This window comes from Melanerpes formicivorus, unplaced genomic scaffold (genome assembly GCF_026170545.1).
Source record: "Melanerpes formicivorus ecotype bairdi unplaced genomic scaffold, bMelFor1.0.p_v2 SCAF_97, whole genome shotgun sequence".
NCBI classification, from domain to species: domain Eukaryota; kingdom Metazoa; phylum Chordata; class Aves; order Piciformes; family Picidae; genus Melanerpes; species Melanerpes formicivorus.
This window is the reverse complement of record NW_027142449.1, coordinates 2,014,621-2,086,709: the sequence shown is the minus strand read 5'-3', so window position 1 is coordinate 2,086,709 and position 72,089 is coordinate 2,014,621. Positions and strand designations below refer to the sequence as shown.

The 72,089-nt window shown below is 44.2% G+C and overlaps 1 protein-coding gene across 1 annotated transcript; it reads right to left on the bottom strand.

Moving 5' to 3' along the window:
- Positions 1 to 17,287: 17,287 nt before the first annotated feature.
- RAB11FIP2 (RAB11 family interacting protein 2) lies at positions 17,288 to 63,904 on the bottom strand. The gene is made up of 5 exons (XM_068166118.1): positions 63,308 to 63,904; positions 49,006 to 49,448; positions 47,844 to 48,306; positions 26,288 to 26,333; positions 17,288 to 22,111 (listed from the first exon to the last, which is right to left on the bottom strand). The coding sequence occupies exons 1-5, from the start codon at positions 63,658 to 63,660 to the stop codon at positions 21,884 to 21,886; spliced, it is 1,533 nt and encodes a 510-aa protein (XP_068022219.1). The 5' UTR covers positions 63,661 to 63,904; the 3' UTR covers positions 17,288 to 21,883.
- Between the last annotated feature and the right edge of the window lie 8,185 nt (positions 63,905 to 72,089).

Here is a 72,089-nt window from a genome sequence, read left to right as displayed (position 1 = left end):
GGACCTGCCCTTCCTAAATCCATGTTGGCTGAGCCTGATCCCTTGGCCATCCTCTAAGTGCTGTGTTAACGCACTCAAGATGACCTGTTCCATGATCTTGCCTGGCACTGAGGTCAGGCTGACAGGCCTGTAATTCCCTGGCTCATCCAACCGGCCCTTCTTGTGGATCAGCAGATAAATCAACACAGACTGAGTAAACCACGTTAGAGTCTGTAGCTAAATCTGTTAATAGGACCTAAGTGATTTTTGTGTTGTCTCCCTCACTGTGAATGGGACCTTTATTTGACAGTATATTTAGATAGTTTTATCCTTCTTACAAGCTGCTGCTTTCTGACATGACCCTCAGAGAATACATAATCACACTGTATTAGAATAACTGTTTTATAAAGCTTGTGGCTCTTACTGTTTCAGTAATAATATTGCTACTAATATAGCTTGAATGTTTTACATCAGAGTAAACCTACACATTTTAATATTAACTATTATTATACTCCACATTTGCTTTTATAGAAGGTTGCTTTTGCATTCCTAGAAGCACAAGCAGATTCTTGTCAGCATAGAGACAATGTATACCTTGACCCATCTCTGAGTTCTGCAGTCAGTTTGAATTCTTTATCAGACCATTCAGCTGACTAGGACAAGACCCAGTCACAGGATCATAGAATGTTGGGGTTTGGAAGGGACCTCCAATCATCAAGTCCAACCCCCCTGACAGAGCAGGACCATAGAATCCAGCACAGGAACACATCCAGATGGGTCTTGAGAGTCTCCAGAGAAGAAGACTCCACAGCCTCTCTGGGCAGCCTGTTCCAGTGCTCTGTGACCCTCCCAGTGAAGAAGTTCCTCCTCATGTTGAGGTGTAAGCTGCAGCTTACATCCATTGCCCTTTGTACTGTCACAGGGTGCAACTGAGCAGAGCCTGTCCCTTCCCTCCTGACCCCCAGCCCTCAGATATTTACAGACATTTATGAAATCCCCTCTCAGTTGCACCCTGTGATAGGCCAGTCCCGTACCCATTACTCACAAATGTCATCCTGTTAACACAAATAGGACAACACAGAAGAACCATGGATTGCAAAGAGGTTTTTCTGTTTGCTTTCACACTTCCTTTTGTCAATGACTCAATGGAATGTGAACAACGTTTACAAATACCTACACTTCCCCTCCTACATGAAAAGAAAAGGCTGTCTGGCTCCACAGAACTTTTACAGAGTTAACTGGACAGCAAATTCCCACATACTGCCCTAAGGACACAGAGAGATGCACAAGACTCTCCTTCCAGGTGCCTTAGTCTTGCCTACTAGGAAGCACCACTCCATCAAAAACATTTGAACAATTACTGTGGCAGTTCTGTATCTCAGTTCCTGGGATGTTTGACAGAGAATGGTTTTGCAAAAGTAAGATGGAGAAGGGAAGTCTCTGAGGAGACCTAATTCTGGCCTTCCAGTATCTGAAGGAGGCTACAAGAAAGCTGGGGAGGGACTTCTGAGGGTGTCAGGGAGTGATAGAACTGGGGGGAATGGGAAAAAAACTAGAAATGGGTAGATTCAGATTGGAACTTAGGAAGAAGTTCTTCCCCATGAGGGTGGTGAGAGACTGGCACAGGTTGTCCAGGGAGGTGGTGGAAGCCTCAGCCCTGGGGGTTTTGAAGGCCAGGCTGGATGTAGCTCTGAAACAACCTGATGTAGTGTGAGGTGTCCCTGGCCATGGCAAGGGGGTTGGAACTGGCTGATCCTTGAGGTCCCTTCCAACCCTGACAATTCTATGATTCTCTGTGCCACTTTCCTCATGTTTAAAGGAGATATTCACAATAACATTGGTTCAAAGGCTGAAAATCCATTTCTGTTATATAAATTTGCCAAAAAGCTTCGTAGCTACAATCGTTTCATGAGTCATCTATTAGAGAAGACTGAGGTTTTTAAGAGGCTCCAGCTGTATCTTGCCCTGAGCACTGTACAAATTCTTCAGTAAGTACTGATGACGTTTTTTTTTTTGGTGGTGTGTGTCTGCGTGACTGAGAAAAAAAACACCCAGGAGTTTTGTTTGTCAATGCAAAACCAACTTGTTTAAACACACTCAGCACTGTGTTTCTGTTTTTACTGAACATAATCTGCCTGTTTCTCTCACTAAGAATGCTTTCAGGCAAAACAATCAAAATTATGAAGCCCTATACCTCAGTTTCACACACAAGCTGAGAAAAACTGGTGGTAAGTTTGGATGTGTTCTTATGTTGGAAGACTGTATCACAGTATCACAGTATCACTAAGGTTGGACGAGACCTCGAGGATCATCGAGTCCAACCTATCAACACAGACCTCATGACTAGACCATGGCACCAAGTGCCACGTCCAATCTCCTCTTGAACACCTCCAGGGATGGTGACTCCACCACCTCCCTGGGCAGCACATTCCAATGACGAATGACTCGCTCGGTGAAGAGCTTCCTCCTCACCTCGAGCCTAAACCTCCCCTGGCGCATCTTGAGACTGTGTCCCCTTGTTCTGGTGCTGGTTGCCTGGGAGAAGAGACCAACCCCTTCCTGGCTACAACAACCTTTCAGGTAGTTGTAGAGGGCAATGAGGTCACCCCTGAGCCTCCTCTTCTCCAGGCTAATCAACCCCAGCTCCCTCAGCCTCTCCTCATAGGGCTTGTGCTCAAGGCCTCTCCCCAGCCTTGTTGCCCTTCTCTGGACACGTTCAAGTGTCTCGATGTCCTTCCTAAACTCAGGGGCCCAGAACTGGACACAGGACTCAAGGTGTGGCCTAACCAATGCAGAGTACAGGGGCACAATGACTTCCCTGCTCCTAATGCAGGCCAGGATGCCATTGGCACTCTTGGCGACCTGGGCACACTGCTGGCTCATGTTCAGGCAGCTGTCAATCAGTATCCCCAGGTCCCTCTCTGTTTGGCAGCTCTCCAGCCACTCTGACCCCAGCCTGTAGCTCTGCATGGGGTTGCCGTGGCCAAAGTGCAGCACTCGGCACTTGGACTTGTTGAATGCCATCCCATTGGACTCTGCCCATCTGTCCAGTCGGTCGAGGTCCCTCTGCAGAGCCTTTCTACCCTCTAACTGACAAACATCTGCTCCTAACTTGGTGTCATCTGCAAACTTGCTGATGACTGACTCAATCCCCTGATCCAGATCATCAATGAAGATGTTAAAGAGGATGGGGCCCAGCACTGAGCCCTGGGGGACGCCACTAGTGCCTGGCTGCCAGCTGGATGTGGCACCATTCACCACCACTCTCTGGGCTCGGCCCTCCAGCCAGTTCCTAACCCAGCACAGAGTGTTGTGGTCCAAGCCACGAGCTGACAGCTTAGCCAGCAGTTTGCTGTGGGGGACGGTGTCAAAGGCCTTGCTGAGGTCCAGGTAGACCACATCTACAGGCCTCCCCACATCCACCAGACGGGTCACCTGATCATAGAAGGAAATCAGGTTGGAGAGGCAGGACCTGCCCTTCCTAAATCCATGCTGGCTGGACCTGAGCCCTTGGCCATCCTTCAGGTGCGCAGTTATTGCCGCCAGGATAATCTGCTCCATCACTTTCCCTGGCACTGAGGTCAGGCTGACTGGCCTGGAGTTTCCAGGTTCCTCCATCTGACCTTTCTTATGGATGGAGACCACATTGGCCAGTTTCAGTCATCTGGGACCTCAGAATACCTCAACAGTGTTTTGGCTTGGAGATAAGTATCACAGAATTGCCAGGGTTGGAAGGGACCTCAAAGATCACCTAGTTTGAACCCCCCCCTGCCATGGGCAGGGACATCCCACACTACAGCAGGTTGCTCACAGCCACATCCAGCTTGGCCTTAAACACCTCCAGGGACGAGGCTTCCACCACCTCCCTGGGCAACCTGTGCCAGTGTCTCACCACCCTCATGGGAAAGAACTTCTTCCTGATCTCTAATCTAAATCTCCCCTCCTCTAGCTTGGATCCATTCCCTTGAGTTCTATTACTACCTGACAATATAAAAAGTCGCTCATCAGTTTTCTTGTAGCCCCCTACAGATCCTGGAAGGCCACAATTAGGTCTCCTTGAAGCCTTCTCTTCTCCAGAATGAACAACCCCAACTCTCTCAGCCTGTCCTCTCAGGAGAGGACATGATGAGCACATGATGCTGTTTTTTCACCCAGAAGAGAGAAAAAAAAGTAGATTAGTTTTATTTTCTTTCCTTTCCTTTTTTTTTTGGGGGGATACATTAATTATCCTGACTTCCACAAAAAGCATCCAAGTAAACTGAGAATCCATTGCTATCTTTTTGGGAGCTACCATTTGGCACCACTGTGTGCTTGTGCTTTCAAATTATCTGAAGGAAAAGATAATGGATAAGTTAAAATCTTAGGGGGAGAAAAAAAGCACTTAGCTGTGACAGTGTTTGGTGTAAGCATTCAGTTCAGTATAATCTACTCTGCCTTTGTGGGTCACCTGCTGTCCCTTGACCAATTTATGTCTAAATTCAGAAGTGGTTGAATGTTCTACCTATGCAAAGAAATTAAATGCAACAGGGTATCAAATACCACTGGTTTGCTTCCACCAAAGAAGTGATTTGATACTGTATGTTCCTGTGATAAGTTTTGCTTTTGAGTTACTAATCCAAAACCAAGGTGTGCCCAGGTGGCCAAGAGGGCCAATGGCATCCTGGCCTGCATTAGGAATAGTGTGGCCAGCAGGAGCAGGGAAGTCATTCTGCCCTGTACTCAGCACTGGTTAGGCCACACCTTGAGTCCTGTGTCCAGTTCTGGGCCCCTCAATTTAAGAAGGACATGGAGACTCTTGAGTGTGTCCAGAGAAGGGCAATGAGGCTGGGGAGTGGTCTGGAGCACAGCCCTGTGAGGAGAGGCTGAGGGAGCTGGGGTTGCTTAGCCTGGAGAAGAGGAGGCTCAGAGGAGACCTTCTTGCTGTCTACAACTACCTGAAGGGAGGCTGTAGCCAGGTGGGGGTTGGTCTCTTCTCCCAGGCAACCAGCACAAGAGGACACAGTCTTAAGCTGTGCCAGGGGAGGTTTAGGCTGGAGGTGAGGAGAAAGTTCTTCCCAGAAAGAGTAATTGGCCATTGGAATGTGCTGCCCAGGGAGGTGGTGGAGTCACTGGAGGTGTTCAAAAAAAGGACTGGATGTGGCACTTGGAGCCATGGTTTAATTGCCAGGAGGTGTTAGGCATTAGGTAATAGGTTGGACTTGATGATCCCTGAGGTCTTTTCCAACCTGGTTGATTCTATGTTCCTGGGATAGGTTTTGCTTGTGAGTTACTGATCCAAAACCAAGAAGTAATGCCAGGATTGCATCATTCTCTGTCAAGATTAAGGGAGAAATAGAAGAAAACTTCTCCTGAAATTCCTTTGGTATTTTTAACCAGGCAACCTCACAGATCCCAATGGAGACTTGAGGCTGTAACTCAACACATGATTTTGCATAATTGGGCACATCTTAGGTGGCAGTGTTCTAGTGTGGCTAACCCTGAGTCTGACCCTGGCTTTAATTTTTAAAGGTTTACTCTGCTGGAGCTTCTCCTTCTCAGCTTCAGTGATGTTCAACATAATGATGGAGCAGCTAATACCTCCAGAGTGGACATAGAACAGAGCACTCCAGCTTTTTTTGTGTGCTCAGATACCATTTTAAACACAGGGGATATTAGGATTCAAATGTGCTTTTACATAGGAGATGATAACAAGGAAGATAAATGTTTTAAATCAAACTTTATTTAAGATAAGCACAGCATACAGAGTAGCTACTTGACTCTTGAGTTTAAAAGCTCAGGTATTGAGATACAGCCTTAAATACACAGAACTATGGCTGGAAAATATGATCAATGGGACATGACATGAGTGAAGAAAACACAAGGTGCTCAGGCAGACTGCCATTTTACTTAATGTTATCATAGAACTGTCAGGGTTGGAAGGGACCTCAAGGATCATCCAGTTCCAACCCCACTGTCATGGTCAGGGACACCTCACACTACAGTAGGTTGCTCACAGCCACAGCCAGCCTGGCCTTAAAATCCCCCAGAGATGAGGCTTCCACCACCTCCCTGGGCAACCTGGGCCAGTGTCTCACCACTCTCATGGGGAAGAACTTCTTCCTAACGTCCAATCTGAATCTACCTACTTCTAGTTTTGTTCCATTTCCCCTAGGCCTATCCCTCCCTGACACCCTCAAAAGTCCCTCCCCAGCTTTCCTGCAGACCCCTTAAGATACTGAAGGCCACAATAAGGTCTCCTCAGAGCCTTCTCCTCTCCAGACTTAAGCTAATCCTTCAACTAAGTTTCACAAGTTGCCAAAGTGCATGCTCTATGTGGGATTGAAGGCAAACTGAAAGCACAGGTGAACCAACACGCGAGAAAGTATTTCCATACCTGAAAGAAAAGCTTGTGTCTAGAACTGAAGCTGTATAAATCACTACCTTCCAACACTCTGTTCCAACACAGCTGTGTGCCAGAGCAAGAAAAAGCCTTGGAAATAAAGAGACTGACACTTACTGCTGTCTCTCACAAGTACCCTGGGATACAAACACATCATTTCTTGTGTAAATCTACCATCAGACAAGCCAACAAGGATTTATGCTCAGGAGGTTTAGGCTGGATGGTAGAAAGAAATTCTTCCCAGAAAGAGAGATTGGCCATTGGAATGTGCTGCCCAGGGATGTGGTGGAGTCACCATCACTGGAGGTGGATGCCATGGTTTGGTTGATTAGAATGTGTTGGGTGATAGGTTGGACTCAATGATCTTGAAGGTATTCCCCAAACTGGTTAATTCTGTATTTCCATATGAAGGGTGGGGATTCACCTGTCAATCTCCTTGTCTCAGGGATTCTTTCTGTGGAGAAGTGCAAGTATATTTCCAAGCCAGCTTGAAATTTATTTTCCTCTGCATTTACCACCATGAAACATAACCACAGTGGAGAATCTGCAGTCTGTTCTTTATGACATTTGTCTTGTGTTTCATAAGAAGTGATTCTCCTTTCCCAAGCTGCCCCTCACCTGAAGCCTTCCTCTTCAGAGCTGATTGATAAGTGAATGCATTTTCCAGATATGCTTTATTGTTTTTTTTCCTCTTTTCCTTCCTTATTTCTGAGAAAAGAAGCAGTGAAGGGGGGAGAAATGGTCTGGAAATGAGGCACAAAAGCAGAGGTTTATTGAATGAGGAGAGCAGACTCAAGTGGCCTCCAGGTAAAAGCAGTGTCATTAGCATAACATCATCTGACTGAACAGCTCCTGCTCCACCACCACCATTCCTGCACCCATCCCAGAGCTGGGGGCAAGACCCTCACCAGCCAAAAAACCACCCAGAGGAGCTCAGCCCCAGTGAGGAGCCCCAGCCAGCACCCATGGATGATATTGGAGGAGTCATCAATCATTGCCCTAACAACTGGGGGGCCACCAGGCCCCCCAGCCTTTGTTGTCACCACCACCATCACCCAGTGTGCACCATGGGCACTCACCAGTGATGAGAGGAGGATCCCTCAGCCCGGATGGGCTCAGCTTAGGGCTTCTGCCTTTCCTGGGGGGGATTAAATAGGAGAGTGGGTGGGGAGGGGCCACAGTTGGGGTGGGAAGAAACTCCAAGAGAGCCCAGGTGCTCTGGGTTTGAGGGGAAAAAGGGCAGAAATGGGGAGGGTGAGGGACTTTTGAGGGTGTCAGGGAGTGATAGGACTAGGGGGAATGGAACAAAACTAGAAATAGGTAGATTCAGAATGGATGTTAGGAAGAAGTTTTTCCCCATGAGGGTGGTGAGACACTGGAACAGGTTGCCCAGGGAGGTGGTGGAAGCCTCATCTCTGGAGATTTTTAAGGGCCAGCTGGATGTGGCTGTGAGAAACCTGCTGTAGTTTGAGATGTCCTTGCCCATGGCAGGGGGGTTGGAACTAAATTACCCTTGACCCTGACAGTTCTATGATTCTAAAACAGTTTTGCAGTTTAGGCTGGATGTTAGGATGGAATTCTTCCCAGAAAGAGAGATTGGCCATTGGAATGGGCTGTCCAGGGGGTGGTGAGTCACCGTCCCTGGAAGTGTTTAAAATAAAACTGGATGAGGCACTTAGTGCCATGGTTTAGTTGATTAGAAGGTGTTGGGTAATAGGTTGGACTTGATGATCTTGAAGGTCTTTTCCAACCTGGCTAATTCTGTGATTCTGTATTTGTCAGCAAAGGCAACTGCTGCTTTGAAAACAGGTGTGCTAAGGGTCTGCTACTGGGGATCTGAGGGAGTCATTAAACCCCATGCAAAGTAGGAATAACTGCTAATACTGGAATGTAGAAGCCTCCTAAACTAATTTTGACCTGGTATAATGACAAAAATATGGCATTAACATCAAAGTTTGAAAAAAATTAGTTAAATTTAGTGAGAATTCTGCAACTTTCAAGTTAACAGGAGTCTGAAGACAAAAAGCAGGAAACAAGCTTTAAAGCTCATGAGAAGAGGTCTGAGAAGAAGAGGTTCCCACTTTAAGCAGGTGTGCTGCCAGCTTTTCTCACAAGCAGCATTAGGCAGTGCAAACCCCAGGGCCACATCCAAAATAAACACATTTTATACCTGTGGGAAGCACTGAGGCTCAGCTTTCCAACGGCCTAAATAATTAACATCCAGCAGTTGGGAGGCACAAGCTGATGTAACAGAGTGGTGCCATTGGGTACCACAGCCAAAGGACAGTTACAATCCAGATGTCTCACTGCAATCTCCTCCTGTGCAAACTCCAAGGGCTACAACCATCCAAAAGATTTCAGAGAAAGCACCACTTTGTATTTGGGATTGCAGTGAGTGGTTACTTCCACTGGCCAGTACTACGCTAGTAACTCTTCCCAAGCTAGACTGACAGCTACTTTGTACAGGCTTCTATTGAAGGATGTTTCCCAGGACGTCACCAAAAGGGCTCCTGTTAGAAAACCACCTTTAAAACTGTTTAAAAGTAGTCTGCTAGTCTGATTATCTCCCCCTTTATTACCACATCACTCTTTGTTTGTATGGCAGTCTTGGAGCAAACATTAGCCTTTAGTCAGAGTGAACCCCTCATTTATTCCTGCAAAGACAATGGGAGGAATTAACTAAAGCAGTAAAAGGTTTGCCATTTTGTGTTATCTGCCAGTTGTCTTGTGGGAAATTGATAGGTAGGTAGGTAGGTAGGTAGATAGATAGATAGGTAGGTGGATGGATAGATAGATAGATAGATAGATAGGTAGGTAGGTGGATAGATAGATAGGTAGGTAGGTAGGTGGATAGATAGGTAGGTAGGTGGATAGGTAGGTAGGTAGATAGATAGATAGATAGATAAGTAGGCAGATAGGTAGGCAGGTAGATAGGTAGGCAGATAGGTAGGCAGGTAGATAGGTAGAAAGATAGATAGGTAGGTAGATAGATAAGTAGGTAGATAGATAGACAGACAGATAGGTAGGTAGATAGATAGATAGGTAGGTAGATAAATAGATAGGTAGGTAGGTAGATAGATAGATACATACATAGATAGCTAGATAGGTAGATAGGTAGATAGATAGATAGGTAGGTAGGTAGATAGGTAGGTAGATAGATAGATAGATTCAGAGGCTTGTAATTCAAGCAATTTATCTTGAAGCGGGGGGGGGGGGGAAAGTATGTGTAGTTTCTTCTGAGCAGTAGAAAAATCTGACAGGTCTGTTCCTATTTGTGTTCACAGCATCTGACACACTCCTGAAATGCAATGCTTACTGCAGCCAGTCACTTCTTGCCTCCTGTAAGGAAGCACTTATTGCTTCTCATGCCTGCCACAGGAAAACCCAGCAAGCTCATTCTTCACCTTTTATACTGTGTGAGAGAGATGCTATTCCCTACTACATCTACCTTATATATTAGCCCTTACTCACCTTCAGCAGAGTAATTATCTAAAACCTATCTTAATTCCTCTCCTAAAACTAACATGTACATATTTTTTTTAACCAAACCCACTCCTCCCAATTGCTGAAAACCATCACCACTGAATCTTTTTCTCCTACTATATCTGAACACCTTAACTCTTAAGACTTGGAGAGATGCTGTGGGAGTGAGAGCAGCTTAGGTTTTTCAGAGAACTCTTTTTTCCAGTGCTAGCTTTTTGTAACACACACACCCACACACCCTCAACTGCAAAGTGCAGCTATCCACTCAGTTACAGCAGCTGTCTTCTGCAAGTTCACCTGTTTCTTAGAAGGACAGAGGTAAAAATGTGCTCTCCTCTTTATCTGGATGAATCAGAGTAGTCTGGGTTGGAAGGGACCTCTGAAGGTCGTCTAGTCCAACCCCCTCTGCAGTCAGCAGGGACATCCTCAACTAGATCAGGTTGCCCAGAGCCCTGCTGAGCCTTACCTTGAATACCTCCAGGGATGGGGCCCCAACCACCTCCCCAGGCAACATGTTCCAGTGTACCACTACCCTTATAGTAAGGAACCTGTTCCTAATATGCAACCTAAATCTCCTCTAGTTTGAAGACATTGTCCCTTCACCTGTCACTGCAGGCCTTTGCAAACAATCTCTCTCCATCCTTCTTGTAGCCTCCTTCAGGTACTGGCAGGCTGCTATTAGGTCTCCCCAGAGCCTTCTGTTCTCTTCTCCAGCCTGAACACCCCCAGCTCCCTCAGCCTGTCCTCATAGCAGAGGTTCTCCAAGCCCCTGATCATTTTTGTGGCCCTTCTCTGAACCTGCTCCAGCAGGTCCATGTCCTTCCTGTGTTGAGGGCTCCAGATCTGGACACAGTACTCCAGAAATTGCTGAAAGGAATGCATCAAAGCTGAAGGTCCTCGTATTTTTAAGACAGCTGAGGAAGACTCTGAATGTATTTAACAGAACTCATCTCTAAGCTTGGCAGCTTTTCTGAGAAGTTAATGATGTCCCTCAGGACATTATGAGCAAATGCTACCTTTTATTCTCAAATCTCCTCAGCATGCAGTAAGCCCAAACAGGAACTGCAAAGCTTTGTGGGCTTGCAAATAGAGAAGAGTCTGATGGATGCATCCTTATTAATATGCATTTAGAAATTTGTCTGCCTCTTTGCTTCCTTTCCCCTAGGACTAAAGCAACTGCCCAGGCTGAGAGGGACACACACCTCCATCTGTATTCAAGAAATCTATACTCACCTTGGTGTTTATTTCACAGTGTTTTGCTCCATTCAGACCATGGCTTTCAGTCATCCTTCCAATTTTAACGATAGTTTTGCAATGAGCCCTCCAGAAACTGCTTAGATCCCAGTTTTGGCAGTCAGCTCTTGTCACATATTTCATTTGTTACTATAGATCTTAAGTCCCCATCCAAACAGTCCAAGAGCAAAGAAAAGGAACAGCCTCCAAATATGGTGAGAGCTAAGCTGGTTTCTGGAGTAATTTAGCACACCAGCATGCATAAGAATGAAGAGAACTGGGACAAGTTTGAAACAATGCTGTAAATAGACTGTGCTGAAATGTTCAGCACTTAAAACTACACAGAAAACTCTGAAACAGATCAAAGAGTAGCTACAATGCCATTAGTAAATAGAATTCTGTCATGATCAACTCCAGCATAAAATACTGCTTGCCCTGGTGGCCAAGAGGGCCAATAGGATCCTGGGGTGTATTAAGAAGAGTGTGTCCAGCAGATGCAGGGAGGTTCTCCTCCCCCTCTATTCTGCCCTGGTGAGACCTCATCTTGGGTACTGCGTTCAGTTTTGGGCTCCCCAGTTCAAGAGGGACAGGGATCTGCTGGAGAGGGTCCAGCGGAGGGCTGCAAGGATGATTAGGGGACTGGAGCACTGCCTGCTGAGGAGAGGCTGAGGGACCTGGGGCTTTTTAGTCTGGAAAAGAGAAGACTTAGAGGGGATTTAATAAAAATGTTTATAAATATCTGAGGGCTGGGGGTCAGGAGGGAGGGGACAGGCTCTGCTCACTTGGTCCCTGTGATAGGACAAGGGGGAATAGAATAGAATAGAATAGAATAGAATAGAATAGAATAGAATAGAATAGAATAGAATAGAATAGAATAGAATAGAATAGAATAGGAATAGAATAGAATAGAATAGAATAGAATAGAATAGAATAGAATAGAATAGAATAGAATAGAATAGAATAGAAGTAGAATAGAATAGAATAGAATAGAATAGAATAGAATAGAATAGAATAGACCAGGTTGGAAGAGACCTTCAAGATCATTGTGTCCAATCTATCAACCAATCCAACCCACCTAAACAACTAAATTATGGCATCAAGCACCCCATCAAGTCTCCTCCTGAACACCGCCAATGATGGTCTATGTTTGATCCTGGAATCACACAAGCCTGGTACTCACAATGTACTTCCAGACCCCCCCCATGATGTCAAGACCAAACCCACAAAGCACTGACATTTTTTTCCCTTGGTCCCTAAGAGCAGTACCTAGCACTTCTTGTAAACACATTCCTATGCTCTTGTCCTCTAGTTTATAATGAAATTAATCAAATTTGATGCTAGCCTGATGGATGAAAGAGTGTCTGAGGCTGCACCCCCAAATCCAGCTGCACTGCAGATCAACACAAAGGCCTGCACAATTTTTTATCTATCTTTTTGTCTCTCTTCCCCCTCAGCTCATTTTTAGCATCTACAATATGCAGAAGAACCTATCAGGTACTTTGGAAAAGGATACTTTGGACTCTCCCAAGATTACCATACAATTTAAAAGACACAACTGTGAGAGCTGTTGAATCATAATTATAAAGCACCTTCACAGGCATCTAGAAAGGAATAGAAACTATAACGTGTATGGGCACCTGGCAATGTGTCTCATTTGCTGATGACACCAAGCTGGGGGGAATGGCTGCCACACCACAAGATTTTGCTGCCACTCAGTGAGACTTGGACAGGCTGGAGAGCTGGGCAGGGAGAAATTTGATGAAGTTCAACAAAGGCAAGGGTAGAATCTTGCACCCGGGAAGGAACAACTCCATGCACCAGTATAGCTTGGGGACTGACCTGCTGGAGAGCAGTGAAAGGGAAAGGGACCTGGGGGTCCTGGTGGATGGGAGGATGACCATGAGCCAGCAATGTGCTCTTGTGGCCAAGAAAGCCAGTGTCATTCTGGGGTGGATTAGAAGGGGTGTGGCCAGTAGGACAAGAGAGGTTCTCCTTCCCTTCTACTCTGCACTGGTGAGGCTGCATCTGGAATATTGTGTCCAGTTCTGGGCCCCTCGATTCAAGAAAGACACTGAGCTGCTTGAGAGAGTCCAGTGCAGAGCCATGAGGATGATTAGGGGAGTGGAACATCTTCAGTATGAGAGGAGCCTGAGGGAGCTGAGGGCTCTGTAGCTTAGAGGAGACTGAGTTTATAAAGATGTGCAGGGGGAGTACTGAGAGGATGGATCCAGGCTCTGCCCAGTGGTGCCCAGTGACAGGACAAGAGGCAATGGTGGAAGTTGAGGCATAGTAAGTTTCATGTAAGTATGAGAGACATGTTTTTCCCTGTGAGGGTGACAGAGCACTGGAACAGGCTGCCCAGGGGGGTTGTGGAGCCTCCCTCTCTGGAGAGATTCACAACTCACCTGGATGTGTTCCTGTGTGATCTGCTCTAGGTGCTCCTGCTCTGGCAGAGGGGGTGGACTGGATGAGCTTTCAAGGCCCCTTCCAACCCCTGAAATTCTGTGACTCTGTGATACATTATCAATCTCTAATGATTTAAAACAGTACATAAACCTCCTTAAAAACAGCCTGTGGGAAAATGCTTACCCAGCTGCAGTTGCTATGCACAAGGCAAGACTTCCTTCAAAGAAACCTGTGACATTCTGCATTTTGGGCTTCAGTGTTCCTTAAAAATAAGTCCTGAGTAATCTGTGATTAGCAAAATAAAAGCATCTTTAAGCTATGAGTTCTAAGTTAATGAAATAAGCTGCTTTAATGGGGAAAACATTTTATTAGGCAACAGAAAATACTCAGAGCTGGAGAGTCAGCAGCTGCTTTTAAAGGATGCTGTTAAGCTGCCATTATTTTAACAGAGCTCATCCTCCAAGAGGCAGATTTTCTCACTCCTCCGTGGAAGTCCTTGGCAAATTACATCATATTCATTAAATTTAAACTGAGACCCTTGATGTCTCCAGTAAAGACATTCCAGGGAGTCAATTTTCAAGGAATTCATAATGCAAGCAGCAAGTTATTGGAGAAGGAGAGACTCAGCACCTAAGAAGGCCCTGAATGAATCATTTAGAGAAGGAGGTGATAGGACACATTTTGGTGGTTTATTTGTTGGGCTCCACGTGCCTCCAAGCCAGACACTTACCTCCATTAACAACAGAGGCAACCTGGCCACCTACATGCTACATACACCAAATTTCCTCAGATACTTCCTAACTTTCCTGGGGATGTGGTTGATTTAATCACTAAAGTTAATACTCATGTCAGAGAGACTGAAAAAGTGGAGGTAGAATCATAGGCTCAACCAGGTTGGAAAGGACCTGCGAGTCCAACCTAACACTTCATGACAACCAAACCATGGCTCCAAGTGCCACATCCAATCCTTTTGAACACCTCCAGAGACAGGGACTCCACCACCTCCTTGGGCAGTACATTCCAATGGCAAATTATTCTTTCTGGGAAGAACTTTCTCCTCACCTCCAGCCTAAACCTCCCCTGGCACAGCTTCAGACTGTTTCCTCTTGTTCTGGTGCTGGTTGCCTGGGAGAAGAGACCAACCCCCACCTGGCTACAACCTCCCCTCAGGTAGTTGTAGAGAGCAAGAAGGTCTCCCCTGAGTCTCTTCTCCAGGCTAAGCAACCCCAGCTCCCTCAGCCTCTCCTCACAGGGCTTGTGTTCCAAACCCCTCATCAACCTTGTTGCCCTTCTCTGGACACGTGCAGGCAAGTCAACATCTTTCTTAAACTGAGGGGCCCAGAACTGGACACAGGACTCAAGGTGTGGCCTAACCAGTGCAGTGTACAGGGGCAAAATCACCTCTCTACTCCTGCTGGCCACACTGTTCCTGATGCAGGCCAGGATGCCATTGGCCCTCTTGGCTGCCTGGGCACACTGCAGGCTCATGTTCAGCCTACTATCAACCAGCACCCCCAGGTCCCTCTCTGCCTGGCTGCTCTCCAGCCACTCTGACCCCAGCCTGTAGCACTGCATGGGGTTGCTGTGGCCAATGTGCAGAACCTGGCACTTGGATGTGTTCAATCTCCTGCCCTTGGGCTCTGCCCATCTGTCCAGCCTGTCGAGGTCCCTCTGCAGAGCCTCTCCACCCTCCAGCAGATCAACTCCTGGCCCCCAGCTTGGTGTTGTCTGCAAATTTACTGATGATGGACTCAATGCCCTCATCCACAGTACAGTTAAGAGATCTCAGCAGGCAGTCTTAGTCCTCTGATAAAATGGCACTGTTAACAAAATAATCCAACATTTAATTTATTAAGGCAGAAGAGGAGATGGGATTTGGTTTTCATCAGCATTACTTGTAACTTTACTAACATGCCCAATGTTACACAAAAGGGCAATGTGTCCCACAGGCAGAGCTGGCACAACACTCCCACAAAACCAAAGATGGAATTGAAACCCTGATTTATTTTTCTTTGTACAGTTTCATCAAGAATTAACCTTAATAAATGTAACTGGAGAGAGAATTGTCCTTAATGATCCTTCTAGTTTGCATCTGAGTATTTCAATAGTTCTTTAATTGTTAAGTTGTATTTTAAAATCTCCTTGGAGACCTTTACTAGGGGGTTGAGATGTTAAATAATGAAAGCCCAAAAAACAACTGCATGCTGGGGAAACTGCAAGCTATTTAATCAGGCTGGGCTCTGACACTGTCAGTAGAATCAGAGTTGGTATCAACTAACAAACATTATGCCTCTGAGGCAGGGAAATTGCTCTGGCTCCATTTTCAAATGGGCACAGGAACTGAGATTGGTTACCAGAGGTGAATTACAGATGGAAACTGGTATGTAATATGCAGCATGGTGCTTGCAGAAGCCTGCCTTCTCCCTCTGTCCTCAGTCCTCATCTACTCACCCACAGGGACAGCTGTAGTCAGTAGGGCAGGGGCTGAAACAGCTGACTGAAGCTGCAGAACAAAGCATGTGTGAGTTCCTGCGCATCTCCAAAATCCACTAGGATTTCTGGTAGCCACCACATTTCATGGATACTTCAAACAGCAGAACCCTTTCTAAACCTCATGAAGGACCTAGACGTGGAGCCAGATAACTACAAGGAAAGCAATTGCATCTCACTGAAATCCAAGCCTTCAAGTAACTGGGTGAGCCACTTAAAATGTTCTTCTCTTTAGCCAGGACCACTCTTCACATCTCCTTAGCATCCAGAAAACCTGCTAGTGTTGGGGGGGCCGAATTTGCTGACTTGCTGCCTCCAGGAAAAGAAAACAGGCAAAAGCATTTTTTGGGGACGGAAAATGTGTTGAAAAAACTTGTAGGAATGATGGAAAAAATGGGGCAAGGGAGGTGGGGGAGAATGCTCCAGCTCTGTGTCGTTCTGGCTGGGTTTTATTCTGTCAAGCCTGAAGAGAAATATGCATCATGTTTTCCGTATTGAAACTTGCACAGCATTTGTCCTAAGCTAAAGGCAGTTCTGGCCTCCAGTGCCAAAGTTCTCCTGGTAATATATTTACACAACCACAGAATCAGAAGAATGGTTCATTTAAAGAGATTGCAGCTGTCATATTTAGAAGAAAAGCAAACACAAACCCCATACATATTAGCACAGTTAAGACCATGTCATTTTTTTCCCCCCACTATTTAGAAGTTTTGAACGCTGCTGAAGAGCTGTCCCTTAACAGCTTACCCTGCAAACAGCAGGGATATTAATTTGTATCATAGTATCAGTCAGTGTTGGAAGGGACCACAAGGATCAGCTAGTTCCAATCCCCCTGCCATGGGCAGGGACACCCCACACTAGATCAGCCTGGCCAGAGCCTCGTCCAGCCTGGGCTTAAACACCTCCAGGGATGTGGCCTCAACCACCTCCCTGGACAATCCATTCCAGGGCTTCACCACTCTCATGGTGAAGAACCTCCTACTCCCATCCAACCTGAATCTCCCCACCTCCAGCTTCATTCTATTCCCCCTAGTCCTATCACTCCCTGATATCCTGAGAAGTCCCTCCCCAGCCCTCCTGTAGGCCCCCTTCAGGTACTGGAAGGCCACAATGAGGTCACCTGGGAGCCTTCTCTTCTCCAGACTGAACAGCCCCAACTCCTTCAGTCTGTCCTAATTCAGAGCTGTCCTTAAGGAAATACACTTCTCTATGGCCTGTGAGTCTTACCAGCATGGTTCTTCCAAACAAATACTTCAGCAGAGCTTGGGAGTCCCACGCTTTGCATGGCACAGACGAACACCACAATTCAAGGACCGCTGCGGTAGTGCATCGTGGTTGCTTTATTAGTGTCAGACATGCAATACTTATTTTAATGAACAGAAATCAAAACATTAAGATAACATTTGAATCAAATTAAAGGAGTTGGAAGTTGCAATAATGAAACAAAACCCCCCAAAAAAAAAAATAGCTTGCTTTTTTTTTTCTCATGCAGCCTAAGTTGATAGTTTTCACATGTGCATATAGTTAGGACTCTGTACCATTACTAAACGTGGACAAACGACCATTGATTGCACGAGACAGAAATCAACCCTTAAGTTATAGGTAATGTTCATCTCTTTTACAGACTTCCTAAATGTAACCTGGATCTTCAGCTTTTTTGATAGCACACCGTAGACATCTGGAAGCTTCTAAGATGCATAGGAATGGCTCTACCATTTGTAACAGAGAGTGGCTTCCTCAATGCACAAACTCTGAAAGGTAAAGCAAATGCCCACCATGCTGTAGGAGATCACGACTGTTTCGACAGAAGCAAATCTCAGCCCCCTTCATAAACAGATTAAAGTGCTACCTATTGCATATTACACACTTCCAGCGACTGTGTATCTACATTTAGAAGCCATAAATCCCTGAAAATAGGGATTCATACTGAAAGTGCTGACAGACCCTTAAATCTAGCATCATCAACACAGCAGCGCTATAATCCTTCACCACGTACTTCAAAGAGAGGAAGTTAGTCAACATGCTTTAAACTTCACAATTTTGAAAGCTAACACCTCTATCATATCTACAATGCAATGGACACAAGAGAGCAAAAAAGCATGAGCTTACTTTACATACTGGATGTATGACAGTAATTTTTTTCTTCAAAGCTGGAAGTGTAAATAAACCTCCAGTGCAGCAGTAAACATATTAAGACAGCAGTTCTGCTTGTTTTAAGATGCATCTAAGAAAGGGCATCCTGTACAGAAAGAAATGCAAACTAGTACCTAATGAGAGTGATTTTCAGTCGGTCCCCAGATCATGAAACCTTTCTAAGTGCAAGGCAACATTTTCACAGCTGGAAAAATTACAAACAGTTCTTGATACAGAGCCAACAGCAATAAATGTAGTTATGTATAATTGAGGGAGAATGCTACATTCATTAGTAGGTGGAAAACCAAGCTAAACTTAAAACACAGCAGCAAGAGGTAACATACCTAAATATTAAATGTCCTTCTTGAATGGTAGAAAGTTTAAACTTGCTACTTAACAACACTGAAGTATGACCTTGCTATTTGCTCTTTAAAGTAGATGGGCTATGAGCAGTTGCAAAGGATAATTTCCAAGTATGGTGTGCCCTAACTTCTGAGATTAAGAACAACTCATCATGCAATGCCCACATTTTTCATCCCTGCACATTTTAAAGGGCAAGAGAGATCGACCAGAAGTGGCATGTTGCTATGGTTTTTAAAAGGATCTGCAAGGAAAGTTTACAGTTTTGTCCTGTGGGACAAAATTTGGTTTCAATTGCTCCGTATGAGAAAGTTTTCATTCAAAACCTGTATGGTTCGAAAAACAAGGTGTGGAGTGAAGATGCTTGTGAAAAAGAACCTCAGAATACAGCAAAATGTTCACATTCTCATTCTAAGCAGGAAAATGGCATGCATGCAACCTTCCAGAACTGCTCCAAGAAGCATCCTACATCTTTAGCCAGGAGAACACCATAGAAGTATCTTCACAGCTGTAAAAGTCCCATCCTGCCTCTCTTAGGAGCTTACCTCTTCCTAAACTGCATTTGTCCTTTCTTGACGAACTGTTAGAGACAAAAGGTGCTCTTAGTCACTTACAGATCAGATAAAGACTAAATAGCACATTCAAAGCTTCACTAAGTTTCTTCACTAATGCACAAAAATCGATCTTTTCGCTACCTTTAATCTGCTTATCGTTCTTGGTATGCAAATATGTCAAATGATCTGCTTTCAGTCAATTATGCAGGTTGATACTCTGCATTTACATTCTAAAAGGAGTGATTTCAGAGGTGCTAAATATAGTGGAGTTGCATTTTAATAGCGAGTAGTTGGCTTACCAGCGCAAAGTCACCGGAGGGTATTCTCTGGTTCGTTTGCTTGTTGAACCCCACTGGTGTGTGTGTGATTTCATTGCTGTAGGTACTAGAGATGGCCTCATACCAGTTTGGAAACGACTGTGGAATTCAAAACAATTGCACAATGCTCCCCCCTTAACAATATGAGAAACCCATTTGCTTTGGCCATAAAACCACTTGAAAACACTTGAAAAGTTTAAGAACTTGCACGGAAATACTGAGTAACTGAAATACATCTTGGTGGAATTAGGAAATTAAAATCTAATTGAGTGCAAAACCTAACTTCCAACAGTAAATGCACCGTAACTCAGTACATAACCTTTGGCACTTCGAATATATTACAACAAATTTACAGTCAGTCAGATCTTAAGTGGGTCAAAAAGAACATTCAGGTGGGTTATGAGGTACCAAACTCACCCAAAGAGAGACTACCTGATGAAGTGGGCCTGCTGCTGCATTACCAACCTCTACGCAGAGCACTACAATTAGCTGGGGCTTGAATCACTTCAGGCTCCATTCAGGCACAATGATCTACGCTAAGGAGTATCCCAACGGTGGGTTGGGAACTCACCAACTGCATATATTCCAGGGACATAGTGCTAGGAGGATGGGAGGTAGTGGCTAAAAAAAAAAAACCACAAACACCCCCAAGAAATTAAACTTTTAAAAAAGCCAAAAAACAAGTAAATTAAATCTGAGCACAATTGTACCCAGAAGGATTTTTTCCTAACAGAATAATCCTGTCCTGTCATACAATACTGACATTGTCAAAAGCACTCAGAAAGAACTTCTTCAACCTTTCCAGCTCCTAATTATTCAAGATGTGCCTTCATTTTTTTTCGAGTTTTAGAAAGGAAAACATGTTTACATCTTTTGCAACAAGAAGAAATTGGAACTTAGTTCTTTTTTTTTTCCACCCCTCCCCTCCTCAGCAACAGCCACTACATAGTGCTGTAAGAAAACAAACATGGATCAGGAGTAGAAAAAGCCATGGAAGAAAAGACAGGGAGTTCTCCTCAATCCAAATCTAAAGTATTCCCTGTCCCCTCTTTTATATTTTCTTCATTTTTAATGTCCTCTTGCTGTTTCACAGCAGCAGACAATCCAGCTGAGGCTCTTAGGAAGGAAATTACAATCCAGGTCTGTTTAGATCGCTATTGTGAGGATTCCTTTATGGTATCTTCCCCTTCACACATTCACCAATTTATTGATAACAGAGCCCTTTTTAAAATGCCTTTTCACAAACAGTTGTTAAATGACCATCAGGACATTTGCTGCACTCTCCTTTCCTTTGCCCCCAGGAAAACTGGCCTGTAGGAGTACTTACAAGGGATACATTTTTTGGTTTGGGTTTTTTTTAAATGAAAAGCCTAAGTACTCACTATGTGTTTAAGCAGCATAGCCTATTTCTAAAGGCATGCTCTTCATTGTCCTAAGATTCAAAAAACAAACCCTAAGACACCTCTAGATCATGTAAAACTCAACTTCTAGCTGAGTCAGTTGTGTGGGTTTTGAATTATCCTGTCTGTTTCAGTGGGTCTGTTCACTTCTCCTACCTTTTCCCTGTCGCAGACGTTGGCTGAACACAAAGTATTTGTATCTTTATTCCATACTTTTCTTCAGCCCTACCTCCAACTCTATTAACACTGTGTTCCAAGTACTTTGACATATAAAAAAGGCATGCAATAACTTCATACAAAAAAAACCCCCAAGATCCTCAAAACAAGCTCATGTCATGAGCTCACTACCAAAGCTCAATCATTATACACAAAATTCAGCATCGAAGTGTAAAATAAACTGTTTCCAGCAGGTGCCATTACTGAAATGGGCACAGTATTTTTACATTGTTATACAAAAAGCACATTGTATAGAATACAGCATTTGCTCTGCAAAGATTGTGCATCACTGTTTTCCTCTAACGTGTGTAGAACAGACTACATTCCATTGCGACACATCACAGTTAGGTTTAGGAAAGCGTACTACACTGGCTTGAAAACAGTGCTCCTGATGGCATGCTGTGGTATCTGAATTGATGTATTTGCATCATACCAACACAATCACTCAAGAACACATTCAGAACAGCATAGGCTTCCCAGTTGGAACTGTCACAGGGTGAGCACAAAGCTATTGTACGAACTGCAGGGGCATATTTAAGCAGTGTGCAGACCTGGTGCTTAGGGACATGGTTTAGCATCGACCCTTCAGTGCTGGGTCAAAGGTTGGACTGGATGTTCTTTGAGGTCTCTTCCAACCAGATGTTTTCTGTGATTCTGCATTGTTAACTGTAAGTATTCTGTACCTAAAGGTGTTTTCAAAAAGAAAAGAAAAAACCAAACCAAACCAAACCAACAAAATTATTTAGCTAATCTAACAGAATATTACCTTTGGCAGTCCCTGCTAGTGTTTGGAACCAAAACTAAACAGCCCCCATGTCATAGTCCTGTCCTCCCCTGATTCTTGGAATTGCTTAGGTGAAAAGGAATGGAGAGAAGTCCAAATGTTAAAGGTGTGATTTCCTTCCTCTAAGTGCCACCACAGTATCCCTGGCCTTAGCTTTTGGAGAATTTGCCAGCTTTCCGAGAAGGTTCGTATGGCACTCTGAGGATACTGGGGGTTTCCTCCATGACTCGGACGAGGAGATTATCAATGTAGTCCTCAAGCTCACGAATATGGCTGTCCTTCTTCTTCAGCTGCTCTTTGTGTTTCACTAGCTCCTGCAAAACCTCTTCGTAGGTAAGGTTACGGTATCCAGCGGTGGCGTCGAAAGGGTTTCCATCCTACAGGTGAAAACAGCAGAGCTCATTAAATAGTTCAGGCTTCTGAACAAATTGATGGCTTACTGCTTTTGCACATGTTTTTCATGTGCACCTCTTGACAGAAGCAACTTCTCTTAGAGCACATACCTCCACTTGCTCGAGGGCTTTTCCCTGGTGGAGCAGACAACTGGAGAGAGGCTGCCCAGCTGAAGTAAGCTTCCCTGCACTGTCAGCTCAGCCAAAAATACTGTTCTCAGGCAGGTGTATACATGGCTAATGGCCATACAAGTGGTAACCACAGAAACAGTTAGCAGCTCAATTTTGGGCAATCAACTATGTGGTAACCTTAATTATACAAGAACCACAAAAGCCAGTCCTGAGAATTCAAGTCCTACTGTAGCTTTCCTGAGTTCTCACCTTTAAACTGTATCACAGCGAAACATCTACTTAGATCTAAGTGATATCAGCCCTCATCTGTCTTTGGTATTCCATTTTTAGTCATAAGTGGTTCACCAGACAGTGGCATCTCAATCATACCATAAAACTTCCAATTTTGAATTTCAGGTGAGGATAGAAGGCTGCACCTTATTTGCACCAGAGAACTTAACACAGACATGTGCACTACTGAAGTTATCTGCCTTGCTTGCTCTAAAGCAGTGGGGGCCTAAGAATTAAGCACCAGAGAAAAGAGAATTGTGTCAGTAATGATTTCTGACAACTCAGTAAGTGCAGGTATTAGCAGAGGTGGACAAATCAGACCCCTGAACATAGGGCAACATGCAATCCAAACCACTGGAAACTTAAATGTTTCTTTCTGTGTCAAGAAGAATTAGCTGGGACCTTAAGTAACTGGGCTATGAAAAGTGTGGAAATGTATAACTGAGAAAAAGATTGTGAGAGTTGGTTTAGAAAAGTATTAGCACTGTTAGACATGCTGAGCTGTTTTACCTGAGTCAGAAATGGAAGCATTAAAAAAGAGTATGGAACCTCTAATTAAGCAAAATAATCTAATCTCTCCAATCCTGCATCTCTAACAGGGCAGGAGAACACAAGACAGCTTTTGTTTACAGTAGAAACCTGTCATTCAGAATGATGATGCTTGCACAGCCAGGAAGCCCCCTGCTTAATAGAGTCACAGTCATTCCTTTTCCACGCTCCACACAGCTCTGGATTTGCACATTGGCATATGTGGAATCATTAAAATACGCAGGTGGCCCAAGTTTCCAAATAAACCTCATTAAAAGTGATGGTGCACTGCAATCAGGCTGAAGCCTGGCAGATCAATCAAGCCTCTCTCCATCAATTACAGCCTCATAGCGGGCCTCGAAGTTCTGTGCTTTGAAGGGTTTCTCGCTACATTTGAGATATTTAATGTCTTGCTTGTGTGTGGGTATCTGATATTCTAAACTTCTCAAGCTGCAGGATTGTAAGTGATCAATATCCCCCACTTTATTAAAATGGCTAAATTGATGACATTTATACATCAGTGGATTCCCCTACATTAGACAGTTTCAAGGCTCAGCTTGGCAGGGTCCTGGGGCCATCTCATTTAAACTACATTCTTACCCTGAGAGGTTGGACTGGATGATCCTTGAGGTCCCTTCCAACCTAGTATTCTATGAAATTCTATGACTTCCAACAAGTAGAGAGGAGAAAAACAAGTTCATTTTTGGTCATTTTATTTTTAGCACATACTCTTCTACAAGCAGGAAGCAAAATTTTCTCTTGCTTGATGGTGCTGAGTTTTTGTACATGTTGGAAAAGAGATCATGAACGCTTCACATCTAAAACAGAGGGCTTGCCTCATTTTCTGATTTGGCAAAACCCCAGGAATTAAGATGCTATGATGCCTTTATTTTCTAAAGTTTACTGGGAAACTGTGTGGAATCCATGTGCTTCAAAGATGTTTTCTCACACACATGCTCCACGTAGAGCCCTGAGTGGAATAACCTAGCACATTAACCGCACGAGAAGATTCTAGTTAAAGATGTTAGTACTTAGAAACAAAGACTGTTAAAGTGAAGAAGATTTCACATCTTCAGTTTGAGCAATTAAGGGATACAACTGGATCCTTACAACACCAGATAACTACATGCAAGGCATGGATCTTACAGTGAGTTATTAAGAAAGGAAGATTCTAAATACCAAGCCATGCAAGGAACGAGTGTCTCAGCTACAAAACGCTATTGGGGTACACACTGACAGCCAGAGGAAATGGAATAGGATCAGATGAAGACCTGGCAATCTCTCATCTTCTCTTTATTGTTCTAATGAGGAATTCTGCTCTGGGAATATCATCTAAGATACTTTCACATCTTTTGTCGTACTTCCTTCATCTTCCTTTCAGCTCTTAATTAGGCCTTAAAGAGCTCACACTGCCCTTTCAACTGGCTACTGCTCCCATTTAAACACCGCTTTCAGAGACAGGTGTTGGCACCAGAGCAGAAGACATACAAACATAATTACTAAATGTGATGCACAAGGAAGAAATATAATAACTTGGTGAAGGCTATTATTGCAGAACTAATAATAAATTACTTCAAACACCTTGGAAAGCAAGCTTGACTATTTCTTTTTTTTAACATTTGAATCAATTCAAATGGTTTCATTCAAAACTATGGCAGAGAGATAGTTTCTGCTCCTCCTGATTCCTATTTTGCATTAAATGAGCACCACCTCATAATCCTACAGCTGACATTTAGGATAGCTGGCAGTCCGAAAGAAAAGAAGGGGGGCTGGGGAAAAAAAAAATCATCAAGGATTTTCTTTTATCACCTTTAAATCCTTTAAAGAAAACAATTCACATCTTCTTTTCTTGAAAGAATTAAACCAATGCTTTTACCAGCAATAAATTAGATGATTTGCAGGAGTACATCTGCGAGCACATAGGAGCTGTAATTATGGTTACTTTACAGACAACAGCTGCTAAGTTAAATCAATTTTTTGATGTCGCTTTTTTTTTTGTCACAGATTAAGTAACCGCCTGGTAGAATTCAGTTTACTATCTGATCAAAGGCAGCCTTCATATACTCTGACATCTCCCACCCAGTTCCTCACATTATAAAAACTTGGGCATTGACAATAGCATCAACTGCTATTAGAAAACCATTTGCAGAAGAGCAGGGGAAAACCAAACAGGAGCAGGTTGCCTTTTGCTTGTGAAGCTTGTTGTCTGTCTGTTTTAAAAGACTGAAAACAAATCCACTTTTAAAGGTTCCATCTAGTCACAGAACAAATTCAAGACAGACCACATTTTCCTTCAAACAAAGACACTGCAGAGGAAAGCTGTGGACTTATTCTTCTCCACCCCCACCCCCCCCCCCTTATTTCAGGTCTTACTGCACAAGTTATTAGAGTCTTTGAGTATTTCTTTAGAGTATTCTGAATAATAGTACTTCTATTTTTAGTGTTTTCAGAGAGGCTGCTCATTTATGATTTGTATTATTCATCCTATCATGAATCACTCAATTATTTCCACTTTTGATTTGCCAGGTAAAGACTGTCCTCAAGTCTCCAAGTACAGTGACAGGAAAACTCCTGTTAGGTCAATTAATACATCACTACCTAATGCAGAGTTCCTCACCTGACTATTACCTTTTCTAGAGTCATTTGAAATACCTCAAGGTAACAGTTTTCTTTGGACTTCATGTGCAGAGACCTGATTTTCCCCTTCTTCTCTACATCACATCAGAAGTATGCTGCATCTAGAGGCTAAAAATCTATTTGCAAATTCCTATTTACTCTGTAATTTTCTGAGTGGCTTGTCAAGATACATCAAAACAAACAACACCCCCACCTCACCCACCCCCAGCATCTGTTCATAGAATGATAGAATTGTCAGGGTTGGAAGGGACCTCAAGGATCATCTTGTTCCAAGCCCCTGCCAATGGCAGAGAATCTTCACACTAGATCAGGTTGCCCAGAGCCACATCCAGCCTGGCCTTCAAAACCTCCAGGGATGAGGCTTCTACCACCTCTCTGGGCAACCTGTGCCAGTGTCTCACCACCCTGATGGGGAAGAACTTCTTCCTGACATACAGTCTGAATCTACCCATTTCTAGTTTTGGTCCATTATTATTCCCACTTTAGTTTTGGTCCATTATTACAGGAGGTTAAACAAGAATAACAGCTTATATTGTGTCAAGTATGAATTAGTTGGTAATTACTGATGGCTTCCCACAGCCCTTTATAACTCACCGTTGTTTTCCTGAGGTCCTCAAAGCCAGGAGGATTTATATTAAAACTGTGGGAAAGAAAAACAAAACACAAAACTCCAAACATTAGCAGTGCATACTGATCTGACCAAAAGATCTGCTAAAAGTTACATGACTGACTTCACAACATAGGCATAAACTATTCCATATCATTCATTTGCTTGCTGAATTGAGGAAAAGTAGGACAATGCTCAAAGTTAATGGAAATGTTCATACATTCTTTGTTCAACTTTCCTTTGCTTTTATGGCATCATTCATATTCTTTTTATAGAATCATGGAATTGTCAAGGTTGGAAGGGACCTCATGAATTCACATCATCCCCACACTCCCGCCACCATGGGCAGGGACACCTCACACTAGATCAAGGTTGCTCAGAGCTACATCCAGCCTGGCCATAAAAACCTCCAGGGAGGAGGCTTCCACCACCTCCCTGGGCAACCTGTGCCAGTGTCTCACCACCCTCATGGGAAGAACTTCTTCCTAATGCTTTGTCTTAAAATTTGAGTAAGCAACAAAGAAAGGCAAGAAAGGGTGTAATGGAGAGGGCTTCACCAGCTCTTATCTCTAGACTTACCTCAAGTTTCTAAGCAAAAAAGAGATGTTTTAAATAAGATATGCTGGAAACAGGTCCCTGGGACGAGATTGCTAAATTAACAACCCCCTACAGGCTACCATGCATTCCTAGCTTTCATGGCAGCTGGTGGAGAAGAAGAAATGTCCTTTAGAAAATCCAGTGAGATCACCAGCTTAAGTCAGAGCTGAAAAGCCATCCTCTGTCAGCAACATTTGTTTCATGCTTAAAACTGAGTATGTAACCTAGTATTCTGTAAACCACATATCCCAGAAGCAAAGCTATTTAATTGCATTCTTGACATTTTTTTTCCTTCCTCAACTGCAGAATCAGAGAATTGTTAGGGGTGGAAGGAACCTCGAGGATCATCCAGTTCCAACCCCCCTGCCATGGGCAGGGACACCTCACACTACAGAATCAGACCAACTGGAAATGGAACTTTTGTTTGCATAAGCCTTTATAATATCTTGAAGTAGCATAATAAATCCTCAATATTTTAATTGTGGTACATTAAGTACCCTAAGTCTCCCTAAGGAAAACAAACAAACAAAAAACCTTCACCAAACCCACACAGAATCATAGAATTGTTAGGGCTGGAAGGGACCTCAAGGATCAGCCAGTTCCAACCCCCCTGCCATGGGCAGGGACACCTCACACTACAGCAGGTTGCTAACAGCCACATCCAGCCTGGCCTTAAAAACCTCCAGGGATGAGGCTTCCACTACCTCCCTGGGCAACCTGTGCCAGTGTCTCACCACCCTCCTGGGGAAGAACTTCATCCTAACACCCAATCTGAAGCTACCCATTTCTAGGTTTTTTCCATTCCCCTTAGTCCTATCATTACCTGACACACTAAAAAGTTCCTCCCCAGCTTTATTGTAGCCCCTTTCAGATACTGAAAAGCCACAATTAGGTCTCCTTGGAGCCTTCTCTTCTGCAGACTGAAGAGCCCCAACTCCCTCATATCAGAGCAGCTCCAGCACTCTGCTCATCTCCGTGGCCCTTCTCTGGACACCTTCCAGCACCTCCAGATCCTTCCTGTAACAGGGGCTCTAGAAGTGCACACATCAGAAGTGCAGCTGATATTCATAAAAGCAGACACTGTTTGAGTGGCCTAAGAAGTGATACATTGGTCTCTCAGTGCTGCTATGTCCTTGCATACTTCCTACAGCAAGTTTGGAGACAAAACTCTCTCAAATTGTGTCCAGAATTTGGATATGACTGACAAATACTATTTGCTTGGCAGGACCACAGCAGGCATCGTTGTGCCATTTAGTCTGATTGCACGCCCTGGCTGTCGGGGGGAGGTTTGCTGACTGAGAACAATGCCAAATGTTACAAACCCCACCCTGCAGTTACACATTTTGTTTGGAAATTCTAAAGGTAGCTTAAGGCAAGGAACATGCATTTTGTAACTGTAAATCTGAATTTAGAAGCCACAGACTTCATGGTGTAAAAGCACAAGGATATATAATTATATATATAGAGAAGAGAAGAGAAGAGAAGAGAAGAGAAGAGAAGAGAAGAGAAGAGAAGAGAAGAGAAGAGAAGAGAAGAGAAGAGAAGAGAAGAGAAGAGAAGAGAAGAGAAGAGAAGAGAAGAGAAGAGAAGAGAAGAGAAGAGAAGAGAAGAGAAGAGAAGAGAAGAGAAGAGAAGAGAAGAGAAGAGAAGAGAAGAGAAGAGAAGAGAAAAGACAATAAACCAGGTTGGAAGAGACCTTCAAGATCATTGTGTCCAACCTATCATCCAACACCACCTCATCAACTAACCCATGCAACCAAACACCCCATCAAGTCTCCTCCTGAACACCTCCAGTGATGGTGACTCCACCACCTCCCCGGGCAGCCCATTCCAATGGGCAATCACTCTCTCTGTGTAAAACTTCTCCTCCTGACCTCCAGCCTGAACCTCCCCTGGTGCAGCCTGAGACTGTGTCCTCTTGCTCTGGTGCTGGCTGCCTGGGAGAAGAGACCAACCTCTGCCTGTCTACAACCCCCCTTCAGGTAGTTGTAGACAGCAATAAGGTCACCCCTGAGTCTCCTCTTCTCCAGGCTAAGCAACCCCAGCTCCCTCAGTCTCTCCTCACAGGGCTGTGTTCCAAGCCCCTCACCAACTTTGTTGCCCTTCTCTGGACTCGTTCCAGCAAGTCAACCTCCTTCCTAAACTGAGGGGCCCAGAACTGGACCCAGGACTCGAGGTATGGCCTAACCAGTGCAGTATACACGGGCAGAATGACCTCCCTGCTCCTGCTGGCCACACTGTTCCTGATGCAGGCCAGGATGCCATTGGCCCTCCTGCCTGCCTGGGCACACTGCAATAATAAACAGATAATAGAAAAAATAAATGTAAAAGCCATTTCTTTTCTTGAGAACATTTTTTTTGTCTACTTTCTTTTCCATTAACATTTTTTATCCTGCACTTCATTTTCCATTTGCAAAGCAGGCAGTCTTTTGCTCATGCAGAAGTCCTGTCAACCATCTGTTGGACTGAGGATATCAGGGAAAGATTGGATTACACAAGCAGTCACAACTAGAACTCATGAGGCGTCTGATGAAGCAAGCTCTGGCTAATTCCCATTATACCTGTTTGTAACAGGGATGCCCAGCAGTCTGTCTAGCTTGCTGGAGATCAGTTTTGAATGAGGGGCCTCCTTCGTGGGGCATTGTCTGAACAGCTAAAGGCAGGACCCCTCCCTTCACGGCCCGCCTTTCAGTTTCACACTGACGTGTCAAACACATGATGAACTCGCTTCATTCATGCCTCTCCTTTGTGATGTGAGCACACACAAAAAGAGGAAAAGAAAAGAGTTAACTGAACTGGATGGAATTAGCTGGGTGAAACCCAAGAATGTCTCTATTTAACGAAGTGTGGCGTTAATTTGGGGATATCTTTCTTTTGGGACTGTTGCCTCATGTCAGACAAGATATAGAATAATGCAACCTGACTGCTCAACTGAGTGACTTTCTGAGAGGTTAAAAAAGCAAGATCTTTCAGTGCCTTGAATGACTTTCTAGTTTTATGGGAAATAAAGTTCTAGGATTCCCTTTTCTTTCTGTTTTTCATAGCAGAGGCTTAAAAGAAGAAGTAGCAGCTCTGACTATGAAAGGCTGCACTTGAAAAATCAGACAGATAAATCACTGGCAATACAGACTGATCACTTTTCTTTGCCAAACAAAAATGGAATCGTTGCCATAACGTGGTGGACGTTGCAACTGCAATTACAAAAGAGCACATAGAATCATAGAATTGTTAGGGCTGGAAGAGACCTCAGGAATCAGCCAGTTCCAACCCCCCTGCCATGGGCAGGGATACCTCACACTACAGAATCAGACCAATTGGAACTGGATCTTTTGTTTGCATAAGCCTTTATAATACCTTGAAGTAGCATAATAAATCCTCAATATTTTAATTGTGGTACATTAAGTACCCTAAGTCTCCCTTAGGAAAACAAACAAACAAAAAGCCTCCACCAAACCCAAATAGAATCATAGAATTGTTAGGGTTGGAAGGGACCTCAAGGAGCATCTAGTTCCAACCCCCCCTGTCATGGGCAGGGACACCTCACACTACAGCAGGTTGTCTCAGAGCCACATCCAGCCTGGCCTTCAAAACCTCCAGGAATGAGGTTTCCACTACCTCCCTGGGCAACCTGTGCCAGTGTCTCACCACCCTCCTGGGGAAGAACTTCTTCCTAAACATCCAATCTGAATCTGCCCATCTCTATTTTTTTTTCATTCCCCTTAGCCCTATCACTCCCTGACACCCTAAAAAGTCCCTCCCCAGCTTTCTTGTAGGCCCCATTCAGATACTGGAAAGCCACCATGAGGTACATCTGTGTATGGTAGATGAACCAACTGAAATATAATTGCCAAAAAAAAAGACAGACAAACTATTAAACCAAATACTCCCCATTAAAACCACAAACCCCCATGAATACTCTTACTCATATTTTAAAGAGATGTGTGGAAAATATACTGCTTCTCAAGGAAGAAACAGGTGCTGAGATTGCATATAACATTTTTGGTCTAAGTAAGGTGGGAGCTCTGCAGCCCTGCCGAGCCCCACAGGGTTTCCTGCCAGCGCTTCCAGCCTGAGGTGATGGTGAGCAGATGCAGGCTCTCACCACTGTACCCATAATTCACTGTCTGAGGACCATATAATAGCTGAGAAGAAAATACTGTAGAGTCCTGAATGCATGCAGTTGGGGGGAGATGCATATTTGTCCTATTGGAATTTGTGAAAGAATTTATTTTTCAATTGAAATTTCCCCCACAATAACAACCCCCTCACGCTCCCAGCTCTCTGGAGCTGACAGAAAACAAGCCCCTAGGATTCCAGCCCACATGCTGTACAACCATCATAAGCCTACTCCCAGCAGCCATTTCCTTGACTTCCCACATGCATTCTGAAATCACTGATCTAAGCAGTTCTATAAAAAAAATAATGTCTATTTTTTTTTACTGTGTTACAATCACAGTTCCTAGTGACACTGCTGGTTACAGACCTCTCTCGGATTTCCACTCCCCCCCCCCCCCACACCAAGGGTTTAATATATTGGGAGGGAACTTCTGAATCAGCCACATCCAGCAGCATGAGATTGAACACGTCCAAGTGCCGGGTTCTGCACATCGGCCACAACAACCCCATGCAGTGCTACAGGCTGGGGTCAGAGTGGCTGGAGAGCAGCCAGGCAGAGAGGGGCCTGGGGGTGCTGGTCGATGGTAGGCTGAACATGAGCCTGCAGTGTGCCCAGAAAGCCAGGAGGGCCATTGGCATCCTGGCCTGCATCAGGAACAGTGTGGCCAGCAGGAGCAGGGAGGTCATTCTGCCCCTGTACACTGCACTGGTTAGGCCACACCTTGAGTATGTGTCCAGTTCTGGGCTACTCAGTTTAGGAAGGAGGTTGACTTGCTGGAACGAGTCCAGAGAAGGGCAACAAAGTTGGTGAGGGGTTTGCAACACAAGCCCTATGAGGAGAGGCTGAGGGAGCTGGGGTTGCTTAGCCTGGAGAAGAGGAGGCTCAGGGGAGACCTTATTGCTCTCTACAACTACCTGAAGGGAGGTTGTAGACAGGCAGATGTTGGTCTCTTCTCCCAGGCAGCCAGCACCATAACAAGAGGACACAGTCTCAAGCTGCACCAGGGGAGGTTTAGGCTGGATGTTAGGAAGAAGTTCTATACAGAAAGAGAGATTGGCCATTGGAATGGGCTGCCTGGGGAGGTGGTGGAGTCGCCATCATTGGAGGTGTTGAGGAGGAGACTTGATGGGGTGCTTGGTGCCATGGGTTAGTTTAGGTGGGTTGGATTGGTTGATGGGTTGGACACGATGATCTTGAAGGTCTCTTCCAACATGGTCTATTCTATTCTATTCTATTCTATTCTATTCTATTCTATTCTATTCTATTCTATTCTATTCTATTCTATTCTATTCTATTCTATACTATACTATTCTGCTATGGATTCACCAAAAAAACCCCTGTGTTCACAGCTTGGGAATAAAAAGTTCTTTGGGGCTTTTGGTTATTTTGGTTATTGGGAAACAAAGGTTAGTGTGAGGTTTTGGTTATTGGGAAATAAAAGGTTATTTGGGGGTTTTGGTTATTTTGGTTATTGGGAAACAAAAGGTTGTTTTGTTTTGTTTCTTTTAACGTAGTGCACTGTAAGCAGTGATTGTAACAATAAAAATCAGCACTCTGAGACTCTGTGATCACTGAGGCCCCTTCCAACCGTAATACTGTGATAATTGGGCTCAAACTAAATTTGCACAGGTTCCAAGGAAAAAAGATGAGTTTTTCCTACCAAATGGCCTTTCTGCCAACTGACTCTGAGAACTACAGTCAAACTTGGTTTCTCTGACTCTGTCATTAAGTCTGTGTGTAAGTCCCAGGTGGTGTCACATCCGAGACTAACGCCTCCACACCAGACATACCTTCCAACCTACACAACATGCCTGACTGCTCCTCTTTCTGCTCACTGAAAAGAGCTCTCTGACCTTCTTGCTCCTGTGTCCTTCACCATCTCAAGCGATCAAGTGATTTTCTCTCTCTTCCACAGATCTAGACAGGGCAAGAAGCCCTGCTCTCCACCATGGGGAAGTCTCATGAACCTCAAGGTCATGTCCCAGGTCCAAATATGATTTTCAACAGGTCATCTCTCACACCTAACAAACTTTCCTTCACTACAATCATCCTCAAGAAATTTAGGAACTAGTAAAAGGGAGCTAAATCACACCAGCAGAGGGTCAAAAAAGAGCTGCAGTAGGATCATGCAGGTGACACTAACCAAGCAAGGCATCTGCTCCTAACTTGGTATCATCTGCAAATTTGCTGATGACTCAATCCCCTGATCCAGATCATCAATGAAGATGTTAAAGAGGATGGGGTCCAGCACTGATCCCTGGGGGATGCCACTGGTGCCTGGCTGCCAGCTGGATGTGGCACCATTCACCACCACTCTCTGGGCTCAGCCTCCAGCCAGTTCCTAACCCAGCACAGAGTGTAGTGGTCCAAGCCTCGGGCTGACAGCTTAGCCAGCAGTTTGCTGTGGGGGATGGCGTCAAAGGCCTTGCTGAAGTCCAGGCAGACCACATCCACAGCCTGCCCCACATCCACCAGACGGGTCACCTGATCATAGAAGGAGATCAGATTGGAGAGGCAGGACCTGCCCCTCCTAAATCCATGCTGGCTGGACCTGGTCCCTTGGCCATCCTTCAGGTGTGCAGTGATTGCCGCCAGGATAGATTTCAGTTTGAGCTCAGCTGAGGTGAGAACTTTTGCCTATCAGCATGTTGCTGGGGGCAAAAAATACCTAGTTTATATTATTTTTATTTCTCATAATGGAGACAGACATATTGTAATGCTGATTCTGTAGAGTGGCTGGCAGCATTTCATTTCATAGTCACAACAAGCATATTGTTATATACTTTCTTCTTATTTTCACAAAATCCCAGAATTTCAGGGGCTGGACAGGACCTCGAAAGCTCATTCATTCCAACCCCCCTGCCAGAGCAGGATCACCTACAACAGATCACACAGGAACACATCCAGGTGAGTTTTGAGTATCTCCAGAGAGGGAGACTCCCAGGGTGCCCCCGGGCAGCCTGTTCCAGTGCTCTGTCACCCTCACAGGGGAAAAAAAAAATCCCTCATATTTACATGAAACTTCCTATGCCTCAGCTTCCACCATTGCCTCTTGTCCTGTCCCTGGGCATCACCCAGCAGAGCCTGGCTCTTACTCTTGAGACTCACCCTGCACATCTTTATAAACATTGATGAGGTCACCTCTCTGTCTCCTCTTCTCTAAGCTACAGAGCCCTCAGCTCCCTCAGGCTCTCCTCGTACTGAAGATGTTCCACTCCCCTAATCATCCTCATGGCTCTGCACTAGACTCTCTCAAGCAGCTCAGTGTCCTTCTTGAACTCAGGGGCCCAGAACTGGACACAATATTCCAGATGCAGCCTCACCAGGGCAGAGTAGAGAGGGAGGAGAACCTCTCTTGTCCTACTGGCCACACCCCTTCTAATCCACCCCAGAACGGCATTTGCCTTCCTGGCCACAAGAGCACATTGCTGGCTCATGGTCATCCTTCCATCCACCAGGACCCCCAGGTCATTTTCCCTTTCACTGCTCTCCAGCAGGTCAGTCCCCAGCCTATCCTGGTGCATGGAGTTGTTCCTTCCCAGGTGCAAGATTCTACCCTTGCCCTTGCTGAACTTCATCAAAATTCTCCCTGCCCAGCTCTCCAGCCTGTCCAAGTCTCACTGAGTGGCAGCACAACCTTCTGGTGTGACAGCCACTCCACCCAGCCCTAATCCAGGTCATCAACAAATATATTGAACAGTATTGATCCCGGTACTGACCCCTGAGGGACTCCACTAGGCTCCACTATTTTTCCTGTTTAAATGCAGAGCTGCAATGAAACCTACTTTTTATCTTCATAACACCTTCTTGTTATGAGGTAGTTAAATACTTGACATTGCATGCTGGCTATCTGCAGTTTGTGCAGGAACTTCAGCACAGTAGAATTGAGTTTAGGATTGTATCACAAGCTCAAGTTTATGACTGAGCTCGGAATTGTGCCTTTTGATGTTTAATGGTAGTTAAAAATTCAAACACTGGGTCTAGTGGCTGCTTAAATATTTAGCTTCCAAATGCCTAGAGATTAAACAAAAAATGTTTAAAAAAAATAAAAACTCCAGTCTTTCCTGCAACTGATTTAAACATTTTAGTGCCTGAACCATTTACTCTGACAACTTAATGAATGGGAATCAAACTCCTCAATTATGCTGTATGGAAAGCATATTTTTCTGAAGGCCCACAGGCTTTTTACTTAGCTTTTGCTATTAGCTGCATCAGTTACAAGATTGTTGCCCTGTATACCACTAGAAATTAAACCCAGGATATTTACACTAATCATTACTACTCAAAATATTTCAAGCTTCCATGTCAGCTTGACATCCTGCAAAACACCCACCCTACCAACAAGCTCAGTGTGAGCTCTCAGGTTTTTTTATCCTTTAATTATTACTATTCCTCCTTCTCAGTCTTTGGACTGATTCTTGTTACAGTCCTTTGGATCCTCACAACACACACCAAACCCTAGAAATATTAGGATGCAATTTCAGTTATTACCAAGGCACTAGAGAAACAAAAGAAATGAACAAAATCAGACACAGCAAATGAAATTCAGGAACTTAGCTTTCCATGGAGTACTATTAGCCTGCTGTGCCTGGCGATGCAGCCATCACTTTGCACTCTGGGAAGGAATGGCTGTCATGTCTGGCAGCTAAGCAAGGATGGAGTAAGCATATTGCCATTTATTTCCCCATCAGATTCTGGGGAACATCACTTAAGACACTTCACTCCATAAATTGTCTTGCTGTCAAGCTGTGCTCCAAGGCCTTCTGGAGTTTGTGCAACCTCAGGAGGACACAAAAAGAGTATCAGGTTTTGCTGCTATCCCTCCATTTCCTTAATATTACTAGAAAATCACTTGCCAAGAGTTAATGAACTGGACCAACCCCCCCTGAACTTTGAATGCAAGAGACACTTTTCTTGCACATCATTCTCAAGCAGTACAGGACAGGGGCAGCCCTGAGGGAAAGCAGCTGCACGGAGAAAGACCTTGGAGTCCTAGTGGACAGCAAGTTCTCCACGGGACAGCAATGTGTCCTTGTAGCTAAGAGATGCATCAAGAAAAGGGTGGCCAGCAGGTCTAGGGAGATTCTTCTCCCTCTCTACTCTGCCCTGGTGAGACCACATCTGGAATACTATGTCCAGTTTTGGGCTCCCCAGTTCAAAAGAGACAGAAACCTCCTGGAGAGAGTCCAAGGGAGAGCCATGAGGATGATTAGGGGACTTGAGCATCTCCCCTGTGCAGAGATGCTCAGGCTGTTTTGTCTGGAGAAGAGAAATCTGAGAGGGGATCTGTTCAACGTGTATAAGTATCTGAGGGGTTAGTGTCAAGTGGAGAGGGCCAAGCTCTTTTTGGGGGTGCACAGTGATAAGACAAGGAACAACGGATACAACCTTGAACATAGAAGATTTCACCTCAACACAAACTTCTTTATAGTGAGAGTGATGGAGCACTGATGGAGCTTGTGGAGTTTCCTTCTCTGGACATATTCAAAACTCACCTGGATGCATTCCTGTGTGGACTACCCTACATGATCCTGTTTTGGCAGGGGGGTTGGACTGGATGATCTCTGGAGGTCCCTTCCAACCTCTAATGTACTGTGATACTACCTGCATTTTGAGAACTGACACAGATTTGGATCTGCAATAGGCTGGTGACCAAGTCTGAGGTGCCTGACACTGCTGGAGACAAATCAGGAGTAGCAGAGGCATACAGAGCTGCATTTATGAGCTCTACCAGAATGCTAACCTTCTCCTTCCCAAAATAAAAGCCTCTTAAAACAATGGCACTTGTACTTGCATGCCACCAGGAGTATTACTCCTATTCATCTCTTGCTCTGACTTACAAGACAGTCTAAAGTGACAAAAAAGCAGCTTACACGGGGTACTCAACTGAATTTAAAGTTCCTGGAAGCAAACAACAACAGTTTTGCATAAAAAGTTTGTATTTTAAAGCATTTCCTAGGCAGGTGTGCTACAGCTGAAAGGAAAAAAAGAAAAGGAATGTTTTATTCTCAAGAGACCACAAAGAGCTCTTGTATTCAAAGTTGTGCCAGCACCTGCTCTAGAAGACCCTATGATCAGGGGCCTATAAGTCAACAAAAAAGAAACTAAAATGAAGTAAACTAAACTAAACTAAAATATCTAACAACCCTAAAGTAAAATTTCCAGCACCATTTTAGAATGCTTAAAAAACCCCAGCACTAATTCTTAGTACTTACGATGAAAGGAACCAAACTAACACCACAAAACCCACCTGGCTTCTGCATTTCATGTAAAGAAACTGGATGTAACTATTTAATTATTAAAAAATCAAAAATAGCTGGCAGAGGAGCTGGCCAAGCTGCTCTCCATCATTTTCAGTAGTCCTGGCTCACTGGGGAGGTCCCAGAGGACTGGAAGCTGGCCAACCTGGTGCCCATTCACAAGAAGGGCCGCTTGGATGAGCCAGGGAATTATAGGCCTGTCAGCCTGACCTCAGTGCCAGGCAAGATCATGGAACAGGTCATCCTGAGTGCAATCACACAGCACTTGCAGGATGGCCAAGGGATCAGGCCCAGCCAGCATGGCTTTAGGAAGGACAGGTCCTGCCTGACCAACCTGATCTCCTTCTATGATCAGGTGACTGCATGGTGGATGTGGGGAGGCCTGTGGATGTAGTCTACCTGGACCTCAGCAAGGCTTTTGACACTGTCCCCCATAGCAAACTCCTGGCCAAGCTGTCAGCCTATGGCTTGGATGGGAGCACACTGCCTTGGGTTAGGAACTGGCTGGAGGGCCGAGCCCAGAGAGTGGTGGTGAATGGTGCCACAGCCAGCTGGCAGCCAGGCACCAGTGGTGTGCCCCAAGGATCAGTGCTGGGCCCTGTCCTCTTTAACATCTTTATTGATGATCTGGATGAGGGCATTGAGTCCATCATCAGTACATTTGCTGACGACACCAAGCTGAGGGCAGGAGTTGATCTGTTGGAGGGTAGAGAGGCTCTGCAGAGGGACCTCAACAGACTGGGCAGATGGGCAGAGTCCAAGGGCAGGAGATTGAACACATCCAAGTGCCAGGTTCTGCACATTGGCCACAACAACCCCATGCAGTGCTACAGGCTGGGGTCAGAGTGGCTGGAGAGCAGCCAGGCAGAGAGGGACCTGGGGGTACTGGTTGATGGTAGGCTGAACATGAGCCTGCAGTGTGCCCAGGTGGCCAGGAGGGCCAATGGCATCCTGGCCTGCATCAGGAATAGTATGGCCAGCAGGAACAGGGAGGTCATTCTGCCCCTGTACACTGCACTGGTTAGGCCACACCTTGAGTACTGTGTCCAGTTCTGGGCTCCTCAGTTTAGAAAGGAGGTTGACTTGGTGGAGCATGTCCAGAGAAGGGCAACGAAGTTGGTGAGGGGTTTGGAACATAAGCCCTGTGAGGAGAGGCTGAGGGAGCTGGGGTTGCTTAGCCTGGAGAAGAGGAGGCTCAGGGGTGACCTTATTGCTCTCTACAACTACCTTAAGGGGGGTTGTAGACAGGCAGAGGTTGATCTCTTCTCCCAGGCAGCCAGCACCAGAACAAGAGGACACAGACTCAGGCTGCGCCAGGGGAGGTTTAGGCTGGAGGTTAGGAGGAAGTTTTACACAGAGAGAGTGATTGCCCACTGGAATGGGCTGCCCGGGGAAGTGGTGGAGTCACCATCACTGGAGGTGTTCAGGAGGAGACTTGATGGGGTGCTTGGTTGCATGGTTTAGTTGATTAGGTGGTGTTGGATGATAGGTTGGATGTGATGATCTTGAAGGTCTCTTCCAACCTGGTCTATTCTATTCTAAAAGAAATAGAAAATAGAAGAGGCAGTGCATTCTCCCCTTGGGAGAGATAATAAGCCTCATGCATCCACTCAAAAAAAAGATTTCACATGCCCTAATGTGCACCAGCAGACAATGGAAGCTTAAAAAATAATCTTGTCATGCAGCCAGCAGGATGAACTTCCAAAACAATGTTGCTAAAACAGACAACTTATTAGGAGTAAGTGATTGCTTGTGAAGAGTCTGCAAAACTCAAGATAAATACTAAGCATTTCTACAATATCTCTCCAGGAACTGATTGCTCCAAACCACCCTGGAAATATCCCAAACACTGTGACCATTGCTTTGCAGTAGCTCTGCAGAAGGTTTCATTGCTCTGTCATCACATGCAGTGATCTTCCTGGACCAGATGATAACGACAGTCCCGGCAGGACAAGCTAAAAATCTTTGCAGGGTTTCTGCTTGGTTTATTCTTCCCCATTACCAATCACATACTCCTACATAAATCTGTTGGGTTGATATGATGTTCTACTGACAGCTTTGCCACACTAAATTAAGAAACAAAGTAATTAATTCTTTGTCATAGCCCATTGATATTCTACCTAGTCTATAATCACAGTTGACTAGAGACAAGTATAGTCACATTTAAGTAGGGAACTGGACAAAGTCCTTTCATTTGAAGAAAAGCAATGCAGAAGTAGCCTGTTCTGAAAATGAGACATGCTAATACTGACAGGGGAAATAAAATTCCTCAAATAGCACTGCTCACCTGATGGCATTTTTTGACTAACAGAACCTACAGAGACACTGAAGTGCTGCAAGAGATTTTATTACCCTAGCAAGCAGAGTAAGAGTTGTTAGAGATCAACATTTCTGAACTGGGCATACAAAAATTAACTACACTGGAGAAGGATGAATAGAATAGAATAGAATAGAATAGAATAGAATAGAATAGAATAGAATAGAATAGAATAGAATAGAATAGAATAGAATAGAATAGAATAGAATAGAATAGAATAGAATAGAATAGAATAGACGAGGTTGGAAAAGACCTTTGAGATCATCCAGTCCAACCTATCACCCAAGACCATCTAATCAACTAAACCATGGCACCAAGTGCCTCATCCAGTTTCTTCCTAAACACCTCCAGTGATGATGACTCCACCACCTCCCTGGGCAGCACATTCCAACGGCCTATCACTCTTTCTGGGAAGAACTCCTTCCCAACAGCCAGCCTGAACCTCCCCTGGCATAGCTTGAGACTGTGCCCTCTTGTTCTGTACTTGTTCTGGTGCCCTCTTGTTCTGTACTTGGTAAAGAGATATTCATCCATTAGAACCCTTTGCTCTGAGCAGGAAGCTTCTGGGATTCACTCTGATGGAGCTGTGGCCAGCAGCTACATGAATCTGGTACAGCATATGCTAACAGGTGAGAGTGAAAACATTTAAGTCACTTAACTTTGACAATGTTGAAAGCATTGCACTAATATCTTATCTTCATTGTGGTTTCAGCTAACAGGTTTTACCTCACCACTGCTGCTGGCCACAGCCAGGCAGCTGCTCTACTGACACAGCTCAACTGACAAGCAGTAAGGCAGCAAGTCAGAGGGACACCATGATTTCATAAAAGCTGCTTTTCTAACTCATTGACCCCCACCCATACAAAAGTTTAATATCTGCTGAAATGTAACAGACATCAGCTGCTCTTTGGACTCAACATCTCCATGTGATCTGAGCACATCTCAGGTATCAAGAGCCTCACGGTTTCATGGCAACTCCCTTGGTTGGTTTTTTCCCAACTCTAATAACAAAGGCATCAAATTGGTGAGACATTGCTTATTTCAAACACTGCATCCACTGGGAAAGATAAATCTGCAGGCAGTGATTTGTCTGGAGCAGGCAGCACTGGAATGGCAGACAGCTCTGATGGCTACGTGTGATGACAGCACGGGGGAGAGAGACTGATGAGAATAACCAGATTCAGGAACGACAGACAAAGGAGAAGAAAGATGCACAAGGGATGTGCTTGAGGGCTGGCTTGGGTTGGGGTTTTTCTGAGTAACAGGCCACAAAAAAGGCTGAAGCAGTAAAACAACACAGAGTAAAAATTAAATGATACCTTTGTAGCTAATGTTATAAATATGAGCATTATTCATACCTAATGAATCCTCCTAAGCCACATTCCTTTCCCCTCTGCTATTCCACGTTTCTTAGATGTGGCACTTTGGGACCTGGTTTGGTGGTGGACTTGGCAGGGTCAGGTTAAGGGTTGGATTCAATGAGGTCTTCTCCAACATTAACAATTCTGTGATTCTATGATTCCATATTTATTGCCAGAGGCAATGTGTAACTAGCATGCAGGTACAAGGTTTATCTCCTTGAACAATACTTAGGTCATGAAAGTGCTACATTAAAAGGTTTTTTAATGCATGGCTCTCTGCATGCAGACATGCAGACACAGACACACACTCAGATTGTTTGTGTCTAGGCTATTATCCATAGAATGTTTCTGAGAAATCTCCCAAACACCTATCAATTCAGTTTCCAGATCTGGAATTTGATCAGACTAGTAACAACCTGTCAGCTTTAAATATTGGACTATTTGTTTCCCTGTGTCCAGTGCCTAAGATCTTGTTAATTACCTAAACTCTCTTTCTGTAGGTCTTGTTAATTACCTGTCTCCTGTCTCGGAGGACCTTGTTAATAACTTGTACAATCTCTCTAAAAAGGTCCTAATAACACATTAAAATTAAAGATGCTTTTCTTTTAGCACTTGTCAAGTGGTGTAAATTGAGAAATTTTCACATCAGTTTATTAGCCTACTGTAGTGTATTCTCCCAAACACAAACAATTCCAGAGAAAGGAATGCACAAGGTTTGGTCACAGCACAAAACAATCTTTGTTTGCCAGGAGCACCCTTCATTTCTTTAACTGTGTTCAACACACAGTTAAGATTTGTGTGATAATACACAAATCCACGTGGCTCCCAGCTGCAAATTAGCCTCCAGAGAGCCAGGAGGAGAGCAGTAATTGCTAAGAATGAAAGCAATTTAACACAATATTAGGTAAAAGTTTCAAAGCAGTAGGTTAGGAAGTATGAAGACAAAACTTCTGCTGGTAAATGCTGGCTAAAATACCAGATGTACTGTGTGCTTTAATTTGTTTCACTGGCTGCATGATGGAAACCCTCTGAAACTAAGAGATTTTGCAGTATTTACAAGAGCAGTGCTTCTTGCTTTACTGTGACAGCATTTTGAAACTGTCAAGAAATCAGCTCATAAATAGCTGCATTACATCCACAGCAGACAATAACACTTCCCCAATCTTAACACTTACCTAAACCTGTGATACCACAGCTGTAACAGTCTTAATACCAATTTATCCACTCAGGATTTTCAAGAGGTAACAAAACATCATTCCCATTTTACAGATCAGGAGCAGGGAGACTAAGTGGCTCAGCCAAAACCACAGATCAAGCTTTTGCCAGAGCTGAGATTAATAGAAATCAGAGGTCCACAGTTTGTGCTTTCCTGACATCTAGTATTATACACAAACCAAGAAGGTCTTGTTTTGCTTGTCCAACATCCTTCTTAAACCTCCTGGAAATAAAAAGAGCCACTAGTACTAAAAATAAATAACAATTTGCAAATAATCCTGGGATTTTTCTTGCTTTTCAGAAAAAAAAGGTTCCTGTAAACTGCTGAGCCACTACTATTTTTTACTGTCTCAGCAATTGAAAGATGTATGCCTCTCCACTATTTCAATTAATAAATAAGAGTAATTAGTTGACAGAGCATGCATACAGCCAACTAGGACTTAATGATTGCTTGGGTGAAGGGCTACAGAGCAACTCTGATCTGCAACTCACCTAGGAAGCAGTCAGTGATGTCCTGCACATCAATTAGGATGGACTAAAGCCTCACCCAAGCCACTGAAAAGCCTCCCATTAACTTTAGAGACACGTGTGCACTGGTGCCAAGAACCTGACCTTCACACTCTGCACGTGAAGGAGTGGGGTGAGGTCATTTTCTTGGAGGGTGGGGGAAGAGAATTGCTGTGGAGCTTTTCTTCTTCCATTTTTCACAATTTCCAGCCTGGTGCCATGGACTAAACATCACAGTATCACAGTATCACGGTATCCCTAAGATTGGAAGAGACCTCGAGGATCATCGAGTCCAACCTGTCACCACAGACCTCATGACTAAACCATGGCACCAAGTGCCACGTCCAATCTCCTCTTGAATGCCTCCAGGGATGGTGACTCCACCACCTCCCTGGGAAGCACATTCCAATGATGAATGACTCTCTCAGTGAAGAACTTTCTCCTCACCTCGAGCCTAAACTTTCCCTGGCACAGCTTGAGACTGTGTCCTCTGGTTCTGGTGCTGCTTGCCTGGGAGAAGAGACCAACCCCTTCCTGGCTACAACCACCTTTCAGGTAGTTGTAGAGGGCAATGAGGTCACCCCTGAGCCTCCTCTTCTCCAAGCTAAACAATCCCAGCTCCCTCAGCCTCTCCTCATAGGGCTGTGCTCAAGGCCTCTCCCCAGCCTTGTTGCCCTTCTCTGGACACCTTCAAGTGTCTCGATGTGCTTCTTAAACTGAGGGGCTAGAACTGGACACAGGACTCAAGGTACGGCATAACCAGTGCAGAGTACAGGGGCACTATGACCTCCCTGCTCCTGCTGGCCACACTATTCCTAATGCAGGCCAGGATGCCATTGGCACTCTTGGCTACCTGGACACACTGCTGGCTCATGTTTAGGTGGCTGTCAATCAGCACCCCCAGGTCCCTCTCTGTTTGGCAGCTCTCCAGTCACTCTGACCCCAGCCTGTAGCTCTGCATGGGGTTGCCACGGCCAAAGTGCAGCACTCAGCGCTTGGACTTGTTGAATGCCATCCCATTGGACTCTGCCCATCTGTCCAGTCGGTCGAGGTCCCTCTGCAGAGCCTTTCTACCCTCTAACTGACCAACATCTGCTCCTAACTTGGTGTCATCTGCAAATTTGCTGATGACTGACTCAATCCCCTCATCCAGATCATCAATGAAGATGTTAAAGAGGATGGGGCCCAGCACTGAGCCCTGGGGGACGCCACTAGTGACTAGCCACCAGCTGGCTGTGGCACCATTCACCACCACTCTCTGGGCATACATCTTCCAGTCGAGTTTCATCAGACAGGAATGCAACTCTCAAGCCCCAGGACTGTTCCATCCATTTGAACAAGAGTTTAGCTAAGTGGGTTAAGTGGGAGATCCACCTGCAAAGCAGGCTCCTGATCTGCACTGGAATGTGCATTTTGCACACACACCTTAATAAAAAGACTAGAGAAGAGCAGATTTAGACTGGATGTTGAGAACAAGTTCTTTACCATGAGGGCAGTAGAATGCTGGAACAGGTTGTCCATGAAGTTAATTGAGGCCCCATCCCTGGAAATATTCAAGGTGAGGCTTGACAAGGCTCTGGGCAACCTGATCTAGTTGCAGATGTCCCTGCTGACTGCAGAGGAGGCTGGACTACATGACCTCTGCAGGTCCCTTCCAACCCAGAGCATTCTGTGATAGTGCCTGGTTTACTTGTGGAAATGGTATCCACCCAAAAGAATTTAGTAGCATGTTGAGTAAACAAAAAGCAACTCAAACTCTGAATTCTCTGTGTATGCTTTCTGCATACTGAATTTATTACTCAACCTCAATTACTTTGTGCCCACAGATTTACACAATTCTTTCTTCACAGTATTACTAGTTTGAAAAACAGAAAATGGATTCTATTCTACAAATCCTCTGGAGATAAAAGGTAAACTTAAACTGTATACTTATTAAATATGCACATTTTGTATTAGTTTCTACTTCAAAAGAAAATCACTGTCCATGAGACACACTTGAAAGAAAGTGAACTTATTCTAAGAGATTCTCACAGAACATCAGGCTGAAATGTACAAAAATTGACTGCTGCTGGAATTATTGCATGCTAGAAACATAGAACTGCTTCAGTTGGAAAAGCCCTTTAAGGTCATCATGTCTAACTGTTACCTATCTGCCAAGGCTGGTGCTAAACCATGTCCCTCAGCACCAGTCTCTTCCTCTTTTAAACACCTCCAGGGATGGTGATTCCACCACCTCCCAGGGGGGGTCTATTGCAGTGTTTGAGAGCCTTTTCAGTGAAAAACTTTGTTCTAATATCCAGCCTAAGCCTCCCCTCGTCCAACTTGAGGCCATTTTCGCTTCTCCTATCACTTGTTACTAGGTATTATTCCCTAACAGCTGTCTTACAGAGAAGGTCAAAATGTTTACTCTTTTCTGCATTTTGAAAACAACAGACTATGTGTTTGTCTTATCAAAAGTTTCTGTTTACATAAAAGTCAACAACTAGTAAAAGAGACTCACACAATGAAGAGGAACAAATGACTAGAGTCCTTCTGAATGGGCACTGTGATGAGCTTTTTAATTACAAAATAAAGGGAGGCAAAAAGTCTATCATGATTACTGCTAAAGATTTAGATGTATCAAGATCTGCTGCATTCAAGAACTTCAAAAAGATTTCACTACTTATAGCTGGCATCTTCCTGAATACATTTTTTTCATTTAAAAAAAATACAAATGCTATGTGATTTTAATTGTTATTTAAATTCCTTCTCTTTAAAGGAGCTTATTTAAATGGGAGTTTAACTTCTGACAAAGCAAGCTATATCCTAACCTTGCTCTAATCTAAAGAAATCCTTTATTGAATAAATAATATTCCAAGACACTGCCTGTAAACATGTTATTTAAGACACTGGGATCTGACTTGACTCAGGGAAGATTCTAAGAAGACAATTCATTGAAGCCTGTGAGAGCTTCTAGCAACCGAATCTTCTCCCTAGCAGTTCCATTTCAGTTCATTTACCTAATCCACATCATTAGTTTTGTTGAGAAAATTCTAAGTTTAAATCAGGAGTGCAAAGATTCTAACCTAAGAATAATAACCTAGGCCCAGGTTTTATACCCTTTGAAAAGATCTGAAAGCTCCCTGCCCTGCATTCCTTCTGCAGACAGCCAGTGCATTTCCTGAGGCTAATGTGGAGAGGTGCAAACACTGCAGCACCTGAGGCCACTGAAGTGTGACTTTGGCTAGTGTACACCCCCGAAAGCCAAAGGTACTTCTTACAACTCAAATGAGCATCACAGCATGGTTTAGTTGCACCTCTCCTATGAGGACAGACTGAAGGAGTTTGGGCTGTTCAGTCTGCAGAAGAGAAGGCTCCGAGGTGACCTCATTGTGGCCTTCCAGTATCTGAAGGGGGCCTACAGGAAGGCTGGGGAGGGACTTCTCAGGATCTCAGGTAGTGATAGGACTAGGGGGAAAGGAATGAAGCTGGAGGTGGGGAGATTCAGGCTGGATGTGCGAAGGAGGTTCTTCACCATGAGAGTGGTGAAACCTGGAATGAGTTGTCCAGGGAGGTGGTTGAGGCCCTGTCCCTGGAGGTGTTTAAGCCCAGGCTGGATGAGGCTCTGGCCAGCCTGATCTAGTGTGAGGTATCCCTGCCTATGGCAGGGGGTGTGGAACTAGATGATCCTTGTGGTCCCTTCCAACCCTGAATGATACTATGATACTATGTGGGTTGGATTGGTTGATGGGTTGAACACGATGATCTTGAAGGTCTCTTCCAACCTGGTCTATCCTATCCTATCCTATCCTATCCTATCCTATCCTATCCTATCCTATCCTATCCTATCCTATCCTACCCTACCCTATCCTATCAATCTGAGCTGGCATAGGAAAGACCAATCTGTTCTAAAATCTTAAAGAGCAAGACAACAATGCCTTTCATTTTTTACCATGTCATTAACTAAGAAATTAACAGGCAGGGGTAAAGCAAATTTGTTAGAGCCATGTTTTCTACTTTAAATAATGATTTATTTCACCACCTTGGAACTCCACTTTAATGTCAAATTAAATTCATACTGAATTTAAGTCATTTAATAGAAATGAATCATTACCTTGGGAAAAAAAAAAGAGAGGCTGTTCTTGGAGTGTTAATTTCTGGCATTTATATACAGGGAGGGAAAAAAAAAGGAGAATGTAAATGAATGCAATTTAGGAAATTATAGTTATCTGTTTGGAACAGTATGTGTGTGTGTGTATATTATCCTCTCTGGAAAAACAAAAGCCAGATGTAGGATACCTCTTTTTTATTTCTTCAAGGAAAAGAAGTTCAGTGAGGATAGCCAAAAATTATATATATATATATATATATATAAATGGATTATTTAAATCAAAGGTTCTTATCAGTCCCTGTAACTTAATTCACTCTGCTCAGCACTAAGTGCTGCCTCACGCAACAGCTTCAATACACAGGAGCTCAGCAAAGGTGCAGTGAGCTCAGCGAATTCAATGGTTAGAGAATTCATGGTAGGTGCCCAGGTGGATGCTGCCAGTTAGAAACAGAACAGTTTTCACAGAATCACAGAATTCCAGGGGCTGGAAGGGACCTTGAAAGCTCATCCAGTCCAACCCCCCTGACAGAGCAGGATCTCCTACACCAGATTACACAGGAATGCATCCAGGCAGGTTTTAATATCTCCAGAGAGGGAGCTATTCATCTCCAGTGATTCAACATATGAAATCTAAATCCACTTTCCCTCCAGATGATGACATCTACAGGATTTGTATCCATTAGTCACACTTTTTGCAACTTTTTTATTCATTCTGTTTCATCTGCCCTGTAAACCTGAGCCCCTCCCCTCAAAAACTTGCCTTAGGGCATGGTAATAATTAGCAAAAAATTCAATGAAAGCAGAAGACTCTCAGGAAGAGCCCATTCTGAAGCACAAAAAAAGGTCCTCCTGAAACCCAAATATCCAAGAACATCCACAGCACATATTAGTAATACAAATGTCACTCCCAAATGAAGCAGGGAAAGATCAAACTACACAAAGCTCGTAACTTTTACTTAGAAACAGATAAGCAACGATACAAACATACAGAAAGCACAAAGATTGTGTTCCCCAGTGCTTCACATTTTCATTTATATAACATGTTCAAGATAGCAGATGGAAATAGAGCAAAAGCCTACCTTGAAGATGGTAACGTGCTCGTAGGCTTGAAGTTTGTCAGAAACGGATTAGTCGACTCATAATCAAAACTCTCCTGATGAGTCTCACCCAGCGCACCAGGCGATTTCAAGTCAGTAGAGCTCTCTGATCCCCCATTGCTGAGTTTATCTGACCTCTTGCTATCTTTTTTGCCAGTCACTCTTTCAAAAAGACTAACTTTCTCTTTCTTCTCTTTCTTAGTTTCTTTTCTGATGTCGACAGGTTTGGAAAACAGACCTATGTTTGGATCCCATGTGGCTGGGCTCTCTTCAAAGGGATTCTTCTGTCTTGGCAGTGTAGCAAATTTCTGGGGTAACGAAGCACTCACGTTGGTAAATGGGTCATTTTGTGCTTCAAGTGCAGCTCCATCAACTGTGCTGTCAAGCTGGCTCATTTTAGAAGTATCAACACTTAATGTCCTTCTATGTGGAGATTTTAGACTCCCTGCAAACAATCTGTCGTTAGTATATCATCAATGAGACACTGCACCCATAGCTCATGGCATGCAGACAACCCGCTGCAGCTTAGCTCTGCAAGCTTTGCAGTTGAGTCCCCCCCTCAAAACACTGCTGAGGAACTAAGCTATTGAAACAAAAATTAACTGCTGTGGCCTTGACTTTGGGGTCCAGAACTGTTTATGGATAGATACTACAGCAAATTTTTGCTTCCTGTGTGAAAAGTTCCTAAAGATGCCAGGTGTGACTAGCGTGCCATCCCAGAAGCAGGCAGTAGTCTACTGCTGCACGATGAACAATGCAGAGCATTTTCAGCTCTCTGTATAAATCAAGTTTAGAACTTTGGTGACAGTTTTCAACTTTTTAAACTTTTGAGTTTTCACAAGATGATGTTTGGCCTAGAGTTCCCTTCAGAATGCATGGGTTCAATAGAACACTCTCTAAAATAAGGACACAAGAATAAAAATGTTAAATAGAAATGTTAAATCACCACACCACTCTAAGTTATTTCTTATGCTCAGAAAGGGCAATTAAGAGCTACCAGTGGGGAAAAAATTAAGTAGGCCAGCAGTAAATTCTTAACTTTTTGGCCCTGCAATTGCTTTATGAACTAAAGAAACAGGGTTGGTTTTTTTGAATGCTCTAATAGCAGTGAACTGCAATTATAATGGTCAGGAGTTTTACTTACCACCTTCATCAACCGAACCAAAAGATTCTAGCTGACGCCTGAAGAGATGAGAGTAGCCAACTGTGCTGGACTTCATTTTGTCTGAGGAGACATGAGATCCTGTTAAGTCTGACATTGAGTGAGCTGAGGAGAGCCTCTGAGGTCCCAAAAGGAAAGGTTTTTTTGGTTTTGATTTCATTTGTACTTCACCACTACAGATCTCTACGTTTGCATCAGGTATGTGAGTACTTGGGATGATTGCAGAGGATGTATCCAAAAACGTCCCATCCGGCTTGCGACCCTTCATTTTGTCTTTTAGCTTAGCAAAAGGAGATTTGGTTTTGTCCTTCATTGACAAGTCAAACATGCTTGCTGTCATATTGTTCCTCATGAACTGAATATTGACCTTTATTTCTCCTCTGTCTTTAGTTCTCTTCCCTTGTTTGGACTCTAGGTGAAACCACCTTGAAGGAGAAAAAGAGCAAGTTAAGTTGTGTTTCCTGGAGGTCAGTCATTAAAGTCTGGTTAGATGGTTACTAAAATCTGGCTGGTATCATTAAAAATTTGAAAACCAAATTCCATACCAACAATTAAAACATTCCTGCACTGAAATACTTTCTTTGTGTGCCTGTATTTGGGTTTGAAGAGAAAATACAATAATTATGCAGCATTCACCTGTTTGGGGAACTGAACATCAACTCTGTGGAAGCTTATTAAACTTCATCAAAGCTAACAGGCTCACATTTGTCTACAAGGCAGGATCTGTATCCAATGTTAATTGTAAATGCAAATATATTTCCTTTTGCTATTTAAGAGGGCACTTGGTATTTTTCAAGTGGCCTTTATTTAGCAGTGATGTGTATCACCCAGATGCATAATATGAGGCAAATACTTCATGTAGTAACCTTTTCTCCTTTGATTTTGCTCAGGTTTATACACTAGCATCTTTTCCCTCTGTCCATTCCTTCAAAGCATTAATATTTATCATAGTAGCATAGTATCAGTCAGGGTTGGAAGGGACCACAAGGATCAGCTAGTTCCAACCACCCTGCCATGGGCAGGGACACCCCACACTAGATCAGGATGGCCAGAGCCTCGTCCAGCCTGGGCTTAAACACCTCCAGGGATGGGGTTTTAAGCACCTCCAGGGATGGGGCCTCAACCACCTCCCTGGACAACCCATTCCAGGGCTTCACCACTCTCATGGGGAAGAACTTCCTCCTCACGTCCAGCCTGAATCTCCCCACCTCCAGCTTCATTCCATTCCCCCTAGTCCTATCACTACCTGATATCCTGAGAAGTCCCTCCCCAGCCTTCCTGTAGGCCCCCTTCAGATACTGGAAGGCCACAATTAGGTCACCTCTGCATTAGTGTTGATGAAGAAATAAACATCTGAGACCACTCAGCAGTCATTTCAGTTCTGCAACTGCAACCCCTGCTGATGTTGCTGGTGACTGCACAAGTGCCAGTGCTAGAGCAGCGAGCACATAGGTGCACCTAATAGCCATCCCTGTTGCAGGTCACCAGTAGGATTAACTTCAGAAATATTTCCACTTAGGAAACTTTGGAACCATAACATAAACACTCACTCCATGAAAAGATATCAAAGGTGTGAGCACCTGTTCCAAAAAGCCAAGTGTGCTTCTTTGCCAGGTCCACCAAAGGCTTTGTCATTATCTAAGTGTGGTATCGATTCCCTAATGTGATCCTCAGTCCCATGGGAGCATCTGCAGAATTATGCCTCTGTATTCCCTCCCCAGCTTCACTGTAATGAATGATCAACAGTCCTTTCTCCACACCAACAACAATAGCCTTCTGCTATTTCAGAATGACTCAAGGACACATTTCAGATCCTCCATCTCTAAAGAAGTGCTCAAACCCCACCGTCAGAAGTGCATGCCTCACATACCAGCCTTACAGTGCACTATCATGATGAAGTAACTTTTGAACTGGAGAGTAAGCAATTAAATTGCCTCTCAGCAGAGATGCAACATTGATTAGGCAGTTATACATAAATGATTCAATAGTGCCAAATATAGCAAACAAGGTCAGGAAAGGGAAAAAAATAACCCTCAATTCCCTTGCAGATTTCATACAAAGTTTTTGAAGGTGACAGCTGAAGTCAAATTTTCAGGCAGAGATACTATGTTTTGAGTTGAGAAGATAATTCTGTAAGTGACCTGACAAAGAAATAATAAAAGGATAAAGAGATTTATGCATGGGGTTTTGTTGTGGTTGTTTTTGTCATTGCTTTGTGATGTCCAAAAGGTTTCATGTCCCATACCAGATCAGAATAATTAAGAAGCATCACATCTTCTCTGTCCGGGCACTGAGCAACATGAATCCAGATCAGCAGATCCAGAATGAAACCATTAGGAAGAAAGGTTTTCTTCTGTTGTGAGGTAACTTCATTTATGTATTTTAAATGAAAAGCAAAACCTATGTTATGTGTCTGAAGAAGACGGATCGTCTTTCCTTCCAGTTAATAACATTTCACTTCTTGCTAACTGATTCCAGAAACACTTCAAGTCGTCTACAGAGTCAGTACAGAAAACACGCAGCAGAAGCAAGTGTAAATATTTTTGTGATACATAACACCACAGAAACTGGAAGACAAGATAGCCTACTTTCTTTACAATGCTTCTTTAGAAGAAATTCTCTTAAAAACAAACAACCAAACAAACAAACAAGCAACACAGAACCATAATGAGCAAACCCTTGCTCAGACAGATCTTGCCTGTGCAGAAAAACATTCCCAACCCAAAGCAGAAAACAAACCCCAAGCCAAAAAAAAAAACCACACCTTGAAAGCGAGAAAGTCCTCTCAGGATTCCTTAGATTGACACCAAACAGAAATATCGATATAAATAAGGCTTATGAGTGTTTTAAGAAGCTTAATAGGCAGAGAGGATCTCCATTTTTGACATTCAAATGTAATGGCTCAGACTATACTGCAAGAAAACATTCTCCTTCTCCCTCTTTCCCTCCTCTCCTACATTAATACTGCCTCTATGATAAGACTGCTGAATTTTCATATGCTTCTACTTAGGAATTACCAAAGCATTAAATTGATGTGTGAGACTCACTAACTTGGTTTAGAATATCAAGACACAATTTTTTAAGCTTTTGCTGTATGGAAGAAGCCTTTTCTTTTAAAACTTAACTAAATCACTGACATTCCTGGACAACCACTCTGTGTCACTCACTACCAGTACTCACCTGCAAATGGCATACCTCTGGGTACTATTCTGACACTCACCAGGTCTGAAGGAGAATTCCAACACACTGCCTTAGCAGCCTGTACATTTGTTTGCAAAACAGACCTTGAAGAACCTGTCACTAAAAATAAGTTCAGCTCAGAACACCAAGAAACTCTTCTTACCCTAGCAAGGTAACAGAATGGCACAAAGGAATGGACCTCATACGTGCTGGGACCAGGTTAAACACCGCTACTGATTCCAACAGAATTTAATCATAAACTTTTCACTCCAGGAAAATTCCTCTAGACTTTGGTGGAATTTCTATTTGAATAATAGAAATCAAATAGGATCAAATCACAGAATCAGCCAGGTTGGAAAAGACCTCAGAGACCATCAAGTCCAACATATTACCCAATACCTAGCACCTCCTGACAACTAAACCATGGCTTCAAGGGCCACATCCAAGCCTTTTTTGAACATCTCAGCAAGTTTGCAGATGACACCAAGTTAGGAGCAGATGTTAGTCAGTTAGAAGGCAGAAAGGCTCTGCAGAAGGACCTCGACTGACTGGACAGATGGGCAGAGTCCAATGGGATGACATTCAACAAGTCCAAGTGCCGAGTGCTGCACTTTGGCTACGGCAATCCCATGCAGAGCTACAGGCTGGGGTCGGAGTGGCTGGAGAACTCCCAAATAGAGAGGGACCTGGGGGTGCTGACTGACAGCTGCCTAAACATGAGCCAGCAGTGTGCCCAGATGGCCAAGAAGGCCAATGGCATCCTGGCCTGCATTAGGAATAGTGTGGCCAGCAGGAGCAGGGAAGTCATTGTGCCCCTGTACTCTGCATTGGTTAGGCCACACCTTGAGTACTGTGTCCAGTTCTGGGCCCCTCAGTTTAAGAAGGACATCGAAACACTTGAACGTGTCCAGAGAAGGGCAACAAGGCTGGGGAGAGGCCTTGAGCACAAGCCTTATGAGGAGAGGCTGAGGGAGCTGGGATTGTTTAACCTGGAGAAGAGGAGGCTCAGGGGTGACCTCATTGCCCTCTACAACTACCTGAAAGGTGGTTGTAGCCAGGAAGGGGTTGGTCTCTTCTCCCAGGCAGCCAGCACCAGAACAAGGGGACACAGTCTCAAGCTGTGCCAGGGGAGGTTTAGACTCGAGGTGAGGAGAAAGTTCTTCACTGAGCGAGTCATTAGTCATTGGGATGTGCTGCCCAGGGAGGTAGTGGAGTCACCATCCCTGGAGGTGTTCAAGAGGAGATTGGACGTGGTACTTGGTGCCATGGTCTAGTCATGAGGTCTGTGGTGACAGGTTGGACTCGATGATCCTTGAGGTCTCTTCCATCCTTAGTTATACTGTGATACTGTGATACCTCCAGGGATGGGGACTCCACCACCTCCCTTGGCAGCACATTCCAATGGCCAATTACTCTTTCTGGGAAGAAGCTTTGCATAAAAGACAGATATTTGATTTTATTATGCATTTCAAGGAGGTTTCTTTGTTACCTTGGAGAGTTTCTCTTGGTTCAGTTATAACGAAGGCTCCATATGCTTCAGCCCATAATAAGACAATATGAGAAGCAGACTCAAATCATGATTTTCTTCAAATTCAAAGGCAAATAATAATTTTATTTTTTTCTAAAAAAAACAGATGAGACCAAATGCAGGCAGTGTGGAGCTGCACATGCATGAGCAACTGAGTCTGTAAATGTTTCTTATTAGAATCTGCTCCTACAACACGTGGGCGTGAGCAACAAATCGCAAAACCAGCACTGTGCGTAATAGAAAAAAGAACTGGAAAATGAAGTCCACCGTTTTCAGATAGCAACATTTGGGCCCTAAAAATGCTGAATTCCACTTATACCACTGCCAATTAAAAAAAAAACAAAAACAAAACCCAACCAAAGTAATGCATTAGAAAAGCCAGTAAAACTTGCTATTTTGGTTTTGTTTATGGCACTCTCTTTTTTTCTTTGCCACAATAAATGCTCCATTTGTCAGGCTGCCACGAACTTATTTCTACAGAAAGCCTGGACAAAGCAGGAAAATGGCCAATAACATAGAGGAGCAAAACAGGGTGGCTTTTATGAGAGCAGATGCCCTTTTATTTAATACCCAAATATTACATCCAGTCTTGCAGACAGTCTTTATTTAAACAGACCTTGTACAGAGCCAGGCAAGTTCTCCCGACTTCAAAAGAAGCCTCATTGCCTTCTGAATTGCATTCATACCTCTTGCTTTCGCCTTCAAATGTCCTGTAGGACAGCCTCCTCCACATAGCCTCTGGTTTTGACTTTTCCCCTATGGTTTCCATCAGAGAAACCTTTGCTTGGCTTTTTTTTCTTTGGTTCCCCTCCTCATCTGTTTCTGAGCGTGCTAATGGGCTTCACCTGTCTTGCACAGGTTTCAGATCATTTTTGTTTTGTAAGTATTCTATAAATTGCTACTCTGTAGGCTGACAATTTTGGTGTTTTGAAGAGAAGATCAACATTCAAAGCTGAACAGGAAAAATCCTGCTGACCAGTCAGCCCTGAAAATTCAGCCCCCTATCTTCAGAGGCGCAGCTTTGTTCTAACCATGCCAAAATGACTCAGTTTTGGCCATAGCTCCAATTAGGGGTGGGGGAAAAAAAGCAAACTCCTTTGTTTTTAAGAAAGGCAATAACCATCTTCTGCACACTATTAAAGTGAATTGTGTAGTATTAGCAGTACTGAATCCTTTAGCTTAGAAAACAGACAGCAAGAGTGAAAGAACTGAAATAAGTTATGATACATGAGCAAGTAAAAAAATGCTGTCTAGCCCATTCAAATAGTTGTGATCTACAAACATATTCTCAACATAATTTCTTCACCTGTTCTCTTCCTCCCCTTTCACTGATTTCATTCCCCCCCCCCCCCCCCCCCCAAACCTCGTCTTTCAACTCACTTTTGCTTATCTATACCATTCTCCTTGCACCCTTCATCATGCACTCAGCAAGTATTTGGAAGCCAGTACCTTGTTTCTCTTCTGGCAACAGCTGATGTTGCTGTGCCTTACCCTCCAAATCTGCCATGAAATTTGACAGTTCCAGGTCTTAGTTCTTTGAAAAAGCAGCACTCAAACTGTTGTGCTCATCATGTGACAGTGAGCAGGACAGGCTGACAGTATGGCTAAGAAAAATAATACCACTAAACAGTAGCAGCAGGGGTATGAAGAAACACTACTGCATTTTAATTGTATTTTAATTATATACTTAAAACTTAAACAGCCTCCAAAACCACTGGGATACTTGCCTACCAATTACAACAGCACATTCAACCAGACAGATGATCTTCTGACTCTACCTATAACCAGTGGTGAAGATTGAAAGGACTAAAGGAATTTCCCCACTTAGTATCATAGTATCAATCAGGGTTGGAAGGGACCACAAGGATCATCTAGTTCCAACCCCCCTGCCATGGGCAGGGACACCCCACACTAGATCAGGCTGGACAGAGCCTCGTCCAGCCTGCTCTTAAACACCTCCAGGGACAGGGCCCCAACCACCTCCCTGGACAATCCATTCCAGGGCTTCACCACTCTCATGGTGAAGAACCTCCTCCTCATATCCAGCCTGAATCTCCCCACCTCCAGCTTCATTCCATTCCCCCTAGTCCTGTCACTACCTGATATCCTGAGAAGTCCCTCCCCAGCCTTCTTGTAGGCCCCCTTCAGATACTGGAAGGCCACAGTTAGGTCACCTCAGAGCTTTCTCTTCTCCAGACTGACTTATCTTGCTGCTTCTCAAATGTACCATTTGGCCTCCATTCTGCTGAGTTTTCCTGAAATCATTAGATTGCATCCTAATTTCTTTTTGCAAAATCTTGCTTTTCATTCACAAATGAATGAAGGAGTTACACAAAAAAACACCCAACCCAACCAACCAAGAAACCCAAACAAACACAAAGACACATCACAGCATTCACACAGCTTCTAATCTTCATTTTACAGGTAAAATCAGCATCCTGCTCTGCTAAGTAATGTTAAGCTACTACACAGCAATGAGGTAAACTTTCTGCTTTCTACACCAGCAGGTACTTCTAACATTACCCTTACAAAACACCATCAAAATCCCATCAAGAGAACACGCCCATTAGCTGTCACAGGAACAAAATACTGAGGGCTGGAGCACCTCTCCTATGAAGACAGACTGAGAGAGTTGGGGCTATTCAGTCTGGAGAAGAGAAAGATCTGGGAAGACCTAATTGTGGACTTCCAGTATCTTAAGGGGGCCTACAAGAAAGCTGGGGGGGTACTTTTTAGGGTGTCAGGTAGTGATAGGACTAGGGGGAATGGAACAAAACTAGAAATGGGTAGATTCAGATTGATGTTAGGAGGAAGTTCTTCCTCATGAGAGTGGTGAGACACTGGAACAGGCTGCCCAGGGAGGTGGTGGAAATCTCATCCCTGGAGGCTTTTTAAGGACAGACTGCATGTGGCTCTGATCTAGTGTCAGGGGTCCCTCTCACGGCAGGGGGGCTGGAACTAACTGATCCTTGAGGTCCCTTCCAACCCTAACAATTCTATGATTCTTCACCTTAGATTTCCATTTTCAAGCTAGATACACTGAAGAAGCTTGCTTCACAAAACCCCACTAACAGAAATGTCCACAGCTAATGAATAAAAACCACCATCCAAAGCCCAGAACTGTCAAACCTTTTCATTAGCAGCAAATGCACTTTGGAAAAATGCAGAAGTATGTTTTGTGATAAATCATTTAGATACCACACCAAAAGTCAGCAAGTAGGAAGAATAAAGCAAGCAGCTGAGCACAGACTCGGACCGTGTATGAAGGGAAATGAAGAAGAAAATGGATTATTTATTAAAATAAGTGATGACATCCACAAAGATGAATGCTATTACTTTCTGGAAGCCAACTGAGATACACAAAGTAGAGTTTAATAATAAAGTTTAAAAATAAGCGCTTCAGAGTGACATTGTAGCACCACGAAACATATGGAAACTGACACATATCGCAACACCCTTACTAAGAGGTGAGCCAATACCAACTGGAATCAAAGTAATTAAAGTGGTCTTACCTTACTTAGCATTTTGCCTGAAGACTGTGTGTGACTACTTCTATTTCAGAAACAAAATAACTAAAGGTATGAGAATTAAGGCCATTTACTTCGGGGGGGGGGGGGGGGGGGGGCGGGGGGGGGGTGCACAGAAAATGGAGAAGCACTTCAGTCCAAATGGCACTCAGACTCTGACTCAGAATTGTGACTTACTCAGAGGATGTGCTTGCATTTGCTGCTGAAATGTGAATGCTGGGAACACTGCTGGATAATTTGACAATATTGCTCTAATCCCATTAAGATACAACTGGGCCCAACTTTTTCCTTTCCCCCCACAACCATCTTTCTCTTCTGTTCCTCACTACTAACTTCCTTTTTTCACTTAATGAGTGGTACCACCAAAGCAACAGCACATATCCGGATGGATCCTACAGGCTGCTCATAATCTCTCTGCCTTTAGCAAATGTCTCAGCTGCTAATCTTCCCACATCTGACTGGAGTGGAAAGTTTTTTTCTCTTACTTTAGCCACTTGGGTAATTTGTGTTAGAGCATGTCACTTCCACAGGGATTGAATTTTATCACCTAAATGCATTGTATTTTTTCTGGTTTAAACTAAAGATTCAGAACTAGGAACTTCACATTTAGAATTTTTTATGTATTGAAGATTTTTTTTTTCAAAGACACTAATAATTTAGAAGCATTGAGTCCTTACCCCAGTATCTATTTACTAGTTATCTACTCGTTCATAATGGGAGTTGTATTTGAAGCCATCTACTCCAGCACCCGCCTCTCACTTACGCTTCTAGAGGTGACAGAGAGAGGACATGCCAGAGGCAGTCAAAAAGGGGACCCTGACCATATCCAAGAGGAAGGCTGCCCAAAACCCACAGATTTTTAAAAAATAATCATCACTTTTATTTGGAAGGAGCCACATGATCTTCATGTCTCAGCAGCACTAAATAAGCGCTTACAACACAGGGTTATTGATCAGGGTCAATCAATTCTTTTTGCTTGTTCGTTGCTGAGAAGCTGGTTTCAACTGTTGATGTAAGCAGGGGAGAAGCATGTTAGATAAGGCCAAGATTCTCTCATTGTGTTATGCTCAAAGCAGCATATATTTTTTACAACACTGCTCCCGCCTGAGGGAGTGTGGGTGTATGGCTGAGGAAACTGAGGAGAAGAGAAATTGTCACAAATAAAAGGTGGTGTTCAACCAAATTTCTGTAAGAATGAGCAACTCTATCACCTGCCCTCCTCAAACTGGTAACACTTCAGACAGGTGTTGCATCTTAAAACACTACAAAAGTAGCTCTCCAGGAAAGTAGTTTATTAAGGAATGGACAATAAACAGAGTGGAACTAGGAACAAGGGTGAAGCAAATGATGATGAAATAGGTAACATCAGAGTAAGAGCTAACAGAAATTAGTTATTGGAAATTAGTAACTAGAAATTGCTGTGTTCATTTAGCACAGAGGGGGAAAAAACAAAGCAAGCAAGCATTAAGAAATACTACTGAGTAAAAAAATAGAGGAAATTCAGTCATACCCATCAATAAGTATTGTTTTAATCCATGCTAATGGATAATGTGATGCATTCTTGGCTCATCAGCAATATTAAGGCAACCCTAAGTGTACTGAGATGCTTACCAAAATGGAAATATTCTTTACTCCAAGACAGTCATTAATCATTTACATTCACAACTGCAAGAGCAAAAGTCATGTGTTTATTCTGCAACAGCAGATCACAAAAGAAACACTGTCATGTATTTCTCAGAAGGCATTTAAAACCGCACAAGATTTTACTGCGTGAAGTAAAAGCTGTGTCAGAAATCCAAGATCTGAAAACTCAGGCTAAATACACTCCCAATAAAGCAGGATGCCCCCACCCCAGATTTCTGAACTGTTGTTAAAAAAAAAAAAACAACTCAGGAAAACATCTTGGCATCTGGAGCCTTGTTTTTCAGCTCTGGAGAAAAGAGTAGTAAAAAGAGCTTGTCCATTTCCAAGTGCAGCAGCGGTGGCAGAGACCCGAATTGGGCATTTTCGCACCAAGACGGAAAGAAAATGAACGAGGATCCTGCAGATGCTTTGGCTGAAAGCTCTGGAAAGGACCATCTGAGCTACATCTGGACCTAACAGTTCCAGGAGTTCTCACTCTGAAGAATTAAAAACAAACAAAAAAAAAATAAATCACCAGTTTCAGACAGAAAGAGAGAGGACAGTGAATGCTGGAGCAGACGGAATTTTCACGACCAAATTACAGTAAGCATTCACCGCTTTGTTTCATTAAGCCCTGTGCCAGAGTAAGTGTATTAGAAGGCCAAGGCGCACAAATCCTATCAGGAGGCCTCTGCCTGGAAGCTTTACTGCAGAGAGTAGTTGGTTTGGTTTGTTTTAAGATGTGACAAGTAACAAAAAAAAGCCACAGAGAAACCCAGAATTATTTTTCTCCAACGTAATGCTTCTGAAGCTGCAGATCACTGAAAAAAAAAAACCCAACCACCTTCTTTCTTCCAAATTAGAACAACTGTTTTAAAAACTACACAAAAAGCTGAAGATCGCACACCCCAAGGTCTTCTGAGGAATTCAGAATCAGCTGGTAGCCTTCACTTCTCATACCTCTTAACTAAAAAAGCACTAGGGAATTGCTGACAGGGTTCAGCATTGTGCAGAATATTAAATATCTTTTTTGCAATACCCTGGTGACTCTTGAGTCTGTCTCTTACAGCACCATATGTACAGCTGTGTTGGAAAGAGGAAGCTATTAAATATATTAAAAAGTAGAAATATTACCAATAGACACTTCATCAAATAACTGGATCTCATTCATCCCCAAACAAAGCAAGAAATGGTAAGGTTACATCAACATAAGAAAATAACTCTGGATTTAATAACACCACAAGCCTGTTGAACATATTTGAAAGTAAAAACATTGCTTAATAAAACAGATTAGTGTTTCTGAAACAATGAATACAGCTTTCAAGCATCACAATGCTTTGGTAATAAAGACATTGGACTTGGTCTTGAAAGGCACTGGGCTTCTCAGCTCCCACACCACAGTTACGGCTAGAAGGTCTTCGGGTCCAAATATATTACCCTTAGTTTACTGCCAACACAGGACTAAGAATATCTTGTATGAAAAAAAAAACCCAAGGATTTAATAAAAGGCAAAAAGGGAAAAAAGAAAGAGTGTTTTGTTTGAGATCACATTTGCAAACGTATTCTTGAAAGCCTGCCCTCCTCCAAGACAGACGTACAAATATTGCATTCACATCTCCAAGCCATGCTTAAAGGAGACGGCAGCAACACAGCCGCATTCCACCCAAGCAGACAAGTAGAGAACCACGACAACTTCTCAAAAACATTTCAGTGCTCAAGGACTCTGAGTTATTTCTTTTCAAAAGTTGAGTTTCAGCAAGGACATTCTCTAGGTTTCAAAGCACCTTAAGGCAGCAACAGGCAATCTGGACTTTCAGTGGCTCCCATCCCTCACGAATTCAAATCTGGAGTAAGTGAGAGCGCGCTGCCAAAAATCCCACCAGCCGCCTTTACGCTTCTAGGAGACTTTTACAAGTCAGCTCGAGAAGCCTAACATCCATTGACTTTTAATATGATTTTAAACCTTAAATGCTCAAGTAACTTTTTCAAATAGGAGTTAAGCTTCGTAAAAATTTCCCCATAGGCCCCTATCTTCTGCCGTACAGCTCGCGGAAACGCGCAGCTTTCTCGGGGAGCCTTGGTAAATCCAGCAGTGGTCGTAGCTTGAGTTCTTCTCTCACACTTCAGAGGGAACGAGAAAATAAAGAACCCCCCAGGACGCCCTGCTAAGCACAACTTCATGTAGAAACACTGAAGAGAGGTGAACGGGGAACCATCACAAGGACTCTGGCAATTACCTCACAAAGTTCTGCAAGAGTTTCGTAAGGCTCCAAACACTACTTTTGCTAAACCTGGTTTGGTTCCTCAAAGAGAAGGTTTTGTTACACTAATAGATGCATTATTTACACACTTGCCTCCAGTTTCTGAATACATATTCCTAGTTACATTTACAAAACCTTTCTACAGATATTGTTTTCACTTTTTTCATTCACCTTTTGTTTTTTCCTGTGGAGCAGCTTAGTATAAATGAAGGCAGCTGCCCATTGACTTGCAACTGATGATTAAATAGTTAAGGTTCATGTCTAAAGAGCACTGAAATTCCTAGAATCAAGTGTAAATAGAAATTAACACCCTAGGGCTAGAGGTATTACTATGTATTGCATCAAGACAACTGGTTTGTCCTTAAAAGATAAGCAATTAAAAAGCCTTAACACTTTCAGACTACAAACCCACAAGAGATTCAGCATGGACCTGCTCTTTCCCATCGAACAGTTAGTGAACAGACTGTTCTGCTCAAAGTTTACTGTGCAAAAACCCCACAAACACCAAGGCAAAGAAAACTTTGACTTGTCTTCGGTGTTCCTTCAACCTCAGCCATGGCACATAAAGCAGGACTAGGTTTTCAGATGGTTTCTGCAGCAACTATTGTCCGATGAACAAGACGCGGCTGGTGTAGCTCTACTGATTTCTGTCTCCAACTGCCCACTCTGATTCTGCTAGACGTTCACACCTCACAGAGCATGACAGACAAACAATGCCAGCCTCTTAGTCATCTTGATGCAAAGCCTAGCATCTTACCACAGGCCTACCATCACTAACAGAAGTACCACCAGACTTTCATTTTCACAACTGAGATTTGGGCATGGGAGCTTTTCTACTCTATTGCTGAGGTGCTAAAGGAGTGGCACCTGGGACAAGGACTGCTGAACCACTGCAGAAAGGTTTGTCAGCGCTCACAGAATCATAGAATTGTTAGGGTTGGAAGGAACCTCAAGGATCATCCAGTTCCACACCCCCTGCCACGGGCAGGGACAGCTCACACTACATTAGGTTGCTCAGCGCCACATGCAGCCTGGCCTTCAAAACCTCCACAGATGGCGCTTCCACCACCTCCCTGGGCAACCTGTGCCAGTGTCTCACCACCCTCATGGGCAAGAGATTCTTCCTAACATCCAATCTGAACCTACTCACTTCTAGTTTTGCTCCGTTCCCCCCCGGTCCTATCACTCCCTGACACCACTGCCTATGAACAGATAGCCTGGAGATCTCCATGCTGGTCTGAGACTACTTCTGTAGGGCAAGCACAGCTAAACCAAACCCAAATCATGTATACACAGGCACTCCCACTGTATGCTTGCACCTACAGTTTATTCCCATACCCTTTGGAGAATAAACTACATCAGTACCAGACACCTTCATGTAGTCATGCCCTAACTAGAAAAAACTAGGGGTTTTAATTGTTCAGTTGAAAAACTCAGAGAGTTTGATACATTTAGAGCTCAGCCTAAGGAATTGAAAAAATAGTAATTATTTTTGGCCTCTCACTGCCAGAATTTACGGGAAACTGAAATTTTATTTGATGGAGGCTTATGTAGGTAATGAAGGAGGCTACTGCAACAGCAGAAATTTCTCTCCAGCCTTCTCTGTTGAGGCCTGCGGTAGAGACCAGCCTGCAGATTGTGGCTTAAGCCTAATCAGGATCAGAAAATCACTGTGCTGCTGGGGTAAGCCTTCATTAAGTTACAGTTCATTGACCACTAAGCCATAAATACAAAGACACTTAGTTGCAGCAGTGGAAGGAAAACATTTTTAAAGAGAATGTTACCAAGCTTCAAGGGAGTCTTCCTCTCATACACGGTTCAAACTGCAGCAGGAGTTGGATGGGGATATGGCTCCATGCAGGACGGCGAAAACCAGACCGCAGCGAGGTAAGGTGGCCCACAAGAATTTGTCATAAGAAATGTCAATGTTACTGACAGCCCTTCCCTGCTCAGGGAGACCACTGTGATTACAATAACCCCTCTCAAAGCGGTCAGGCCTCAATGACATAACTGTACACATCAGGAGCTTTGAGCACATCACTGAGGAAACAAACGTCCCAATTTAACTTCGAAGTACACCGAGAGTTAAGCCTACTGCTTCCCACCCTCCCCATGTGGAGGTGTAAAAGACAAATGATAATGAAATAACCCCAGCCATCACTTACTCTGTTTTCCGTCTTTGCTTGTCTTCAAATATATCGTTCAGACTTATCGCCACCTGTCCCAAGAACTTGTCCAGCCCCACCAGCGACCTGTGCATGACAATCAGGTAGAGGATGTATTTTTCTGGATTCTCCTGCATGAGTAATCCAGGGAGCTCAAAGGAGGCCTCTTCTTTCCAGACAGGGTCCAGGGTCTTCTCGGCCACTGAGGTGGAGTATTTCTCCTTGCCCAGCTGTATGATGGTGTAGGCATCGTTGCTGCCATTTTTACCTTTTGGCTTCAGACCTTTGGCTTGAAGGACCGTAACTTGCACGTGAGTTGGGAACCACTTCTGGGCTTGCTCTGCCAGCATCATCTCTGAAGATCACAGCAGCAATAACCAACACCAAGTCTCTAGGTCATCGAGCTGCTTCCTAAGGGCACTTGCGGTGGAGACACCTGTCAGGGGCTCAGCGCGGTCCTTCCTCCGACGCTTCTCGCCGCGGGTGGCACTCACAGGTCCTCGCGTTCCCCCCACCCCACACGCCCTACCTGCGACTCCATGGCTAGGGGCCGCAGGGTTCCCCCGCAGCACCGACACTATTCCCCTCCTGCCCCCGGCCTCGCCCTGCCCGCCGCCACCGCTCCCCTCCCGCCGCTGCCGCCGGCCCGGCTCCCCGCCGCCCCCCAGGGCATCCCCCGGGCAGGGCCCCTCCGCCGCCCGGCCCGGCCGGCGCGCCGCGGCCCCTTCAGCGCGGCCCGGCCCGGGCCCCGCAGGCCGCCGGCGGCCTCCCCCTGCCCCTCGCGGCTCGGTGCCTGAGGGCGGCGGGCGGCGCGGGAGGGGGTTTCGCCGCCGCCCCACGCCCCGCGGGGGTGCCGGGCCGGGCTGCCGCGGCCGGCACAGCCGTCACGGCACTGCCCTCCCTCCTCGCCGCCTGCCTCAGCCTCTCGCCGCGCTCTCCCCCCGCCGCCGCCCGGCCTGACGGGCCGGCTCCGCCGCTTCCGCCTTCCCCATGCTGCCAGCGGCGGCGGCGGCCTCCGCGGCGGTCAGAGGGTAGAGGGCAGGGTTCGCTCCCACCCCGCCGCCGAGCACCTCTCCTTCCCTCCCCGTCCCCGCCGCGCCGCGGCCGATCAGCCGGGACGGGCGCTGTCAGGGGCAGCGGCCACCGCCGCGCAGAGCCTTCCCCGCACCCGGTGGTACTGCTTGAGGGCAGGGCGGGGAGAGGCCGGGCTGCCCCGAGGATGGGTGGACTCTCGGGACCCCCTTCCGCCCGAGGTTCCCGTTCCGTTAATTAATTCATCAATGTTTATATTTATAGAGCGCTGCAGTGGAGCCGCGGGGAGGAGGGAACTTCTATAAACATCCATTGTCATTTAACAGCATATTTTAGGGGGCTCAGGGGTGGCCACGCAGCCAGCCACAGACTTGCGCTGCTCTGGAGCAAGCTCCTAAGTCAGCCCATCAGAGCAGTTTTGGGAAGCCCTTTAAATTCCACCCCATCCAGCCACCCTCGCAATTCTGATGGATTTAAGTGAGAAAGCGAAAATAGCTGTCAGATGTTTTGAGGACACATAATTTTGTTGATGTACGCCTGGAGGCTATGTGCATATGTGTGTGTGCACGCACACCTGTAAGGGCAGCCACAGGTATTAACTTTGATTCTACCAAAAAAAATAAAGAGAAGCCCACACACAATTAGGGTTGCAAGGCTGTGCGTTACACCCTTGCAAACCATAACAAGCAGGGAAATCGGCAGCCAAGTCAGATAATACTTCATCCACCACCCCTCACTCAGGAGTCCTCAGCCTACGGCTCATGGGTTAGTGAGCAACAAAAAGCTTGGGAGACCTCCTCATACTTCTGAGACCTACAGGAAATTAAAAAGTTAAAGCTGAAGGCCATTAGGGAGAGTAAAGTATGAAGCTGCCCACTGCACTTAAACACTGAGCGAGTTATTGCCCAGGGTCAGAAAAGGTTGGGGATCCCCAGTCTGCACACAGTCATTAGCCAGAGCCTCAACTCACTTTTTGCCTGTACACAATTTAAATAATTATTTAAATGACCCTTAAGTTTTGACTAGGAATTACAATTAGTCTACATGCTGGGATAATTAACGCACCCCTTTCCACTTCCACATTGTATCTGATTTTTGTTGATGCTGGAAAAGAGGTGGTACAGCTGGAAACGCTTCAGGACATAAAATCATAAAATTGTCAGGGCTGGAAGGGACCTCGGGGACCATTCAGTTCACAGTATCACAGTACCACTAAGGTTGGAAGAGACATCAAAGATCATCGAGTCCAACCAGTCACTACAGACCTCATGACTAGACCATGGCACCAAGTGCCACGTCCAATCCCCTCTTGAACACCTCCAGGGACGGTGACTCCACCACCTCCCTGGGCAGCACATTCCAATGACGAATGTTCCAACTATCCTCCCATGGGCAGGGGCACCTCATGCTAGATCAGGTTGCTCAGAGCCTCATCCAGCCTGGCCTTAAAAACTTCCAGAGATGAGGCTTCCACCACCATTCTTGGGATCATAGTTACACAGAAGCATGTAGGTGGATTATCTAGGGTAGTAATTTCTTAAAGTTACAAATGGTTATCTGCCTTGGTTTATAACGGTGAGACACTAATGGTCAAAACAAGGCTGCATGTCAACCCTTTGGGATAAATTGCCATCCTCCTCATCTGGAAATCACTTCCCCTCCTGCCCATCTGCCAGCAACCCACATCCTCAGGTATCTTTCCCAAATGTTTCACAGCAAGTTGCCCACAAAGCTCCCAGGGTGCTTAAGGAAAGAGGAGCACTATTACAATCTGGAGGAGCCAGGAAGGATTATGGTGACATAAGTGCTCTGCAGGAGTCTTAGGCCATAGGGGAAAGCCATGGGATTCTTGCTGGAAACCAGGGAGGCATATGTACATCACATTATTTCTTGGATGGATTTTACCACGTATAAATTCTGTTTTGACAGAATATTCTCGATGGCACTCATCAAATCAAAACAAGAAATTAAGTTTAGGTAGGCAGAATGTATTTATTTAATCAGAAATTTAAGTCAAACATCATGTCTTTCATGCTGTGTCTTAGGAGAACTTTTATGTGTTCTTATGCTGGGTAAGATTTGTGCCTCTTCCTTGGCTTTTATTGGCATTCTATAACTTGGCATTACCCTCTTTTTCCAAAGAGGGGGTGAAGGGAAGACATCTGCACACAGCTGAGCAGGGAAAGGTGAAAGGACTTTGTACCTCGCAGTACAATACCCAATCTGCCTTTTCTGCTTTCCAAACTAAGCAGATTATTAGTCCTCTACTCCTTTTATGCACAGGCTGGCAAGTGAGAGGAGGAGAGTGGATTCTTTCTCTCTTTCTCATGTCAGCTGGTGGAGGGGGCACTGGGGAGATGCCCTCTCAGCTTCCCCACCCCTGTGCTTGAAGTCAACTCCGCTCAAAAGTGCACCAGATAGATTTTATTGCCTCTAGGGTCAAGTTCCAATCCGGCCTTTTGATTTTGTCCTCTTTGGGATAGGGACATTGTCATCTTCTTGAATGTGAAGTGTGATATGAATGACAAAACATCTCAGAGAAATAATGATATCTCCAGCAACACAGTGTCCCCTGGCACTGTGCTAGAGCATTAACCCAGAAATGACTCTGACTCTCGCTTGTTGAGCTGCCGCCACCACTCAGTGGCTGCATGCACTGTAGGTTTTGTTCATCACTGTCTGTGATCCAGTGAATGTTACATTAGAAAAGGCATTTTGTTTCCTGTTGGTTACAAGGCCGTACCATCCTTTCACTTCTGCTTTACCTCCCAGTGTTGAGATCAAGCACTGCAGATGCTGGATGAACAGTGTGGGAATGTCAGTGGTCATTAATATGAAATGCTTTGTCCTAGCAGTACAGTGGGAATGCTAATGAGGATGACTAATCTGTGAGAAACCATTTTTTTCTGCCTGAATTTGAAGTGGGCACTAACCAAACAACAGATCATGTGGGGAAGGATACCGTGAAGCTGACAGAAGTGATGGGCAAATTCTGGTTTCACTGTCTCTTCGCTGATTAGAATAAGCAGACTAAAATAGATACAAGAGGAGGGAAGTCTTGGGACTGTGCAAGAGATAATTAAAACTCAAATGTCTCTTGGGTAAAGGGAGGAATTCTTCTTAGATTGGGTTTTGGCAAGATCTGTAATTCATGCTTTCTCTGTGAGAAGGACTCACAGCTTTTTATGGATTAAGGTCACCACATTCCTTCTTCTGCTAGCTGGCGTCATCAAAACGGGTCTTAATCCCAGAAGTTTATTTGCAGTAGTTTGTTTAGCAAGAAATAGCTGAGTGGGCTAACAACATGATAAAAGAGGGGCATTATCTATAAGGAGAGGGGTCACTGGAGCAGCCACAAGGAACATAGGGCAGATATTGCAAATCAAAAATGTAAAACCAGTTTTCTGTAGGGCAGCTTTTCTGACATTCCGGCTTTGGTGGTGTCTTCTTCAGCAGCAAAAAATTCTGGGCTTGCTTTTCTTCTTAGCTGTCTTTCCCCAACCTTACACGGGTGAAGGGAGGACAGTGAAAAGGGGCAAGGCAGATAGTAATACAGAAGCTACCAAGCATCCTCAGAGAGAAATCCATTTTACCACAAGATAACACTCAAGGGAGCTCCTTTTGATAGCAAGCCCCCAGCAACGTTTTGAAACCCTCTAAAAGAAACAAAGCCAAAACCTGGAAAATTCATGATAAAACCTGCTCAGCCTGAGTGAACTTGGACAGAAAGCATGATACAGCTTTAAAAATGATTGTTTATCAGAGAACAGTATCTATGGTGTGTTTAATACATGGATCTGTAATCCTCATGTGTGCCATCTATCTCTATTACACATTCTTCCAGGCATTTCTGGCCCAGGAGATCTCCATTGTTTTTGAATAGAAGGAATTCCAAGAATTACAATGGTTTTGGGGTTGTTTTTTTCTTTCTTCCTGATTTCAGTAATTTGAAATGCCCTCTCAATTCTCCCTTCTGAGCCAGCAGTACATCTGATTAAACACCAGGCTTGGTGTTCTGGCTGCCCTTGCAGAAGAAAATACAAGAAAAGCCTTTTTGCCTGTGCTGCTGAGACAGTTCTATCCTCTGCATTTCATTTCCACGTGAGTACTCGCTGAAGAAGATCAGAGCAGTTTTGCTTACAGTGGTAAACTGCAGCAGATAATTTGGTGATTTAATTTCTCCCTGCTTTTTGTTTAGGAAGTAGGAAGCAGTTTGTTATAAATATTTTGATTTTCCTTTTGTGTGTGTGTGTGAAAATGCTCTCTCATCTTTGGAATTATCTGCTGAACAATTCTTTGTTGGCAGATCTGGGCTGGTGTGTTTGTTTTGAAGGCTCTGTAGCTGCGATGCACAGGCTGGTTTTTGTCTAGACATGTAACAAGCTTCTGCTTTCTGCCTAGCTGTGACTCTTGGACTTTCAGTAGCTGTTGCAACTGTCCAGATTGCACAGTTTCCGCAGAGACTATGCAGATTTCGAGTCTGAGCATTGTTGTCTGTTAACTTTATCTTAGCTGTTGTTATTTTTTCAATTAGTGACTTCTCCAGGAATCCACTAGAATTAATTGATTGCAGAAATCAAATAACTGGGCTCAAACCCACCGCTGTGAATTGGAAGGCTTTTCTCAAGCTACTGTTTTTGTCAGCTCTCTTGGTTTGAGAAGAATTCATTAAGCTGGAAGTATTTTGATGTGCATATTAAAATCTAGATGGATATTCATCCCATTTCTGTCCTGGGACCAAATTTTGCATCCCAAGGCATTGAAGGTTTTCTGCAGCTGGGGGAGTTAGGCACTGTCCTGCTCTGTGTGCTCTCATTTTCCTTTCACGTTCACTCTTGTGGAATGTCTCCTCAAGAGGAGAGGACATTTGGCCTCAACAGGTCTTCAGGCTGAACACTGGGCCTGAATCTTCTCTGATTATCCATTGTCCTGATAGAAATCTTGTACTTTTCATCCAGAAATCTAGAGTCACAGATCCAGTGGAACTGTGTGTAATATCAGATTTCAAACACATCCCAGGTACCACTAGGAGTGTTGGAAGCATCACCTTTTTTGGTTCATTTTTAGCTGAACTTGTTTCACAGCTTTTCAACACTGTCATCCATCCTGAAGTTCAAAGAGGCTTAAATGCTGTAAAACAATCATCAAATGCTATAATTAAACTTGCCAGTCATCCAGATTTGACCCAAACTGCCTGTGTCTCAAGATGTTAGTCAGCTGTCAGGGTTAGGTTTCAAGTCAGCCTTTGAAAACATGAAGACACCTAGCTCCCAGCCTTTGCACAAATGTTAAGCAGGCAAACCATTTTGGTTTTCTGTCCAAGTATCCCCATCCTGCAAACTCCTCGAACACTTCTAACCTGAACCAGCCAGATGATACCTCAGGCACACTGAAAGGCCATCACCCTGCCCAAGATCTGGTAGGATTTAGACTGTCTTCAGGAGAGCCTGCATGGCCAACAGGACCAGTCCCATGCAACTCTTCCAAAACTAACTGCTAAGGGCTGGATTCAGATTTCCCATTGTTTCTCCGGAAAGGTCACCTAAACCTCCAAGCTGACCCTTAGAGAAGTACCCATTCAAAAATCACAGAAACACAAACTGAGGCTCGAACTAAAGAGTTACACTAGAAATGGAAATTGGCTAAGTGATGTCTGTTTTCAGACCCAAGTATGCACATTCTCTCTGGTGTTCAGTACGCCTCCGATGCTTGAAGGTCACAAACAGCTTCTGTACATTGCAAATGGGCATAAGAAATGTAAGAAGAATCACAGAAACATTCAGGTTGGAAAAGAGCCTCAGGATCACCAAGTCCAACCCAGAAGCCTACTCTACAAGGTTCACCCCTAAACCATAGCCCCAAGCACCACATCCAAACAACTTTTAAACACATCCAGGCTTGGTGACTCCACCGCCTCCCTGGGCAGCACATTCCAATCTCTGACCACTCTTTTTCCTAATGTCCAGTCTAAACCTACCCAGTTGTAGCTTGAAGCCATTCCCTCTTGTTCTATCACTACTTACCTGTGAGGAGAGACCAGCACCAGCCTCTCTACAATGTCCTTTCAGGTAGTTGTAGGCAACAATGAGGTCAAGAGTCAAGGCTAATTTTGCCGTCGTTGCAGAGAATAATCTTTTCAGTTCTTGACAGAACCTTAGAAACATTAACAATAGAAACAAACAGCTTCAAAATTGTGACCTTCTTCTGTTTTTCTAATGAACTAGAAGAGCAAAAAAAAAATGAAAAAGAAAGAGATTTTTATCATTGTATTAGTATGAGGCTTCTTCAGAGGTATTTCTCCTGGGTTTAAATAACTCATGCATTTATTCTCTCTGTATAAGTCTCCAAGGATCTGAGACACCATTACCTCAGAAATTATCCAAAGTTATCAACTCCCTTAAGGAGAATTTCAGCAAATACCAGAAAATTATGTTGTAGGAAAAGTTCTTAGTAGTGGAAGTTGTGAACTACTTCTTTCCCCACCCCCTTCAGGATGTCAAAGTGCTTTGTAGGGCCTACGCATTCAACATCAGCAGGGCCCCATATGAGGGCAGACAAAAGAGAATTATTTGCACAAAGGTTAAGTTGCTATACTCCAACCATCCTTTTCTGTCCTAAGCTAGCAGTCCCAGCAAGCAGGTAAAATACCTATCCACCTTAAAGCATAGCGTGCTCCTCAAGTGAAAAGTCCTCCTTGAAGTTTGGTCTTCTTTACTAAAACAACACATTTAAGCTTCCTGCTCATTCCTAAGAATTTTTCCCAGGCTTAGCTGCCCCCAAAGTTTCTTCCCAGGGAATTTTTTTTTTCTACCAGAGGACTACCCCACGTCTCTTCTGTTGTTGAAGGGCCTAATGGAATCCACCTGCAGCACTGAGTCAGCCGCGATTAATCTGCAGTTAATCTGCAGGGCCTCAACACCTCCTGCCTGTTGGTAACAGGAGAACCCTTCCTCCCTGATGATACAAAACAACAACAACAACAACAACAAAAAGAAAAGTAGAATAAAATTAGGTATTTTCTGGAGGAAGGAGGGTTGGTGTATTTGTTACACTTGGGCTTAACGTGCCTCCCTCCCTGGTAAACCAAGACATGAATCGTCTAGTTCTTCACCCCATGTTGTAGAGCTGATGTAAAGCCTGGAACAATATTTGGCATTTTTGGGTGAATTTTTGTCTCTTGCTGAGCTGATGAATAATTCAGATTTTATATCATCGCTGCCTCCTAGCAATATAAATTTCAATTTGGCTTCAGCAAAGTCTTAATATAAATATGTGATTAGAGAAGGAATGTAAATTAAATTGCTGTAGTTAAGTTTTATGTGCGCTAAATGTGTGTACTCCAAGCACTCTTCCCCAATGTTAGTTACAACCCTCCTTTCTTTGAAGCATGGTTTATTCTTGGAAAACTCAAGCTGCTCCTAAAATTCTGCTCCCAGTAAGAGACAAATTCGATACAAACAACTTATTGAGAGGAAGGAGCTTGCAGAGCTCACACAAGTCAGTCATGGAGTGCTGCTTGATAGCGTTCTAAGCCTTTCTTCTTTGCAAGAATTATCCAATACCCAGTCGAGCAACAGATAAAATTTCACTTTTCCAAATATATGTAGTGCATCTTCCTCCCAGCACCGAAGGTTGGAAGGATTGTGAGGGCTATGGGAATTCTGGAAATTTATTTTGGCACTGCCTTGTGCTTCAGGCATCCTGGAAATCAGCACTGGCTATGTTCTCATAGTCTGGATGTAAATTAGCC

Bases quoted from the DNA above. Each gene is read 5' to 3' on its own strand.
- RAB11FIP2 (XM_068166118.1), bottom strand. From the start codon at position 63,660: ATGATGCTGGCAGAGCAAGCCCAGAAGTGGTTCCCAACTCACGTGCAA. The intron at 49,449-63,307 runs GTAAGTGATGGC...TTCTCCTTCAAG, and splicing joins AAGCAAAGACGGAAAACAGA to GTGGTTTCACCTAGAGTCCA. The intron at 26,334-47,843 runs GTAGGCTTTTGC...TCTTTCCCACAG, and splicing joins AGCACGTTACCATCTTCAAG to TTTTAATATAAATCCTCCTG.